This window comes from Nelumbo lutea, chromosome 3 (genome assembly GCF_056320005.1).
Source record: "Nelumbo lutea isolate HS-2025 chromosome 3, American lotus-T2T, whole genome shotgun sequence".
NCBI lineage: Eukaryota > Viridiplantae > Streptophyta > Magnoliopsida > Proteales > Nelumbonaceae > Nelumbo > Nelumbo lutea.
In genome coordinates, this window is record NC_142686.1 from 1,677,283 (window position 1) to 1,749,136 (window position 71,854).

At 39.6% G+C, this 71,854-nt stretch overlaps 3 protein-coding genes and 3 long non-coding RNA genes across 6 annotated transcripts; 4 read left to right on the top strand and 2 right to left on the bottom strand.

The window, feature by feature from the left end:
* Positions 1–5,853: 5,853 nt before the first annotated feature.
* On the top strand, positions 5,854–8,262 carry LOC148862325 (uncharacterized). The gene is made up of 10 exons (XR_016109261.1): positions 5,854–5,972; positions 6,068–6,139; positions 6,251–6,322; positions 6,443–6,514; positions 6,611–6,646; positions 6,734–6,802; positions 6,891–6,962; positions 7,054–7,125; positions 7,219–7,290; positions 7,377–8,262. It is a non-coding gene; the product is annotated as an uncharacterized LOC148862325 (long non-coding RNA).
* Positions 8,263–12,771: 4,509 nt separating this feature from the next.
* LOC148862326 (Histone superfamily protein) lies at positions 12,772–24,957 on the bottom strand. Its single transcript, XM_088975342.1, has 4 exons — positions 24,610–24,957; positions 24,428–24,499; positions 21,658–21,738; positions 12,772–13,054 (listed from the first exon to the last, which is right to left on the bottom strand). Exons 1-4 carry the CDS (start codon positions 24,713–24,715, stop codon positions 12,915–12,917), a joined length of 399 nt encoding a protein of 132 aa, XP_088831468.1. The 5' UTR covers positions 24,716–24,957; the 3' UTR covers positions 12,772–12,914.
* Positions 24,958–25,127: 170 nt separating this feature from the next.
* Positions 25,128–50,468, top strand: LOC148862327 (uncharacterized). Its single transcript, XR_016109262.1, has 6 exons — positions 25,128–25,372; positions 25,505–25,790; positions 41,102–41,196; positions 48,732–48,834; positions 48,932–49,240; positions 49,322–50,468. It is a non-coding gene; the product is annotated as an uncharacterized LOC148862327 (long non-coding RNA).
* A 2,079-nt stretch (positions 50,469–52,547) lies between these two features.
* Positions 52,548–56,458, top strand: LOC148862328 (trihelix transcription factor ASR3-like). The gene is made up of 3 exons (XM_088974689.1): positions 52,548–53,666; positions 54,474–54,515; positions 55,917–56,458. The coding sequence occupies exons 1-3, from the start codon at positions 52,964–52,966 to the stop codon at positions 56,201–56,203; spliced, it is 1,032 nt and encodes a 343-aa protein (XP_088830815.1). The 5' UTR covers positions 52,548–52,963; the 3' UTR covers positions 56,204–56,458.
* Positions 56,459–62,102: 5,644 nt separating this feature from the next.
* Positions 62,103–65,415, top strand: LOC148862329 (uncharacterized). The gene is made up of 2 exons (XR_016110196.1): positions 62,103–62,682; positions 65,111–65,415. It is a non-coding gene; the product is annotated as an uncharacterized LOC148862329 (long non-coding RNA).
* Positions 65,416–67,766: 2,351 nt separating this feature from the next.
* Positions 67,767–69,799, bottom strand: CHLM (magnesium-protoporphyrin IX methyltransferase). Its single transcript, XM_088979267.1, has 2 exons — positions 68,811–69,799; positions 67,767–68,361 (listed from the first exon to the last, which is right to left on the bottom strand). The coding sequence occupies exons 1-2, from the start codon at positions 69,384–69,386 to the stop codon at positions 67,954–67,956; spliced, it is 984 nt and encodes a 327-aa protein (XP_088835393.1). The 5' UTR covers positions 69,387–69,799; the 3' UTR covers positions 67,767–67,953.
* Positions 69,800–71,854: the final 2,055 nt, after the last annotated feature.

Sequence of the window (71,854 nt, forward strand, 5' to 3'; positions counted from 1 at the left end):
AATAAAAATGCAGTAAACTTAATTCAACTCAATTAACTACTCAAGCTACTCACTTACACCTCTATTAATGTAGATCACAATATAGAATTATACTTAAACATGGAATCTCAAATAACCACTCAAAGAAAGAGAAAAATGAAGAAAGAGAGGGGAAGGAAATTACTAATACTTGGGTTGTATTAAGTCTACAAAGCCAATTTTGCTTTCACACGTTTACACCATTTTCCTTTTTTTATTGATACACATTTTTTTGGGAAAGTTTCACTTAAAGTACCCTAAACTTTGGGGTAGTGTTAAGATAGTACCCCAATTTTCAAACGTGTCACTATAGTACCTAAACTTTCAAAAAGTGTCAAGTTGGTCATTGTCGTTAATCGATGGTTAGTTATCTATTGAAAATGTCAAAACTACCCTTCAAAAGAAGACATTGTTCATTGTCTTCTCCCTTGAGACTGAACCAGTTATCTTCAAAGAAAAAGAGAGAAAAAAACATGAAATATGATAGAGTGGAAAAATAACTAAAAGAAAAGAAATAACTAGACAAGAATGTTGTTCAGACCAGCTACAACATAAATGGATTAGTTTCAAAGATTACCTAAAACTGGTTTAGCAGAAGCTTCACAATTGGATCTAAACCTTTGACCATTGCCTAGTTGACGATTATCCTAGGTTGAAATTTAACTTGGGTTTGAAACAATGCAATAAGGGATTCCCTTATCTTAGACAATACTTTGAACCTTTCAAAGAGTGTTGTCGGCAACTAACAAAGGAGATTCTAAGACCAAGACCGTCGGTGGAGAAATGTAAAACAAAGAGTACCATTTCTGATTTCTGAAGTCTACTCGAGGCAAGTCTTCATGGGGTGAAGAAAACCCAATTGGACAATCAAGTTTAGGGAGGATGATCAGTTGGGATAATGTGCAATTAGGGGTGGAAATTTTTAATCCAACCTGCTGAACCCACCCACCCAACCTGCCCATTTACTTGGTGGGTTGTGTGATCAATCCATCACCCAACCCACCCATTGGGTTGTGGATAACCATTGGGTTAACCATTATAGACACAAGTATTAATTCCTTAGCCTTTTTTTTTTAATTTTCTTCATTTGAGTTAAATAATTTATAATTAATGCATTAATTTTTTATTAATAATTGACTAAATTTAGTTTTGTCTTGAATCAATACACTTCACTCAACATAAATCCAAATCAATTTGACCCAAGTTTGGACTAGTTCAACGCAGTTTGACCCGATCCAACATATACTGATATGGGTCGACCCGAATTCGAAATAGACCCCAGGCGGGATGATTCAGTGCCGCTTGTTCTATCCGATCCAACCAATATTCACACACTCCGGACCGACCCGGTACAAGTCGACCCGAATCCGAAATGTTTTGGGCGGGATGATTCAACCTCTGCGTGCTTTGCCCGATCTGGGCCATCCATTCGACCAATATCCACATGGACCGACCTAAATTTGGACTGACCCAATTTAGCTACATTGACCGGTTCGGGTCAACCGTCTAGTCTCGAACGCATGCACAAACCTGATATGGTCCAATCCAAGTCAATCCACCATTGACTGAACCTGTTTTGTCCGACCGGATTGATCCTGATCTAAACAATTCAACCACCCTTGAACCTAAGTGGTTTAAGTTGGTCTGACTGGTTTGAACCTAAGTGGTTTGGTCAAACTCGGAATCCGAACATAGTCAAATGGTTCCACCACTTGTGTAAAAATAAGATGCATGTAATGTGATTTGAACCTTCACTACTTATGTAAGTAATAACTACAATGACCACCAAGCTACAACCAACTTATTTGTTAAGAGAGAGAGAGTTTGTTTTTTAAGTCCATAAGTATAAGATTAATGGGTTTGGGCGGGTTTAATTGGGCTAAAGCGGGTTTGGGTTGAACCCAACCCATTTAATTTTATATAACTGGGTCATTAATGGGTTGGCGGGTTAAATGGGTTGGGTTGAAACTCAACCCAAACAAACCAACCCAACCCGCCCAATTGCCACCCCTATGTGCAACTGTGGAGATGAAAGTTGTTGCTATTGTGAAAAGATGGAGTTTGACTACTGACAAGCATCGTAGGGATCGAGAGTGATGAGAATGAGCAAAACCTTAGGTGTGAATCACATCCATTCAAGGAACTTATACTGCCACTGCTATCTCCCACTTAGTTCTGTTGTATACGAGCGTGGAAACAAGGGATCAGTGATGTATTGGAGGAGCCGCAATATTGAAATCGCCCGATATGGGTGATGAATAACAAAGGAACAATGAAAAATGGAGGGGGTTGATGAAGTAGAATGGCTGGGAGAAAGTAGATCGTTGCTGTTGTGAGTTGCAGTGGCGATTTGGAAGAAACAGAGAGGGTGAATTGATTGGTAAGAAGAAGGGTGAAACAATTGAAAGTGAGAGAGGTGGGAAATGAAGGGGGTAGTTGCTGCCTTTGTTCGTTTCCAACAAATGAGGAAGGTGAATGGTGCCAAATAGTGGATTTTGGTCCTCGTTTGAATGAGAAAGTTTGGTGTTTATTTATGGGAAAATTCTTCCCGTTTTGGTTAGAGGTGGGCCTACCATCTAAAGGTAGTAGACAGTGACTTCATTAGTCTAGAATCTTAAACACCTCAAGTGGTTCAGTTTCAAGGTAGAAGACAGTGAATAATGTTTTCTTTTGAAGGGTAGTTTTGATATTTTCAATAGATAACTGATGGTCGGTTAATAGCAAGGACCAACTTGGCACTTTTTGAAAGTTTAGGTACTATAGTGATACGTTTGAAAGTTCAGGTACTAACTTGACACTACCCCCAAAGTTCAGGGTACTAAACATGGTTTAAAGTATCAATATGATATGCCTTGTATCGAGCGTATCATATTGTATCTTTTGAAAAGGATACAATCTGAAACGCCTCTTTCCAGGCAGTTTGGACCCCCAACTTTTTTAATAATAAAAAACACATTTTAAGCTTCCCAAAAAAACAAACTTTGAAAAAAAAACTTAAAAAAAAGTTGTTTCGACCATTTCTAAGTACCGATACGATACAACCAAAATGTGTATCATATCGATACTTTGAACCTTGGTACTAAAGTGGAATTTTCCCTTTTCTTTTTTTATCGTTGACCTCTTGACAAGGAGCAAGGGGATAACAATTGGTGTTGCAATTTGCAACAAAGATGGAGGGGTAATGCTATTTTTTAAATGCACATGTACCATTAGGGTTTGTGAGAAAGGTAACCATCATCTTCACTATTATATTTCCGTTCACTGAAGTTTTGGCACAAGGCAAGTCATAAAGTTTAATTTAACCACCAACTTGTAGGGGTTCCACTATTACAGTACGGATCTCTTGCCTACAAGAACTCTACCCACGCCTACCCACAACACACTACCCCTGTGCATTAAGAACATCTCTTCGTGCATAATACTATGTAGGTGGATGAGATGTTCTCCATGTGTGGCTGCAATGTTATGTGGGTAACGTGGGTAGAGTTCTTGTGGGCAGGAGATTCAGACTCCCACTATTATTAAGAGTGCTCATGAAAACCTAAAAGGTTTGGTTCAGTTTCAATTAACCAGTTGATTTGGTTCAATTTCAGCTCACAAGTATTAAAAAACTAAAGGGTTTGGTTCAATCTCCAAAACATGCTCAGGGTTGTAAGCATTCCTAAGTATGATACCAAAAATACATGAAATGGGAAAAATTTACAACCAATCAATTACTATCATAAAAAGTGATAAGTAATGGGATTTGTCAAAATTCAAATGTGATTGATTTGATAATGCAGTATTATGCAAGGTTTTAAAAGGCTAAAGGCGGAGGCGAGGTGGTTGGGTCTCATAAGGGTGAGGCATATGCCTTAAGGCATTTTGAGGCATAAGCCTCGAGCAAAAGAAAAATGATATTCATAAAAAATAAATACATGAAAAACATAAAATTAAGATCTTATATGGCTTGTTCGATATATTAGACACAAAATTAGTATCAATACACCTCAATGCGTCGAAAAGGGTGTATCGAATATCGAAACTTTGAAATTTGAACCATGTGCATCTTTTTTTATTTCTTTTTTCTCAAAATTTTGCATTATAATCATGATTATTTTGATGTTATTTAATTATTAAAAAAAGTTTTATAAATACCTTAAAAATAGGTATCAATACCCTAAGATACAATGGCATATTGTATCAATACTTTGAACTTGCATGGTTAGAATCTTAACATAGTAATTTTTTCCCTAAAATCTAAATGCTAGAACAAAACAATACAGTCAAATCTTTAAGCTTAGAGATATGAACCAATATTGTTTTATGAATAAAGCATTCCCATTTCATTTCTTGCACTTGTATGCATTAGTGAAGAATGACCACCTATGTGATGTAAAATAGATCATCAAATATGGGGTAAGTGGGCAAGTGGGTAAGAATAAAGCATGAACAATACGGAATATGAACTAAAGCAAGCTATTTTTTATACACTTATTAATTATTTGTATGCTTATGTTTTTTTTTTTTCAAAACACCAATCTATACAAAACAAAGCATTTGTCTTAAATTTCTATTTTACCTCTATTTAAACTTCCATATTTAACATTAGCATGCCAAAACAGTTGATGCCTAAGCCTTGAACATTTTGAGGCCAAAGGCCCAAAGGCCTAAGCCTTGAGGCCAGGCCTAGGCCTTTTTTCTTAGCATTGCCTCAAGGCTTAGGCCTTTGGCCTCGCCTTAATAGCATTTTAAAATAATGGTATTATGCCATTCCAGTGGCAAATTTGAATTTGATCCTGACAAAATTTATTGTTATACCATCTTCACAACATTTGCAGCCTATATTGAGAACATGGCTTCATAAATGAAAAAATATAAATAGGAATATGTTCTAAATACGATCCCTCGGATTCGGGTAGCATAGATTTTTGGGGTAATAGCATATACGGGCAACTTTTGGACAAGAGTCACGAGACGTTAAAAAATTGTGGGGCTCTGTCTATTACGTATTTAAGGGCTACGATAGGAAGGCTCATGAGCTTACCATCTTTCTTCATTTCCATTTGACTCACTCTGCCTCCTCCTGCTCGTCGTTATAATACTCCATCCAGTAAAGAGAGAGTAAGAGAGGAGGAATTTAATTTCACGAGAGTCGGTTGGCCGTTTTGGCTGGCAGTGAGTGGATATTGAATTCTCCTCTTGCTTCAAGATGATGAATTCTTTTATCATTGACTACCTTTTTTTTTTTTTTCCATACCAGTCGAGTAGATCACAAAATCCGATTAAATAAATTCCCGCGCAAGAAAGCTGGGAAAAATCTAGGGTTTCTAGTATAAGGGCAATTTTTTGAGTTTAATATCAATAAAAGTAATATATTAAAAAAATTAAAAAATATGTTAACTTTTCAAAATAATATTAATAAAGGGCAAAAATATTGTTCATCTTCTTCTTGCCATCAGAGTCACTGTCTACTGTTGCCCGCCATTGTCGTCCACCGCCGCCTCCACTTCTGCCTTCGACAACGTTACCAAAGGTGGCCGGAGGCAGAGGTGTCGACGGCGACGCTGGTGGTCATTCCTCTACCTGTCGTCGACGCTACCTCTGTCTCCACCCATCTCCGGCAACGTTGCTGAAGACGGAGGTGGCGGTGTTGGACAGAGAAACTACCGGCGCCACCTCTGCCTTCGGTTACCTCTGGTAACATTGTTGGAGGTGAGTGGTGGCGGATAATGGTGACGACGGAAGGCATCTCTAGTGAACAAATGGCAAGAAGAAGAAGATAAATAGTGTTTTTGCCCTTTATTGATATTATTTTTAAAAAGTGAATATATTTTTAATTTTTTTTAAATATATTAATTTTATTGGATTGACGACCATGTGCGCTCTTCTCTTGTGATCAGGGACTTGTCCGGTAATTCTCTTTACGGTGATATACCCTTCTCAATCTCCAAACTCAAACAGCTTGAAGATTTGTAAGTTATACTGCTTGCTCCCGAGGATATGCAGTTCTAAATGAAATAGAGTCCTTTTGGGGAGAATATGCATCATCATGAATCTTTCAATGCAGGATTTTGAAGAATAATCAGTTGATGGGCCCAATACCTTCAACTTTGTCTTAAATTCCAAATCTCAAAACTCTGTGAGTTAACCTTATCTTCAGTGTATTGTGTCTATTTCTAAGTTGGCTCCCTCTTCAGGTCCGATGACCTAACACGCTATTATCTTATAAACTTGTAACCTGTTTTCTCAGGGATTTTGCCCAAAACCAGCTTACAGGTGAAATACCTAGGTTAATCTATTGGAACGAAGTTCTGCAATATCTGTGAGCATTTGTTTCCTCTAAAAATCCAACCCATATTTCTTTTTTGTGATTTGATGACGTTTTATCTTTCACTTTTTCCTTGGTCAATTGATTCTCCAACGTCATAATTCTTTTTTGCAGGGGGTTGCGACGCAACTCATTGACTGGAACACTGTACCCTGATATATGCCAATTGACTGGCCTTTGGTATTTGTGAGTATGCTCTGTAGTCTGTACCACCAAACAATGTTCTAATTATCCATTATAGTTCTAAATGTTTAATCTTAAATATCTATTTTCTCGTTACAGTGATGTGAGGGGGAATAACCTTACGGGAACAATCCTGTATGTTTCTTAAAGCATGTCCATCTTGTACCTTGTTGCCTTTACATGTCGCATTGCACTCAATTCTGTATGTTCCTTAAATTTCAGGGATATATCGTACAACCAGATTACTGGGGAAATTCCTTATAATATTGGTTTCTTGCAAGTGGCCACCTTGTATGCCTTACTCCAATTCTTCTTGGTGTTAATACTTGTGTTTGTGGTCCTGCCATCAGTGTTTTAAAGCTGGTCTTTCCCATGTTAGGTCACTTCAAGGTAACGGGCTTACAGGGAAGATTCCTGAAGTTATTGGTCTAATGCAGGCTCTTGCAGTTCTGTAAGTGGCATGCTCTTTTGATGATTTGTTTGTCAGAAAGTTCTGATAGTGAAGGTGTTTCTATCTTTCTCTTTTTCATTTTGTTCTTCAGGGATTTAAGTGAGAATGAACTGTTTGGTCCAATTCCACCAATACTTAGCAATCTGTCTTACACAGGGAAATTGTGAGCTCAATGACCTTAGTAGCATGCATGTAAATCTCCTTGGTTTTCATTGTTATATACCATAAATACATCATGGTGGGTGGTGTCGTACAGGTATTTGCATGAAAACAAGCTTACTGGAAAAATTCCCCCAGAACTGGGGAGTATGTCAAAAGTTAGCTATTTGTAAGTGTGCATTCCATTATATAATTTTTCTGCATGTGGATAAAGTATACTCTTGTTTAGGGGCTGATAATCCACATTATGCGCAGGCAGCTGAATGATAATGAGCTGGTTGGTGGAATTCCTGCAGAACTTGGAAGAACTGTTTGAATTTCCCAAGGCATCGAAACAAGATGCCTTGGAAATTCACTGGAGAACTGTTCTCCAGTGGAGTTCTGTCTCCCTCCACTCAAACTCTCATCTCTTTCCTTCTTCGATACTCTTTATGCCTCGCTTTCTCTCCCTCTTTGTTCTTTTTGTTTTCCTTGTTCTGGTGAGAGAACTCCACTGGAGAACCTGATTTCACCGGGAAGCCTTTTGCCAGCCCTTCCAAGGAGTTGCTCTACTTCTTCTGTTGGAAAAACCAGTCTCGCATCGAGCTTGCCATCCCTCCAACTTCTTTGTCCTCCGATGCACAGGATGCGGCTCCGGAGCTCGTGGATCCGCTGAAATGGCACGGATTATAAGGACCATCAAGCGTTTTGTTTACGATGAAGGAAGAAAGAGAAGATGCGGAGTCTCAGAAATCATCTGCGGAGAGGAAGCCGAATAAGAGGCAGTCTTTGGGAGACTGGACACTCTGCTCGGAAGAACCTTCAAGACTTACAAATTCAAAGCACTTGTGAACCTCGCCATCTCCCGCCTTGCCATCCTCAAGAACCAGCGTGGATTTCCTTTGTTGCGTTTGTTTGAATACAGGGACACCATTGTACTGTTGCCCTCTGTTTTTTGTTTTGATCAACCTTTTTATTTGTTTGAATATAGAGAGGCACTAGCCGTTTTTTATCACCCCTTTGGACGTGCATTATGATCCACTTACCTTTGTATCAGAGGCCACCCTAGATAGTCTAATTTTCAGGATTTTTGTGAATCATTCATGATGTAACCGTTTTTGGCCACGTACCAATGTTTTTGTGATGTAAAATTTTTGGCCAAGTATCTCGTCATTTGACCCGGTGGTGGCGTGCTTTAGTGATGAGCTACTTGGTGGTGAACTATCTACTAGCAAATTGCTTGGTGGAGAACTGCCTGGGGGTGAATTGTCTGATGGCGAACTGTCTGGTGGCAAACTGCTTGGTGGCGAATTGCCTGGTGGCGAACTGCTTGGTGGCGAATTGCCTGGTGGCGAACTGCTTGGCGGAGAGCTACCTGGTGGCGAACTCTCTACCAGGCGGCCGGTGACTTAGAGAATGGTGGAGCTCTCTGGTGCGGCGTAATCCGACTGTTATCAGCATGAGGTGGTCTTCTTTCCTTTGTAGGCAGTGGGAGCTAAGGGACCTGCGAGAACTCCATCTTTTCCTCCTCTTTGTAAGTGGCGAGAGCTGAGGGACCTGCGAGAATTGAATCAGAGGTCCCAGGGGTATTTTCCCGGCGGGGGCTCTCCGACACTTAAGTTAGCACTCTTATTGTAGAGAGTTTTGAAGATAATATGAGAGAGCTAGAGAGCAGGGGTTACTTCCATTTTTTCCTCATCCTCCCCTTTGGGGGGTGAGGTCTTTATATACCGGAGTCATCGCGGGTTAGGTGGGTGAAAAGCCTCCAAATGGTAAGACTCGTCACATTCTGTCAGAACCGGGGTATGGTGGTGAACTCCTCGAGGTCGTTAGGTTGGCGCTTGTGTCAGACGGTCAGGTCGGCGCCTGAGCCGGGTTGTCAGGGGGGCGCCTGCGCTGCGTCGGCGGGTCGGTGTCTGGGCCAGGTCGTCAGGGTGGTGCCTGTGTCAGTCGGCGGGTCAGTGTCTAGGCTAGGTCGTCAGGTTGGCGCCTGTGTTAGTCGGCGGGTCAGTGTCTAGGCCAGGTCATCAGGTTGGCGCCTGTGTCAGTCGGCGGGTCAGTGTCTAGGCCAGGTTTGTCGATGGGTGTCTTATGGGCGGCTTGGCCGGATCATGTGCTAGGCTGGTCTAGGTCGGCCAAGTCGCGCAGGCCGTGTGCCAGGCCGCGCGCAGCTCGCGCAGTTCACGCAGGACGCGTGCTAGGCCGCGTGTAGTTCTCGCGGGCTGCGCCAGGTCACGTGCAATTCGTGCAGGTCGCACAGGCGCGCGTCAAGTCGCACGCAGGTCGCGCCAGGCCGGCCAGACTGATGCTCGGGTGGGTCACCAACTTCGTAAATTTGTTGGTTGGGTGTTTACCTATTTGTCATGAGATATCACGTGTTACAATTTCATTGGAGGGCCAAATCTATCCTATCAATTCATATTCTTTGAATTGAAATTTATTGTTCTATACTTCCGACTACTGGGTTGTTCGAGAACGGATATGTTTCTCATACCAATAATAAACAATTCAACCACCAATACAGTCTTAGAGTGGAATCCACCACCGTCTTTGATGTAGATGGGTCTTGTGCATGTAGACGTAAGAGGAATTGATTTGTTAAAGTTGAAGGGGGTAGAAAGATATGGAAATTAAATGCCATATCAGCATAGCATAATTTTTAGTTTGGGGACTGATATCATTCCAAGGGATCTCCCAAGATATAATCCAATTTTTTGCACCGACTGACGAGTTCTTAAATGAGCGAAATTCTGTTACTTTGTAAAAAGCGTAATCCTATTTGTTTTTAAACTATGCTTGTCTTTTCTTAATTTTTTACAATTGGAGCAATTCGATATTCAAGCACCGGCGCCCCTCGCTAGTATGCTATTACCCCAACCAGTATTTTATCCATACGGCGTTTGGTGTAGGCCTCACAAAAAAGATTTTGCCATCTACAATCATACGCCTTTCAAACTATTAATTATTGTTTTATTGTTATTTTGCTTGGCGAGGCAGAGGCAGGCTAGGCTCAGCCCATTCGCCTCTCCCGGCTAGCTGAAGGCTGAAGCCCTTCCTTCTCGGCTCTCCCTCTCCGCTAATTAGCTAATATAATAATACTCTATGAAATCAAATCCCTTTGCTCCCCGTAATCACCTGCCAACCATATCCTCCACCAATAATCAAAATAATGGCCAGTGGCCTAGTGCTTTACTGCTTTGTCTAGATTCCAACTTTTATATTATATAATATAAAAAAGCATTGATGATCATGTGATAACGATGATTAGAGAGGCATCTAATTAATGTTGCGCCGTAGCGTTATAAGTCCTTCTATTTTTCTTGGAAATGGGGTACAGGTACAGGATCCGCTGGCCGCAGCACTCCATCCCATCTCATTTCTTTCCTTCTTTATGTTTATGATGCTATTTACATGACCCCACCAACCGGTCCATCCCAATGCCCCTAGACCGTATTCGAAACATTATCATCATTTTTTATATTATTATCAGGAGATATTTCCAATACACGGCGAGAGATGCACTGTGAAACGTTGTTGGGGTAGTCTTGTGGGGGATGATTTGAATTCCTTTTTATACATGGGTCGTAGCGGGAATGGTAATGGACCTGTTCATCTCGCGCTCAATTAATTGAGTTCGAGGCTTGTTTTGTAGTGATGATATTATTGGATCCCCTCCGAGGCTCCCATGTGGCTGATTTGCTGTCTAAAAGGCTAATAACAATATAACATATTACCTTTAACAGAAAACCAATGTTTTAAAAATCAACCGAGGTCAAACCGTTTTTGTCCTCATATCACGGGTCAGACGGTGCCACATCAGTAATATATATATATATATATATATATATATATATATATATATATATATATATATATATATATATATATATATATATATATATATATAATCTTTATATTTAATTTATGTTTTTTAATTTAGTTTTAAATTTTTTATTTGTAAAAAATATGAAATTTATAATTTGAGGGCTAAAAAAGGGTTTTTTGAAAAAAAAAATAACGGGACAAGGCACCTATTTGGGGCACATAGATCTCAAAAAATTATCCAAAAAGAAAAATCACCTCAATTGGACAGTAGAATGCAAAGCTATGGCCTCCTGAATTTTGCATACATAGTTAGTATGTGACCTATGACCCAATCACCGAGTTGAATGGGTCAACGGTCCAACCATCTAGGTAAGACGGTTTTTGACCAAATCAACATTTTCTTTTACATTTTCCAAGTTTTACTCAAGCCAGACCCAAAATCTTGACTGGGTAATAATTCAAGTGGTTCAACCGACCGGGTCAACGGCAAATTGAAAACACTGCTGAAAAGTACATTATATTTGTAAACTGATAATTCCTAATAATTATCCCCTCCAAGAGACTTCCCATAGTCTGTTTAATTCAGACAAAAATCAGAGTGAGAATTAGAATCAAATAGAATGGAAATTCATTCTCAAGGGAGGGGGAGAGAATTGCCATTCCCTCAAATGGGAAAATACCATTTCACCAAAAATAGTAATGGAGTTCCAATTCCACCTAACCAAACAGTTTAAACTGGAATGACCCATTCTGATTCCAATTCCAGACACCTATTCCCACCAACTAAATTCTAATTCCAGACCCCTATTCCTGCAAACCAAACCGTGTACTGCATCTGAATCGAAGATGTGTTGTTGTGAGCCAAGGGAGGCAGCCCATCTCCATTACCCCAACCCTGGAGGCCACGGAAATTAAAACAAGTGAACAAAGAAAATACAGAATAAAAACAAGTCTAAGTAAACAATGAAAAATGGATCGATGGATCGAAGAGTAGACTCGACGTGTGGCAAAATTTCGACCACCCACTGGAAAAAGAGGAATTAAAAAGCCAATCAAGGCCATTCTTTGGCTATACTACCACACTTTGTAAAATACACTACAGCCCAAACCATTGATGTCCACATTGATAGTGACACGTTATTTAATACCCTCTATTTGGTTTTTCATTCATTCAATCAACGATACCTGATTATAAATATGGAAGGTGGTTTTTTTATTCGCAGGAATAGAGGCCCGAAATCGGAATGAGAATAGGTTATTCTGATTCTAACTGTTTGGTTGGATGAAATCAGAATTCCATTTCCATTTCTGCTGAAATGACATTCCCCCATTTGAAAGAATGACCAATCCCTGCCCCTCGGAAATGAAATATCATTCCTGCTGATTTCAATTCTCATTCACATTCCTGCCTGAAGCAAATAGACTATGGGACATTCCAATTCCAATTCCGACTGTAAACCAAACGGACCCTTATTAGTTACTACTGATAAAAAATAAGGAGATCCAGCGACTATGAATAATTCCTAGCAACAAAATGTGCCCGTGATGCCACGTCTGTTACTAGAGCTCAAAAAGGAATCAAATAGTTGCCCAAAGAGCTCCAGATTCATCTTGATTGACACTCGTGTGTTAATGAAGCAACAAGCATGTTGCCAATTTGTGAAAAGGGAAGACAATCTGCTACCTATGCTTTACCTCTTAAGGACTGGTTTAATCGCCTCCAGACTAGTTTTCTGTTTATCTTAAAGATTGTGCCGAGTTTCAATTCCCAATTTCTTTGTTGCCTCTTTTACTGTTTTCTGTTTTTCTGTCATCTCTCTTTTTTGTTTGATCTACGTATGTGCTGTTTTCTTGTTGATTAATGAATATTTTTATATCTGCATTTATGTTCAACAATTAGATCAATTCAATCATTTCCGAATACAATTCAAAACAAACAACCAAAGAATTATGTAACCCAGCAAGCAAAAGAACCAAATGCATCAATAATCAAGAAATGTGAAAAGCGCTGGGTGTAGTCTTTTCTTTTTTTAGAGCTTTCTTCCGCTTCCTCTCACTTTGGGGTTCTTTGCTCTTCAGGTCATTGCAAAAGGATCTCAATGAGGTAGCCAGGTTCTCATTCCTATGTGCTGAAACCAAACTGAAGCAAGGTTATGCTCTCACAAAGTTCATAATGTATGTAGTGGTTAGCATGTAAGGATGAAAACCATCTTGTTCCTTTTAAGCCAACTCTTGAATCAACAAGAGAAATTGAGAAAATTTCAATAGCTCAAAATTAATTAGATACTAAAAACTTTTTACAATGCTTGTATGATAACTTTTTATAAGAAATAAAACCCTAACTTGAGACAAAAGTGAGGTTCTACATAAAATAGAAGTCCAAAATCCACATCACAAACTGATACCTTGTCAGTAAAAGGGAATTGCCCCAGATTCACAAGATCTCAGTGGTCTCGTTGAATGGCTAACTGAAAAAAACCTAGCCCATGACACCTAAAGTCATGTAAAATGGATGAATTTTACACCTAACTCAGAACACAAAAAGTAACCAAACTGAAACACACAGAACTACTAGAAGGAATAATAATTCCCAGTACAAATGAAAAGACTTTCTACTCTACTTCTTCTACATCAATCTGTATAAGCACACGGTCAAGGAACAAAAATGCATCTTGTGAAGAATAAAAAATAATACGATAAAGTGGGGGAATTCATCCAACCCAACAAACAATGGAGTATGAGAAAAATGCAGAGCTAAACCACATAAGATGGGATCCAAACCATCTTGGCTATTTCAATACCTCCTTTACCAGGATAAATGGTAGGGCCCTGGAGTCGATGAAAAGCCCTTGAATTAGTCTTCAAGGTAAAATGTTATCATAAAATCAAGATTTTCCTCAGTTTAATGAGAAACAACTTGCCTATCAAGCAACTTCTTGTAGAGAGATGGATTGATAATGTTGTGAAATTAATGAAGAAATTGCACATATTCAAAGAATGCTTATTTGTAACACAAATATGGAATTTACTGGAATATCAAGATATTAATCCAAAGACTTATAAAAAAAAAAGATATTAATCCAAAGAATGAGGATAGGATTTTGGAAAACTAATCATGATTATGAGGGGATGGGAAAAGTTCATATGAAGTGCATGGAACAAGAGAAATAAATACCTATTCAATGGACATTGGTGGTAGCATCTAGGAAAGAAATGGCACTAGACAAATATAATCAAGTCAACAAAATCTGCCTATAGAAGGGACTCCAAGCTTATAATTGAATGCCTGCAAGGGAAGGCGAGTATTCCACTGGCACATCAAAGGATATCTGGAGTATATGGAGCATAGAAAGAGAAAGCAACATCAAGCAGTGGATTTTCTATCCAACAGGGCATCGACATAATGCAGCCAGTCAGGACCTTGAAACTCTTTTTTTGAGAGAAAGGTAACTGAAGGGTACACAAGAAGGTGTACACATATAACGAAAATAAAAACAAAAACAGGGATCAGATCTTTAGGAATTATACAGGAGGAAACTTATCAGAGTACAAATATTCTAACAGAGCACCTAATTTTGCTAGTCCATCTGCAAGAGCATTAAATTCCCTTGGAATCCAAATCAGGTTTGCATTAGAAGCAGTCAGTAAATCCCTTGCCTCCGTCAGAAAGTGACTAAGTCTCCACAGCCTGGGGAGATGGTAGCTTCTCCTTCAGGGTGGGGTTTCCAAACACGGGAGTCTAGGGAGTATGGGGAAATGTAGACTTCTCTGAGAGAGTGGAGAAGTTCAGTTAAATCACAGATCTCCGAATCCCTTAAGGGCCTTCTAAGATTCAAGTTTATGTTGCTCTTAGAGGGGGAAGAGGGGAGGCACTGGGAGATGGTAGCTTCTTTGTTTAGAGTGAGATTAAAAAGTCTAGGGTAAGAATCTGCTAAAGTGGCATTTCCCCACCACAGGTCAGTCCAGAATTTTATTCTAGTACCATTACCCACTTCAAACCTTAAAAAAGGACCAAAAAATTTGTAGCTAGAGATGATGCCTTTCCAAGGGCTTGAGGGAGCTACTCGGTTTGAATGAATGTTGCAGTCCCAACCGTTTGTGTTCAACCCATACTTGCTGGTGGTAACAGCTGCCCAAAGAGAATTTGTTTCTGTAGGGAATCTCCACAGCCACTTTCCAAGAAGAGCAGTGTTCTTCTCCTTCAAGTGTCCAATCTCCAACCCTCCAGCCTCTTTAGACTTACAGACCTGAGCCCAATTCACAGGATGACTACTTAGACTCTTTTTCTCTCCTCCACCTTTCAAAAGGAAGTCTCTTTGGAGTTTTCCAATCTGTAATCTGATTTTCATAGGAACCTGAAACACTGAGAGAAAGTATATAGGCAGGTTTGCTAGAGCAGCCTTAATGAGGGTAAGTCTCCCCCCTTTAGAGAGAAAGCAACGTTTCCAAGTGGCTAGCTTCTTCTCATATTTTTCAAATACTGGTTCCCAAAAGTTTGGACTTTTTGGGTTCCCTCCCAGAGGCAAACCCAAATAAGTGAGGGGAAGGTTTTCCACTCTGCAGTTCAGTATTGCCTGGAAGCTTTCTAGAAGAGCTCCATTGACTAAGTTTATAGCCACTATACTGCTCTTTGAGTAGTTAACCCTTAGTCCTGTGACTGGTTAGAAACAGTTTAGCACCTTTTTTCACATTTATTATATTCTCCATGTCGGCCTCCAGGAAGAGAATAATGTTGTCTGCAAATTGGAGGTGGGAAACAATTAGGGCATCTCTTCCTACCTCAAAACCTTTAAATAAATTTAGACTTTACAAGATGGCAGAAAACATCCACCACCAAAGTAAAGAGGAAAGGGGAGAGAGGACAACCCTGTCGAAGTCCTCTTGCTTTAAAATAACCTTTGGGCTCTCCATTCAGTAGAATCGAAAACCAGGTTGAACTGATGCAGCCTTTTATCCACTTCACCCAATTAGAATCGAAACCCCTTAGTTTCAGAACTTGGAGAAGGCAGTCCCAATCTACTTTGTCGTAAGCTTTTTCTAGATCAAGTTTCACAAGGATACCCGGCCTACCGCTCTTCCTTCTCTCTCCAACACATTTATTTGCTATTAAAATGCTGTCCACAATTTGTCTACCTTCCACGAATGCAAACTGGTTAGGAGATACTAGATCTCTTAGGTCTTCTCTAAGCCTTTTTGCCAACACCTTAGCCAAGATTTTGTAAACGCTTCCCACTAAACTTATTGGCCTGAAATCTTTCACTTCCAATACACCTCCTTTCTTCGGGATGAGACAAATGAAAGTTGAGTTGTTTCCTTTGTTTATCACAGCCGATGAGTGAAAATCTTTGAAAACCTCCAAGAGGTCATTTTTTACAACATCCCAGTAGATCTGAAAGAAGAGGATGGGAAAACCATCTGGTCCAGGAGCTCTGTCTCCGTCCATGTCATAAACTGCTTCCCTGATTTCTTCTTCCTGAAACTCTCTTTCAAGCCAATTCCTCTTTTCTTCAGATAGAGTTGACCCTTCCCAGCTTCTTAAAGTCAAATTTCTGAAACTTTCCTTAGAATATAGATCTTTGAAATGATTGAGAAAAGCCCCAGTTATCTCATCTGCATCATCCACCTCCCTTTGGTCCACTTTAATTTTTGAAATATGATTTTTCTTTCACCTACCTGAAACGAAGATGTGGAAAAATTGTGTTGTTATCACCTTCCTTTAGTCATCTAATTCTGGACCTTTGCCTCCAAAAAATTTCTTCCCTTCTAACAACCTTTTCCCAAGAAATCCTCAAAACTTCTCTTCTCCTTTTTCCATCTGCATCCAAGGAAGGTACCTAACTGTTCTTTTTGATCTAGGTCTTCCAGCTTCAAAAGTATGGATCTCTTTTCCTCTATAAAGGATTGAAACTCTTCTTTTCCCCATGCCTTCAGATTTGTTTTTACATATTTCAATTTTTGAAGAAACCTGTAACTTGCCCAACCTTCTACTTTGCTTTCCTCCCACCAGGAAGCCACTTTCTTATGGAAGTCCTTGTGCAAGGTCCAAACTTTTTCTAGTCTAAACGGAACTTTTCCTTTCGGAATCTTGTCTGTCCGCAAGACTAGGGGCCAGTGGTCTGTAGTACAGCGAGATCTAATTTCTTCATTGAGATCTGAAAACTGCCCTACCCAGTCTGGAGAAACCAAGAATCTATCAAGTTTGCACCTTATCAAGTTTTCTTGAAGATTTGACCAGGTAATTTGGCCATTTTGGAGGGAGATCAAAAAGATTATGCCTGGAAATAAACTTGAGAAATCCTTCATACTTCTGGTCACTGATCTTCTGTTGGAATTTTTCTGGGAGAATCTTGTGACATTGAAGTCATCCCCTATGACCCAAGGAATATCATCATATTCATGCAGCGAACAGAAATAGTATACACTCCCTCCAAAATCCAATTAAATCCATCGGATTTGTTACTGAAGAGAACAGAAATAGTATATACTCCTTTGTCTATCTCAATACCAGAAACTTCCTCTTCGTTCCAGGCCAAGATGATTCCCCCCAAAGTGCCAACAGCAGGAAGAACAACCCAATTCTTTCCCCGAAGTCCCCAAATTGCTCACAACAACTTTCTATCAACCACTTCTTTCTTAGTTTCTTGTAAGATAACTATATCTGGCCTTTCTCTTCTTAAAGTGTTTTTTTACCAGACTTCTCTTTATCTGACCTCCCAAACCTCTTACGTTCCAACTTAACAGCTTCATTTTGCTCTGGATACTGATTTTCCCTTATCTGACCTAGATCCAGAAATTTTGTTATCAGTTAAACCCCATTGGAGCCTCTTCAATTCTCGTTTTGAACTCCTTTATCCACATTTCCCTGTGGCAGCTTTCCCGTTGCTACAACTTCCAATCTTTTGTCCCTTACTGAGAGAGGTTTCCTTTTCTCCACTTATCCCCAATTTCTTTGCCATGTCTAGGGTACCTTCTTCCGGTTGCTCGCCTCTTGTGTGACTATTTAAGCAAGCAGAACTACTTCCCGACTTTCCTTTATGATTTGGGTTGACACTTGGTTGAGAGAGCACACCATTCAAACCTGAAAAGCCAGAAGAGAAGGCACTATGAGATGACGGATTAGCATACAAAACTGATTGTGGAAAAGGTAACAAAGGAGAAGAGGGGAAGGAAACTCTAGAAGGATCGAGATGTTCAAGAGGAGAGATGGAAGGAGAAGGCGAGTCTCTTCCTTGGTCCTTCTCAAGGTTTGATGGATTGCAGTCCTTCTCGTAATCCGAATTAACTAGGTGCATCTGTTCAAGCAACTCTACACTCCCCCACGCTTGCCATTGAAAAGTTCTTTTGCTCTTGATTCTTGAAAGCGCTGCTTCCCTTGGATCTGATTCAGCCTCTGAGATGTAAGGGTTCATTTCTTCATCAGCTTCTGAGACATAACCCTCAAAAATTGAGGAGAAGCTTGAGCTTTTTGGGGAGGAAGGAGGTCTGTGAATTTCTTTCTGATGTTTTCCAAATCTAGGAGGGGTTTCTGGAATCAGATCTGAAGAGAATGTTGGTGTCTCTGGTGGGATTTTCACGCTACGCTCAATTCTCTGTGGCCGGCACATAGGGATACTTCTGTAAGACTTCGGCCCGGGGAGAGTTGTGGGCTTGGGCCTCCTATCTTTCCAAATTTGAAAGGACTCTCATCAAGAAAGGGGCCCACTTCTAGCAATCTGTTTGAAATTTGAACAGCTTTAGAGCAAGTAGCAGGTCCCACCCTGCTTTTTCGACTCTTCTTTTTTTGAGATCAAGAAAGGGATCTTTTAGTAAGACTTTGGGCCTTTTCGTTTCCTCTTAACTCTTATCTCTTAAGAGGAATCTTCCAACTTTAAGAGAAAATTGGTTGTTCGTTTCCTCTTATCTCTTATCTCTTAAAGTGCAATTATACAACTTTTTGTTTTCTAATGATACCCCCAAAAAGACAAACAAAAACTCTCATATATGGGGTCAAAATTGATATTTGATAGTTTTCAGAATTCAGAACAACATTCTCTGATTCAAAGTTCAAAGGAAAGAAAAGTTCACCAATACCAATATACCTCTTAATGTAATTATTACACTTTCAAATGTCAGACTTCAAAGCAAACGAATAGGCCCTTCCTATCGAGAGGTTACCTTCTGGCCTACGAAAATTTCTTAAAGTGGTTCTTGCAGGTACAGGAAGGTTTGGCCCTTCACCGAGGAGAGAGCGACGAGTTGACTCGGTTGGAAGAGCGGGAGACTCGGTCGTCTTCTCCACTTCTACTGAGTCATAAAACCAGACTTTTCTATCTAGAAGAGGGATCAATCGAGGGATTGAATGAACTCCACAACTCTTCACTTTTATGTGAGCAAAGTTTAGGGCTTGAAGATTTGTCGTTTTGTTGTCGATCTCCACGAGAGCTCCACACAAGTTTCCGATTAGGGTAAACACTTCTTTGGTCCAAAGATGAAAGGGCAAGCCATGTATTTTTACCCATCCAAGGAAGTTTAGTCGGTCTAGAACAATGTTTGCCATCGGAACCCAACGATCTAGACGAACTGGTTTTCCGAACAAAAGGATTTTTTCTAACTTGACCCACCTTAGGACTAGCTCCTTAGAAGGGGCGAAACCCACCGCTTTGTTGGCATTGAATGGAAAGAGACTCAAGATCTCTTTAGGGCTAACTCGACTTCTCTCCACGACAGGGAGTCTGCTTTAGAGTAGACAAATGCCTGCTTCCAGTTTCCGAATGGTTTATCTTGGTGTACCACTAAGCCGAAGGCAAAACCTCTAGCTTTTATGATTTTGCTTTTTTTTCTCGAGTTGGGGGAAAATGTTCATGGTGGGGTTGAGTGGGTTAGAAATCTCTTTTGAGGGGATGTAAGCGTTTAACAAATTGGCAAAGTTTTCCCAGCCTTCGTTAGAAGGTTCTTCCGGAATACAAATGTTTCTCAATTTTAGAGAATTTTCCCAGCAGCTCAGCCGAATAAACCTATCCATTTGTTCTCTTTTTGCTGAAGGATTAGAACTCTTCCCTTTTCATTTTGTTTTTTGTCTAGGAGTGGTCGTCTCTGATTTTTGACAACCTTTAGAATGAAATTTCTCCACCACCTTACTTCTTCCAAGGAAAGAACTAGCTTTGTCCAAGAACCTCTGCATCTTTCTATCACCTCGAGCAGTTCCTCTTCGTCACCTAAGAGTAGTTCCAAGTCGAAGGTCTTTTGGCCGATTGAAGCTACTCTTTTTCTGTTCCTCATCTTCATCCTCTATAGCTCTAGAGCCTGAGATTTGTCGTCGGTCGCCGATGTAGCTCTTGATTAAATCCACGTTCTCATGCTTGCGTCCATAATATCCAACTGAATGCAAAGAGAAGAGAATGGGAATGCAGAATGATTCCACAACTTCTGCTCAATGTGTGTGTAAACGTTCTTATAATAAGCTCAACCTCTTCTCTCCAACTGGTGGGCTTGCTTTGTCTCCGCTTGTTCCTCAATTGTCTCCTCTCTCTTGCCGTCAACTGTCCACCTTTACCGAACTCAGGACCTTCTAACTCTTGATCAAATAGTGCTGCTTTAAGATCTTTAGAGGCAGGCTACCCCTTCTTTGGTATCGCTTCTGAAATGGAAAGAAGCCCAACCCCTCTACCAAACAAAAAAAGCAATAAGCATGGTGCAAATAAAAGAGGTTGAGCTGAAGACCACCATTCATCATATCCAATTCAGTTCTTACCCCAATTCTAACGTAGTCGAATGATCCTAACGTTCAGTTCATGTCATTCTGTTCAACATTATAGGGGGATCAATTATGGATATTCTAGAAAGGAAAAAGGCAATGTTTTAAAAAGTAGAGGCATGACACAAGGCATTCTACCACTAGGAGCTGTGATACATAGTTCAGGACGCAAGAGGCATAAACCTCCTGAGCACAAGGAGGCATAAGTATTGTGTATATTTTGCTGTTATGGTTTTATGTGGCTGGGTTCATATAGAGTGTTCTATGATTAGTTTTTTGGGGTCTAGGGGGCATGTGCCCCCAGTGGAGCAGTGAGGCAGAAACCTTGCAAACCAACAAATCTGTACAATGGCATTTTGATAATATTGCAATAAACAACTTTAGAGGATTTTCATCCTCTGCATTATGTCAATATATAGTGGAGAACATGATAAAATGGTTCCGTCACTTTTATCTATAACACTTTGATTATAAAAATTGACTTACATAAAAAAGCATATAAGGCGTAAACCTCTTGTATAAAGCACAATAGAGGCGTACAACTCTAGGCTGTGCCTCCGGGCTTTTCCTTAACACACCACCTAGATGCATGTCTCCAGGAGTTCACCACCAGTGCTTTTTAAAACACTCGGGAAAGGTCTACAGGTCATATTTGAAGATAAAGAATTATCCAATCAGGACAGATTAGCAATAAAAAGGTCAACCCCGGGAAATTATGCATGCCACGAGTCTATAAGAGAAAAAGGACAATGTACTGCAACCATCCCCCTGACTTTAAGTTTTCTTCTTGGGTGAAAGTAAATTACAGACAACTCCTTCCACAAAAGATGAACATGTCTATCAAGTTAAAGAAATATACCACAGTTAAATTTAATAGAACTAGACTAGGTTAATAGTTGGTACTACCTGCTTTTTGTACAGCCAAGAGTAGATTTCTGAACATTGATGGATTCTTGTCACCAATAACTATCAAAAACCCAAATTACATCATAAACTTACCAGAAAGTATGACATCTTCCATGTTTGCAGACTTGCGGCCCGCATGATGTGCAAATAGTTCCAAGTCTTTTGCCAACTGCTCTGCTTTTTCAGATGGTAAACCATTCATTAATTCAGACTGGCTTTGCCAAATAAATATCAGAGACTATGAAACACAAGAAAACTGCAGCACAAACTCTGTTAAGTGATGATCTATAAATGTAGCATTATTAATTTGTGATGTCAGATCACTGCCTCGGGGCACTGTTTATGGAGGATTTTTGTGGTGGCTCCACTCCTTTTAGATTAAAAAATGTGCATCTCACCTACCCATCCTTCAGACCGAACAACAAGCAAAGGAATGAGTCCAACCTTCGTTTTTCTTGTCACAAAGTTCTCATGTGCCTCATTGTTTTTAGAATTTAGACCAACCAGTCACGTCTCAAGTTTATACAAAATTTTATCCAAGGCCTTAGCAAATAGACTTAAGGATATAATGAATAGTGTTACCTCACCCCAACAAGGGGCCTTTGTGACAAACTGACAGATTTTAGATTGAAAATTGAAAATTGATTGCAAATGAAGTTTTCAAGGAAATGCAATCAATGAGAAGACAAGGATGTGTGACCTAGAGAAGGAATTTGACACATAGATTGGGGCTATTTAAGATGGCTCTTGGGAAAAATGGGCTTTGGAAGGTTTTGGATAAATGGATGACAAGCTGCATTACAATTCACTCCAGAATCTTCTGTGAAAAAAAAGTTTGAGGTCTAAATGCTTGTCCTTAGAAGCTGGATGCAGTGTGGCAAGTTGTGTGCCTAGCAGAAATACATCAGTACCAACTTGGGAGAGGCCAGCTACAGTTAAACTAAAAATAAACTTTGATAGAGCAATAGAAATCATGAAGGAGAGCCCGTACTAAGTTATTGTGGCCCAACAGGGGCAGGAACTCTTTGAGAGTTAAAACCTTAGCACTGCTCCAAATGCTGAAGCTGTGCACTATTCATGGATGGTTTAATCTCATCATTAAAGGCAAGTACAAGATTATGATCGATGGGCTCACATCAAGAGAAAAGGGCCCTTGGATTCTCAAATATCCTTTGAGAGAAATCAAATTACTTGTGTCCAGCATGACATTCAAATGGATACTCCAGGCTGCAAACAACCTAGCAGACAATGTTAACTAGGTAAGACATGAAAAAAAATGTTTTGTACTGTGGACTACCTGTTCCAAGGAAGGATTTGTACCAAATTTAAGCTTGTTCCTACGTTTTCAAGGACAGCCTTGGAGCTGATTATATCCTTTTGCCCTATAATTCTTCCTGGATTGTATGGCTCTCATTTGAAATGAATGCATTGCACATTACTGACAAAAAAAATCTATAAATGCAGCATATACTGCATCTAAACAAGTTTTCAATAGCAAGGTTGTATTTTAGTTTGTAATTGAGTCATGATTTAGAAATGATAATGATGTATATGATGCATAAACACATATAGCTTATGACTCTAAGTGCTAGAATAGGATCCTTAACTGATGGATAAAGAATTTTATGCCCAGTTACAAACTTCATTGTTTTTCTCTAGTTCATATCTGAGGCTCGACCTAACATTAAGCTAATGGAAAAGAAAGATCATCAACAGTTGATCTATCTGATTTAAAAAATTATTGGAGGTAGCAATATTATGATATAAGTATATAACTAGAATAACATACAAAAAGAATAAAGAATGAAATAAGGTGGAAACAAAGATGATAGTGAAACTTTAGAAGAGAATAATGATAATAGCATATATGGGCAAAATTCTCAGGAAGAAAACCCATTGAACAATGATGGTGCTTGAACTATTTGATGGAACGGAATGATGTTATACCATCATTCAAAAATATTATGTATAAGAATAGTATCACTGAAACACAACTTAACTCAACAAAGCATCATCCCAATTAATACATATAGTATTATGATCAAAGATTATAGAAGCGATACCAAATGAAATGTATAATCTTGCAATTAATTGGTTGGTAGATGCAAGCAATTAACAAACTCTGCCTACGTGAGTTTATCTTACACTGCTGGTCTCAAGCCTGGATAAAGGAAGGTTGCATTAGGTTGTCAGCCAGCATGTAAAACTTTTGCCAAGCTCTTCTCAATATAGTTGGGATAAGGTTTGGATGGAAAACAAACTAGATTGTTGATTCAAATTAGTGCTGAGAATGTCCAATAACAAGTATCAGATCAAACAAAACAAACTCTAGTTTCTGCTTTCTGCCAGCCTAAGTGGCATGAAGGCTTTTGACTGAGACTTTGCTATCTATAACACTTAACAAAAAAAAAAAAAAAGAAAAGAAAAAAAAAAACTAAGGGGTATAGAGGTCTTTCTCCCAAATAAATGGCATAAGAAGATGCCATTTACCAGGAAAATAAAGGCCTCAGTGATCTAAATTTCCTGAAGTAGGAGGAATTTTACCTGAAATCTTGAAGGATACAATATTTACCCAAAGACTTAAATGGTACAGAGACGGATGTTTACCGGAAAGTTTTAAAGAACTACACTAACATAGTAATACAATTGACATCAAGAAAGGTTTGTCGCCTAAAAATCGAAAGACTATAACACTGACCCGGAAATCTAAATGTAAAATGAGAGGGATTTTTACCTGAAACTTAGAAGAAACGGACTAACCCAATAATTAAAATGGCATAAAAAGGGGATTCTGTTGCCTGGAGCTTTCCAGGCTACAGTACTGACCCAATAATCTTAATGGCATAAAATAACAAGGTTTTACCTGAAAATTTAAAGGCGAGGTCGGCTATGCACTCCATGACTGGCTGGGATATCTCCATTTCATTTCTTTTGGCTGCTCGATAACCAACTCAAATGGAGATACTGTATTAAAACAACTGATGAATCACAGCAACACCACCAAAAAGAAGTTATAGATTAAAAACCTCGTAAAAGAATCCTAACCTTCAGCCTCCGCTATTGAAACAGCGAAGAGTCGGAACCGATCCCTCAAGAACTCTGTCTCTGCTTCGTCTTCTTCTCTCCCGAAATTGCTTTCCCCTTCTTCCATTAGATAGGGTTTTCCCTTATTTCTTCTGTCTTGATTCGTTCAGAGACAAATGGCGAGAAATATAGGCGATATGCATATGCCCAAGCCTGGCGCTGTCCGGCGACACACCTGGCATACGGATGTTTCATGTAAGCCCGCTCCCGGCCTGACTGACACAACGGGTCCAAGCTTGGGCCCATTCGCCGATGACCCAGTAGTTCGGATGGTAACTTGCGTCGAAGTCACATCTGTCTCTTCAGAATGCGCCCCAAAAAGCCCGACAGCACATTTCAACCGTAACAAGTACGGAAGATATTCTCAACGCACGCTGAGATGTGTGTGGGGCGTTTTTGAGGCGCGTTTTGTAGTGAGGGGGGCAGATGTGAAACTTGCGTCCGTCTAAAAGAGGAGGCCCGGGTACGGGCTCGGGCTCAAGCCCGCGTAAGGCGTAACGGCAGTGGGCAGGCTTTCCGTGATAAGTCGGTGGATCTCACGTCCACACTCAACGTTGCTGCTCTTGTCTCGATGACCCCATTCCATTCCATGAATCCCTCTCGTGTATAACAAACTATTAACCAATTACCCAATTTTGCATGTATTATGCTTGGACATGGTTCAGTCATGTTCATTTGATCTCGCCTTCTAAAATGTTCACTTGATCTCCCACAAGTCATCTTGGTAGGTTCTTGTTTTCTTTTTAATACGAGAAAATGAAGGATAGTTGATAAGTTCTGTCAACTAATGATTGTAATAGATTGAGCTGCGCAATTCATTGACTGGGTTTTTAAATCATGGATGTGCCTCCGCCAGATTCTCTCCACGATCATAAAGGCTGTATAGATTGCTTGGTGTCTGAAGTTCCTCCGAACGGTAAGGATATGGAAGACAGAGGTGCAGAGAAGAAAAGACCGGTAGAGAGGAGAGTCAGTGCGAAGCTTCAGAACCGGCCGAAGAATAAAAGGCCTTATTAGGGCAGTAACCTGGAGGAGGAATCAGATTCAGCCATGGAAGGTAGAATTGGCAAGAACAAAATTAAAGTGTACAGGAGGAGAACAACGGCTTTTGCAAATTTGGGTGGAATAACAGCAATAGAAGGGTAAGTTTCTGTTAAAAATAAACTCCGGATGTACAATTACTACTGTAACTTCTAGATGAACTCTGTAGCATTAGCACTTCTATATCTGTAAAATGTGACCTTTTAATAACTAATACTACAAAAATCTGCACATGTTGGAAATTTAATTAAATTTGGACATGTTGGAAATGACATTGAATTTCAAAAGCTAAATATAAATGCATGACATAAGCATATATTATTGGATACCCATATTCTATCTGTATACAGGATTTTAGGAATGGAGAGTTGTATCCCTGTTTCCCATATCTATATCTGGGCATCATACATCATCCTTCCTAAATAATTAGGTTTTGGAGGATTCTAAGGGTGTAGTAGGGAAAAATTTGTTTTAAGTTGGTTCTTTATGGCTGTAGGTGTTGAATAGCAAAAAATTTTGTTAAAGGAGTTTTCTTCCAATGAGCTTTCTTAACTGATTATGAAAAAAATAGAAAGAAAAAAGATGGAAAAACATATGGTGCTTTTTTTATTGATAACTGATGAAAGAAGATTTGTCCCGACCTCACAGTTACGCAACACGTGGCAAAAGCAACAGTTCGGCACAAAAGCATGCCTAAGGCGCGAGCACCAAAGGGAGAAACCAGTGGACCGAGCTCCCCTACTAGCGGTCTGAACTCCCTACTAGGAGCCCGAACTCTCCCTTCGGCCCCAAACCAGACAGTAACCCGAACTGGCCTGCATGAAGTAGTTCGGGACACACCTCGCCGAACTGGCCTGCCTTATAGCAGTCCAGGACACACCTCGTCGAACTGGCCTGCCCTATAGCAATACAGGACATACCTCCGAACTGAAGACTTCGCCTTGCTCACCACTCCACCACATCGCCCTCAGGATGCCAAAACCAAACAAACCGTACCATGCCTGACACCGAGGAAGTCCGTACCCAAGGGCGGTGCACCTAACTGACTTGGGATCTGACGCTTGACGGCCGCACTCCAAACGACCACCTGCCACCGCCTCCTGACACTGCCATCTCTAGTTATAGAGACGGCTTCGACAAAGAACAGTGGCGGTTCTGTCACAGCAGAAAGGACGACACCCGAACTGACAGAAGCAAGGGTAATCATACCCGACCTGACAGGGGCTTCGGAGTGAGTGCGCGAAGTGATTATAAAAGGCCCCCTACCCCCAACAACAAGGTATGTGAACTTTGCGACATCTAGTCTTTATTTTGCCTTTGAGAGAATACTAACTTGAGCTTCGGAGTTATCTCACTGGGTTCCCCCCCGGAGTTCCCTCATCTTCTCCGTTTCAGGCCCCCCGTCGCTCCAGTCAGAGGCGAAATCGTTGATAGCTAAGACCGGCCGGATTGTGCTCCATCAATTGGCGCCGTCTGTGGGAAACACTTCTAAAAGCCTCCCTCTAAATCTCTTACCTACCCTTCTTTCAAAAACTCCAACACCCATGGCCTCCTCCAACATTGTCAGACGTGGAACAGAAACGACCACCACTGGAGAGCAACTCCATGTTCCCGCGGTGTGCATTGGGCAGTTCACCATCCCTCTTTCAATGGATAGGATCCCCAGTTTGAATGTGCCACAAACAGTGGCGCCTCTGAACCCTCCTTCGTTGAACATCCCTCTTCCACTCCCTATTGAAACGAACTTCGCTGAACCAACTGCTGTCCCACTGGCAACCCGCCAGAACCAGCTGGACGATCTAATGCAATGCATGCAGGCAATGCAAGCCCAAATGCAACAATTCCAGCAGCACCAACTTCAGCAACATCAGGTACTGCACCACCTCTCCCAACACCATTACCAGCAGCAGTTCCCTTAGCTACACCTAAACCAGTCACTGCTCCCCCCCGGCACCCTGTTTCGAAGCTGGTCAAGGCCTCCCCTCAAGGTGGATGACCTCACCGAGGAGAAGCTTCTCAACCCTAGAACCCCCCTAATAGTCAGGCCTCATCCCCAGGCCGAAAGCAAAGAAAAATCACCCCCGCCTGGTAGCTCGCAGGTGGGTCTGGAACCTCGCCTACAAAGTCACCTTGGGAAGTGGCGCATGTGCGTCGACTACACCGACCTGAACCGAGTTTGCCCAAAAGACTGCTTCCCCCTGCCCCGAATTGACCGCCTAGTGGACGCGACCTCGGGACATTAGCTGCTAAGCTTCCTGGACGCATACTCAGGCTACAACCAAATCAAGATGGACCAGTCCGACAAAGAAAAAACCAGCTTCATAACCGAGTTCGGCCTGTACTGTTACAAGGTCATGCCCTTCGGACTAAAGAATGCTGGGGCGACTTTCCAAAGACTTGTAAATAAGCTTTTTCGACCCTTAATCGGCACAAAAATAGAATGTTATGTAGACGACATGGTCGTCAAAACACAGTTCTCGCAGGAGTTAACAAAAGACTTGGATTCTGTCTTCCAAATTCTGCGTTAATATAGAATGAGACTAAACCCAAACAAGTGTGTCTTTGGTGTCACCTCGGGTAAGTTTCTGGGGTACATTGTCAACCGGCACGGTATTGAGGCCAACCCGAACAAAATAAAGGCCATCCTTGATATGAGACCACATCGGAAAGTAAAAGAGGTTCAGAGGCTAAACGGCCGCATAGCCGCTCTGAGCCGCTTCATATCCAAATCGGCAGACCGCTGCCTGCCTTTCTTTAAGGCAATCAAAGTCAAAGGGTTCGAATGGACCCGAGATTGCCAGCTCGCGTTCGACGAGTTAAAAACCTACCTCGCCACTGTGCCAACCTTAGCCAGACTCGAGGAGGGCGAAGTCTTAGAACTGTACCTCTCGGCGAGCGACGAGGTGGTCAGTTCGGTACTAATAAAGAAAGTATATCGGGTCCAACGACCCGTCTATTACGTTAGTAAAATTCTGCAGGGAGTAGAGACGAGATACCCGCAGATAGAAAAAATAGCGTACGCACTGGTGATTTCAGCTCGAAAACTCCGCCCGTATTTCCAAGCTCACACTATCGTCGTCTTAACTGACAAACCCCTGAGACAAGTCCTGCTCAAGCCCGAGGTCTCCGGTCGGCTGACGAAGTGGGCCATCGATCTCAGCGAGTACGATCTCCAGTATAAACCACGGACCACAATTAAGGCTTAAGCCTTAGCAGATTTTATCGTCGAGTGCACTTTTAGCCTCAAAGTCCCTCAACAGGTTGAGCCCGAGGTCCCCAGTTCAGGCGAACCCGGAGCTCCCAAGCCAATAGAGTCTGAACCCCGTGAAGTAGCAGCTAGTGTGGCCTCTCTCCTGGTCAGGCCAAGCGCGAACCGGGATGAGGAGCCCTGGATCCTTCACGAAGATGGTTCCTCGAACCAGCAAGGCAGCGGGGCTGGGATAGTCTTATGCGGCCCGGGTGGCACAAATTGGAATACGCATTATGCTTTGAGTTCACGACATCTAACAACGAGGCAGAATACGAAGCACTGATAGTCGGGCTGAACCTAGCGCAAAAGGTAAGAGCAAAGCACATAGTCATCTGCAGTGATTCCCGGCTCATGGTCAACCAGGTTACGGGCGAGTACGAAGCACGCGAACTCTCCATGATCGCATACTTGGCGAAAGTAAAAGAGGCCCTGCTCAACTTCCAGTCACACTTCATCAGGCAAATCCCGATGTCAGAGAACACTGAGGCCGACGCTCTGTCCCGGTTAGCCAGCACAAGTCACAACAACATGAGAACCATGTATATAGAGGACTTACCTCGGCCTAGTATTCTCGGTGGGGCAGAGGAGGTCGCTCCCGTCCTCAAAGCAGAGTCGAGCTAGATCGACCCACTCGCGAGCTTCTTGCTAGATGGAACCCTCCCTGCAGACCGCAATGCGGCCAAGATGGTGCAGTGCCAGGCAGCCAAATACGTCATAATTGACGAACGATTGTACCGACAGTCCTACACGCTCCCCTACTTGCGTTGCCTGCGACCTACTGAAGCCGAGCTCGTATTCCATGACACTCATGAAGGTCTGTGCGGCAGACACCTGGGGGGCAGAGCACTCGCCCAAAAAGCACTTCGACAAGGATACTACTGGCCAACGATGAAGGCAGAAGCCGTCGAGATCGTCAGAAAATGCGACAAGTGTCTGAAGCACGCCAATATCCACCATCAGCCTGCTTCCGACCTCAAATACCTCGCCAGCCCATGGCCCTTCGCACAATGGGGCATCGACCTCCTGGGGCCATTTCCGCCAACAACAGGTGGGAGAAAGTTCCTAGTGGTGGCAGTAGATTACTTCACAAAGTGGATAGAAGCCGAAACTCTAACAACAGTTATAGCCCGAAATATACAGAACTTCTTTTGGAAGAACATAGTATGTCGCTTCGGGTTACCTCGAGTACTAATCTCCAACAATGGCAAGCAGTTCGAGGATATCAAGTTCCAAGAATGGTGCTAGAGTATGGGAATTCGGCAGAAGTTCACATCGGTCGCGCACCCGCAGGCAAACGGTCAGACAGAAGTAATGAACAGAGCCATATTGCGCGGACTAAAAGCACATCTAGACCGAGCTAAAGGGTTGTGGGCGGAAGAGCTGCCAAGTGTTTTATGGGCTCACCGAACTACAGAAAAAACCGCAACAGGAGAGGCCCCCTTCAACCTCACCTACGGCATTGAAGCGGTAATCCCAGTGGAAATCGAAGTACCTACACTACAACTGGAAACATATGACGATCAAACGAACGGAGATGAGTTACGTACCAACTTTGACCTACTGGACGAGGTAAGAGACCTCGCGCACATCTGGACAGCGGCCTATCAGCAGCAGGTAGTTCGGTACTACAACGCCAAAGTAAAGAAGCGAAGCTTCCAAATCGGCGACCTGGTTCTCCGTAAGATTATGGTGTCCGAACCCGACGTGTGCAAACTTTGACCAAATTGGGAAGGACCCTATAGAGTAAAGAGAGCGATCGGGGGGCATACGAGCTCGAAACCTTAGAAGGCAAATAAGTACCCCGAGCGTGGAATATCGTTAACTTAAGGCGATACTACCTATAGACCGCCAGGAGAAGGAGAAGTGGACGAAATCTCTACAAAAGCCCAAGGGCCAGGATGCCGAGCTAACAAGAGGAACCTTGGCATAGGCAAGCAAAGAAGAGTCGGGCATATTAGCAGTTCGGCAAAATATCAGTCAAAAAACTAATGCGAAGCAGAGACTAAGTATTAAAACACCGAAACAGGTCGCACGAGTGCAATAACCCGGGCAAGAAACAGATCGGGCATATTATCAGTTCGGCAAGTTATCAGTTCGGAAAAAAGAACACTTAACCAAAAAGATTGTCTATTTCATTGCAAGAAAAGGAAGAGTACAAAAAAAAATTATAAGCCCGGAGCTAATTCTTCCCCATCAGAAGGCACTTCAACGACACCCGAAGGCCCTGCCTTGCCCTCAGAATCCGGCTCGCCATCGACAGCATTGGCCATCTCCTGAGTTATACGCGAAGTGGATATGGCACTAACGTTGAGGTCGGGATACGTGTTCCGGATCAGCCACCGGCTCAGTTTGAATCCCCTTCTGTAAGAATCCACCATCAGGTCGTCAAAATGCGGTGAGGCAATGTAGTCTTCAACGGCCTTCTTCTTGGCAGGGAAAAGATCTGCGTTTTCTCTCTGATGTCCTCCTAAAGATATTCGACCTGATGCTGCAGGTCCAACCTCAAGTCCGCCATGTGCTTCACGACTACCCCCATGGCCTCGGCATCCCGCTGAGACATCGCCTGCCTGGCCATAGCAACGCAAGCAGCCTCTTCGGTAGCATAAGCGGCCGCCTCAGTAGCTCGGGTATTCGCCTCGGCGGCACGGAAAGCCTCTTCGGCAGCATGAGCAGCCGCCTCAGCAGCTCGCACTTGTCACGAGCTCCTCTCCACCTGAGCCGCTAAGGCGTGAATAGAATAGTTCACCTACCAAAAGAAACAAGTGAGCGACAACAACAAGAAAGATAGAAAACGAAGGCAAACAAAATCTGACTTACCACCATAACATGAGTTACGGCACGGCAGGCGACCTGATTCAAGGGAAGATCGGTCCACGTCGCGATATCCTCGGGGAAAGTAGCCTCCCTACTCTTCCGAAGAGCATAGTTTGGTGACAACACGCTCCTGAACTCCCCTTTGAGCTCCCGAACCCGAGGGCCCAGCCCGCGAATGAGCGGACCCAGAGTAAGCAGGAGCACTAGAGTAGGCGGGAGCACCCATGTGAGTGGTCTCAGCGTAAGGCGCCCTGGCCACTTCATGCATCGGAGGAGCCACCTCGGGCTCCCTGGGCAGATCCTCCGACGTGTGGCCTGGAACTTGAGGCTCCTCATCATGGGGCAGCTCGGCACGAGTTCGCTTGGCGACCTGCTTCCTCCTCTTCATGCCTTGGAACAGGCGCCCCCCACGAGTCCTCTCTGCATCCATCACACCTGCAGAAAAAACGAAGGAACAAAGCAAACAATAAACCTGAGCTAAGAAACCTACCCGAACTCAGGCCGGCCGCAATAAGCTTGGCCTCCGTTAAGTACTAATGGCACTTTAAACCTTGTCGTGCCCATTGTCGGAGGCCCTTCACCGTCTCTTTATCGAGAGTGACACCAGAATCAGGAGCCGCCTCCCCCCACCCGGTCTGAAAAGGCCACCCTTGTGCACTTCGCACCCCGAAGTAATCCCACTTCCATGCCGGGACCTTGTTAGGAAGTTCGTGCAGAAGCTTGAAACCCAGGCTAGGAGACAGGTAATATGCCCGTCTTCCCCCGGAAAGAGAACCCGCTTGTTTCTTGAGCATTAAAATGAAGGAGAATATCTCCAAGTCTAAAGGGAAGTTCTGTTCGCAAAAAATGGAGACTGTCCCCACCAGGTTCTGAATAGAGTTCGGATGGAGCTGGCCAATGATAACGCCGAAGTGGTTTATGACCTCGACGAGAAGGGGGTGGAAAGGCAGTCGCAGCCCCGCAGCGAGCTGCTCTCGAAAAATCACGATCTCATCAGGATCGTGTTCCCAAGGAAAGCTACCCGAAGGAATGAAATAGGTGTACCCTCCAGGCAGATTGTAAGAGATAAGTAGAGATTGGAGCCCCTCGGGCGTCATGGTCGAAAGACCAAACCTGTCTTGCATCCGACCTCGACAAGAGGTAGACGCCAAACTGGCCGAAGCAGCTCGGCCTACGAGTTCGAGGTCATCCTCAAGTTCCTCCTCAGGATCACTAAGGCAATCGGGGTATACAACTCGGTTCGTAGAACCTACATCAATCCTACATGAAGAATCGTCTGAGCTATCAAAGCTAGACATCGAGGAAAAAAGGTGAATTCAGGAAGGTACTCACCGGAAGAAAGTTTTGAAGGCTCCGGAAATTGGAACAAGCCAAAAACCTTGAAGGCAAAGCCTAGACGCGAACTGAAAGGCCTGGACGCGACAAATCGACTGGGGTCCCCTACTATTTATAGCTACAGTAACCAAGAACCAACAATGCAGATCAAAGCCAATCCAACAGCCCGCATTCGCGCTGACCGCACGTCCCTTGAGATCGAGACGTGATTGGATCACGTCTTTCCGAAATGAACGAAACGTCAGCGCACGTCTTTTTCAAACCGACAATGCGCCAGCGCACGACTTCCTGAAACTGACAACGCGCCACACACGTCTCTCTGCAACTGACAACTGCCAGCGCACGTCTCCTCAAAACGGCAGTGGCACGCTCTTTTCAAAATTAAAAGACCCGCTGTCACGTCCCAGCGACGCGATTTTTTTTAAAATTTAAAATAAACGCGCGCTGCCACGTTCGTCAACATTTATAAGCAGTAGGCACGTCTCCCACCTTTTCGGAGGCTCCAGAAAACCGAAGAACCCTGGCAAAGCACCTTGCGCTGTCAAGATTCGAAGAACGGGACAAATCTACCTACCACCTCGCAAACTCCCCACGCCAGGGCAAGACTTTTGGCGCAAGGAGTGGGGGGCAATTGATGAAGGAAGATTTGGCCCGACCTCACAATTACGCAACACGTGGCAAAGGCAACAGCTCGGCACAAAAGCACGCCTAAGGCGCGAGCACCAAAGGGAGAAACCAGCGGACCGAGCTCCCCTACTAGTGGTCCGAACTCCCTACTAGGAGACCAAACTCTCCCTTCGGCCCCAAGCCAGGTAGTAACCCGAACTGGCCTGCATGAAGCAGTTTGGGACACACCTCGCCGAACTGGCCTGCCTTATAGCAGTCCGGGACACACCTCGCCGAACCGGCCTGCCCTATAGCAATACAGGACATACCTCCGAATTCAAGACTTCGCCTCGCTCACCACTCCACCACATCGCCCTCAGGATGCCAAAACCAAACAAACCGTACCATGCCTGACACCGAGGAAGTCCGTACCCAAGGGCGGCGCACCTGACTGACTTGGGATTTGACGCTTGATGGCCGCGCTCTAAACGGCCACCTGCCACCGCCATCTCCAGTTACAGAGACAGCTCCGACAAAGAGCAGTGGCGGTTCTGTCCCAGCAGAAAGGACGGCACCCGAACTGACAGAAGCAAGGGTAATCATACCCGACCTGATAGGGGCTTCGGAGTGAGTGCGCGAAGTGGTTATAAAAGGCCCCCTACCCCCAACAACAAGGTATGTGAACTTTGCGCCATCTGGTCTTTACTTTGCCTTTGAGAGAATACTAACTTGAGCTTCAGAGTTATCTCACCGGGCTCCCCCCGGAGTTCCCTCATCTTCTCCGTTTCAAGCCCCCCGTTGCTCCAGTCAGAGGCGAAATCGTTGACAGCTAAGACTGGCCGGATTGCGCTCCATCAATAACCAAGAACTTTATTAATAGCATTAGCTTGTTGAAATAATAAAGTGCATGTACATGTTCCAAGCACCCCTTTTATATATTGTTGGGATAGCCCTATGCCATGACCCGATTTTAGGCATCTTGTCTTAGGTCTGATACCCTTGTTATAACCTTGACTATGCCCTTGTTCCATAGGTAGAGTCAGACACACCCCCTTGTGCACTCCTTAGTACAGCTGTGTGCTCAAGACCCTCACCCTAACACACACAATAAATTGCACACGCGTTGGCTTGGGTAATTAACAATATTTTCATTACACCATACAACAATACATATGATGCTACAATTGTGGATGAACTATGGAATGCTTGAGGATGTCCCAAATGAGAGAGGTCTTTTCCTATTTATAGGCTTTTTTGTTGCCAAGGTAGCCTAACGCAAAGTGGATAGGGGGTGTGAATTGGGTTCTTCTACTTTCCTCCCCCAACTAAGGCCTTCTAAAACTTGAGTGCTATGCAAGAATATTAGAGAGCAATAATATGAAGTAATCAACAAGAAATGGAAAGAAGAATGAGAAGAGTAGTTAAACAGAACACCCAAGATCTATAGAGGTTTGGCCAAACTAGGCCTACGTCCTCTCCCCAGGCACACCATCTAAGAATTTCCACTAAACCAGCTAGACTTCCTGAGTACCAGCAAAATCTTTACACCACTTGGACTTTATAGATGCCAACAAGACCTTTACAACAATTGGGCTTCCTAGGTGCCAACAAGACCTTCAAACAAAGACTTATGGGTGCTACCCAACCTTTATAGTGTTCAATCCTTGAACAGTCACCAGCTATCAGCTAGAAACCACTAGCTAATCAAGTACAACAAGTATAATGATAAGATAAACAAATAATGCACAAGATAATGCCTTTACTAGGCATATATGCAAATGCAAGAATGAGCACAAACAAATATGGGCTATGCACTTGAAGAGACTAAAGATTCTTGGAGAAAATCAGTGAAGCACAAATAGTGTTTTCAAGTTTTTCTCCTAGGATAAAACTTTCTCAGCTCAAAATTTCTTTACTTTAAGTTGCTCTCTTTCTATTGCTCTTTTTTTTTTTCTTTTGGCACTTTAGCTCATTGCACTTCCTTGAGTTTTTCAGCTCAAACATGCATATATAGCCTGAATAAAGCTTAGAGAGCTTGTAACCGTTATAAAGCTATTGGGAAGAGATTAAACCACTGTATAAATGTTTAGAGATTGTTCCCAAACTTATTGAAGGCTTACTGAAAGAGGAAAGAGCCATTGAGCCTTCAAATGGTAAAAAATCTCCATTTTTTTCGTGAAGTAGTCGACTGCTTCAATCATGTTAGAAGTAGGTAGTCGACTACCAAGTTCAAGTAGGCAACTACTACTCATAGGAGAGAATCTTTTCTTTATTGTAGTCAACTACTACCTCTTGGTAGTCAACTACTAGATGCACCTTGTTCTCAGCTATTAGAGTTAGTCAAATACTACATTTTCATTAGTTGACTACAGGCCAGAGCTAGTGTGACACCAAGCTTGGTTGTCACAGGGTAGTCGACTACTACCTGTAGTTGGCTACTTAGTGACAGAGTCTTGGCTATCACAGGTAGTCGATTACTGCCTTATGGGCAGTTGACTATTGACTATATTCAACCTTAGAACATTTAGGTGGACAACTCCAAGGGTCTAGGAGTTGACTTCTTAGGCCTTTATACTTAGAATTTTCACAATTAATCTAGGTTTAAAATCTGGGGAAAGCCTAGCCACTCTTTTTAACTTAGCCGTCGGTATCTAAGGTTTTGGTAATATTGAGGTAGGTCTTAGTTAGGCCCATTGTAGTGCATATTGCAAATGATTACATTGTCCTAAAAGAAATAAACAAGTTTGAAATTCTGGAGCTTGATGTCTTCTTTTTCTTCTTGTTCGTGGTACATAACTTCTTGCTTGGAGAGAGTTTAATTCATCATCTGATATAGCTGCTCCTCTATTCCTTGGATCATCATTGATCTCAAGGAGTGTGTCATCAAGTCTTTTCAGTTCATCTAAGGAATCTTCTAATACAACTGCACACTTGTCTTTCCACAATATTAGAGAATAAACCTCTAGCCAAAGGCTTGTTTCCATATATGTTCAATGAGTGCATTAGAGAATAAAAACCTATTCAGGGACCTCACCTAACAGCTTAAGCTTTTAGGTTGAATGACTCCTTGATATAGTATCAGAGAGACCTGTTTGACCAAGTAGTCTAGTATTCGATCCTCGCCACCTCCATTATAGTTAATTAAATTTCAGCACAAGGTATGGTTGGGCTTGTGCTTGTCCACACTTCAAACCTGATGGGCTTTCACATGAGGGGGGGTGTTAGAGAATAAAAACATATTCAGGGACCTCACCTAACAGCTTAAGCTTTTAGGTTGAACAGTTCCTTGGTAACATTTAATACCTAGGGGATGATAACAATACAGGCTCTGCCCATGTGGAATCTCCATGATCAATGTTTCCAGAAAAAAAACAACCATAATATTTCTGTGGCTATTCCTGAGAACACCACCAATACCTCAATGGCTAGGGACTGGGGGTTACCCAGGCTACACCTTTCAAAATTTAACTTGGTATGATTATCCAATGGAAGGGACTGAAGAGAGGAGCTTAAGGTCTTAGCTGAAGATGAAGCAGCCTGCCTGCCACCACTTGCCATTTCCTAATCATGTGATTATGCCATCAAAGGATAAAGGGGGCAAAGATCTTCAAGTCTTAACCCAATGCACCACCTTAATTGAGATATTCTCCATCACTATATTGCAGAGTCCACTATATTTCAGTCCTTGTGAATCTCCAAAAAAATTATATCATAGAAAATATTTCTGTTAAATTGGCATATTAAGTAAAGTTATTGGATGTCTTTTCCCTTTTTGAATACTCAAGACATCATTCGGAATTGGCGAACTGTGTCTTGTTCATCAACACCAAGGAGAATAGCAAAAGGGTTATGGACTCCATGTTGTTGTAGTTCTCAAAACTTTAATGCTTTCAGGTGTTTCCAATCCTCAAAAATTTTGCTAGCAATATTGTCATATGTTCTTTTTCATATGTACCATAATCCTAGTTTGCTTAATTTTTTGACTTGGTTTTATTGTCTGGAAGTTTTATGGATGGTATATTACATGCATACAGACAGGCATACTAGAAACCCTCTAGGTTCATGTTTCCTTCCTTTTACGTTATCATTGTTGGATTTCCTTCTACCATGTTACCAAAGTTGTCCTCCTGTGATCAATTCCTCTTCCCCTAGTAGACTCAGACTTACCCTATCCTTACACTCTTTTTTTTTCTCTGAATGTAGCGTCTACCATGTACTCCCTCAGCACCGCTTCATAGTTGTCAAGGCGACGCCTAAGCGACAAGGCGCCCTTGGATGCTCACCTCGCCTAATTGCCAAGCAGTTTTCTATAGCATGTTATAAAAAACTTTTATATTCTCAATTTTTTGAGGTTATAATTATAAAATAGACATTTTTAAACTAAAATATTCATTTTGTGTGTTTATACACTAATTTCTTTTTATTATTTTCTTATTTGTTAGGTTTTAATCAACACAAACATTGCTAAATGCTGTATTGAACCTCAAAGACTTCAAAACCTGAACCAATAAGTAAAGAAGAACATAAAATGTTGTCCAATCAACGCATTTTCTTCTTTTTCTTTACTAATTTTGTGTGTTTATATTACTAATTTCTTCTTCTTCTTCCACCTTTTCTTTTCTTCTTTTCCTATAACAGAAATAGGGGGTCAGCCCCTATATTTTTTAATTCTATTTTCTTTCTTCTTTTTCTTCTCATGAATTTGTTGAAATATGTTGATTTTCTATACTTTAACATGAAATGGATACTTTTCTTATGAAAATTATGGATATTTATTAAGGAAATATGATTATGGAACCTAGGAAACTACCCTAGGATACATGTTTTTACTTAAAAAAATCCATTGCCTAGGCAATTAGGCGACAAGGCTCCCCCCTGTCGCCTAGCCTCACCTTAGCGCCTTGAAAACTATGCACTGCTGTCATGGCAACTTTGCCAAAACCCAAGTTGATATCTTATGCTGCTTTTCACCCCCCCTGGATTTTTTCAGATAGTCATTCTAGGTTTCTTTTCCAAGTTAAAGTTAAGAACAGTCCAGACTCCATGGAGAACTTCATAACAAAGTGTAGATGTTGCCACCTCTTGGTCTGCTTGCACCAGTCTCCTAATGCTAATTTTGACAGATAAATAATGATGTTAAGAAGATTGGATATACTTAGAGCTACATGGTTTATACCCTGTCTGTTACTCATGATATGGAGTTCAGTGTTTACTACAACTTTCGCACTACATGTCGATTATGGTCTCTTTTAGAACTTCATAACAAAGGTATGTTCATTTTACAAAAAAAGCTTGTGTTCTGGACCTGGTGATTTAAAAGCAAGAAATGCGACTAAAGTGCACAAGTTTGCTATTTGCAGGGGGGCACAAGGTGTAAGGTGAAGCAAACACATAAACTAAGTGAGGTGCCACTTTTGAAAATAAAAAATAAAATTTTGAAAATTTTGAAAATATGCCAATTTTAATACTGAAAGAAATAAAATACTCCGAAAATCATATTAGCCTTTTTTTTTTTTTTGAAAATTGTGTTAAGGAGTAAACTTCAAGCTATGTCAGCTAAATTGTTTAAACATTAAGCATCGTAGCAAATGTATTCAACTTTCAACATCAATCATCAAGTTAAGGACTAATTCATCAAAAATAGCAGCAAGCTAGGTTTGAGGTGCACCTAGGTTCAGACAAGACATCATCATCATCTAAGCCTTGTCCCAACTATATGGGGTTGGCTACATGAATCCAGTTTCACCATTCCATTCTGTTCAGTTCCATATCAATTGTTAAATAATAGGCACTTAAATCATTTCTTACTCTACCCAAGTCCTTTTCGGTCTGCCCCTATCTCTTCTAGCCCCTTCAACTTGTAACAGACAACCCTGTGAGCTTGGTCTGTGAGCCTAAGCATCCTTGAGTCATGCCTTTTTTACTGTTTAGACTTGTTGAAAGATACATGAAAACCATGACCTATGATTGTTGATGTGTATAAAACCCCATCATGAACAAAGCAAGTGTCAAAGTCTTGTAGGTGGTCTTCTCCATAGAGATAGATCTGATCTTGTCTCTCAAATCTTGACAAAAGTAGATAAGACCAAGGCATGTCTTTCCTCCACTTACTATATTTGGTAATGATTTGAGTCACTATCCATCATTACCCTGGTTAAGCACAGGTCTTGAACCGTTTGGGCGGTATCAAGACAAGCTCTATTACCCATTGCTTTCCTGTAGCATTCATTGGAAATAGCCTCTCTATGTGTATTTTCAGGAGTAAGGCTGCACGCATCTGTCCCTTCCCAGGCCCCACATTGGCAGGAACCTCATGCTTTGGGTTGCCTCTTCCTGTAGCATTCGCATTTTACTTGACTTGAGGTGACCATGGATATTATGAAATTTTATTCCAATTATTCAGTGAAAGCAATACATGGCAAATATTATTAAGTTTTTCGAGCACTACAGTTACTGATGTAATTGAACCAAACAGTTTCATTCCATTTGTTGTTGACTGCTGGGATACCTGAAGAAAGAAACTACAGAATATTCGATGGTAGAAGAGATCTCTTAGGTATCTATATATGGTTAATTATTCTTTTGCCCTTTGTTTAGGTCTAAGTGTTTTGCTTTATTTATTTATGTATTTATTATTTGGTGGGGTGTGAATAGACATTTTGGGTAGTGTTCTTAGGATAATGCTGGTAATATATTAACATATTATATAGGGATGTTTTGTATAAAGGGTCTAATCCCAATAGCTTGGTACCATGACCAAAATAAAATGCTTTCATCATACCTTCCAAATTGATATTCCAATATCTGTTTGCCATTTCTCCCCATAACCTGTTTTCCTTTCTCTCTTTTTCCTTAAATAGATGCCTGATAGAGGTGACCAGGAGATATTTCTATGTTCACAACAAATAATCTGGACATAACTGATGACAATAAGTCAGAAGTGTGCCCAAATACTGAATTATATAGATGCAGCTTCTGTTGGGAATATCAATAGATTCATTAATCACAGTTATGAGCCTAATCTGTTTGTCAAGTGCGTTTTGAGTTCCCACCATGATATCAAACTTGTTGGGATAATGTTATTTGTTGCTGGTAACATACCCCCCTTGTAGGTAAAGAACTCCTTCAGTGATTCTTAATCTTTTGTTCATAATTCTGTGGTAGTTGTGGTAAATAGTTTCCAGATGGAGTTTATTGAAATTCAAATGCTTAATCGGCATCCTGCATTAAGCAATTATTACTACATTTGACTATATTACAAAAAAATAGAACATGGTACGCAAATAATGGCCATTGTACCTTTTTTATTGATTAATTGTTTTTGTGCTATTAATAAATAGCTTCTATATTTTCATTTTGTGTGAAGATATGGTAAAAGAAGTGCTAATTCTTTTGCTGATGTTTTAGCAATACAAGGGGTGGGAAGAGATCTGCTTTTCTGGGCTTTGTTGTAATCAGTGTACATTCTGACTTCTGATGGCAGAGCTAAGAACTCAAATCAAGTAAGCCTTTCTATAATGTTTGGATCAGCTACATTAATTTTGCTCTTCCATTCTACTTTATCTATGTTTAGTCCTTTGTTGGCTCCAGTATTATTTCTACTAAGCATGCAAAATTATGAGGCAAGTATTAACTTGGTAAATGAAAATTAGTTATTAAAACTTTTACGGTCAAGGATATAACTGCCTTTTGGGGTTCGTGTGTATGTCATGTTCTCTAATTTGCCAAATTTTTGAAGTTTTGTAGAATTTTAATTTTGGCAGGAAAGCAGGCCCTTTCAAAAGGTGGACGCCTGACATGGCTTATGCCTCAGCTCAAGTGTGCTCCTTTTTTAAATATGCCTTTTTTCTTTTCTTTTCCTTTTTTTTTTTGTAGAATCTTATGTGTTTTACACTTTGGTAATGGTTTAGCAATTTCTAAGTTGCCTTTTTTCTTTTTTTGAGAAAAAGGCAAAGTATACTTGTATTACCAACGAAAATGGGAGGAACTCCCAATACAGTGAGTGTACAATGTGTGGGAAATTCACAAACCATCAAAAAGTATGTTAGATGCAAAAGGGAATCTGTAGATAGATTGGAAGCTTTATCCCACAGAAAGATCTTTGCAATCATATTTTGTATGAAGATTTCATGAATTTGAGATGATTTGATTTCAAATACTCAGCCGTTCCTCTCTCTCCTTCCAAATGTAGAGGAACAACATACTTTTTGACACTTAGTACTGCTGTATTAACTTTTAAAATAAACAAAAAAAACGACCTTTTGAATAGCTAAGTCCTTAGTTCTTGCAAATAAGATTTCAAATAGCAAATTTTCCACCAAAGAAGCAACAACAATATAACAAATATCCAACCCTAATCCCAACATTGAATGAGCTGCCACTAAAATTACGAAGCCAACCCTTTTATACATATGTTTGGGCTTTGCCTTAAGGGGCATTTATGGAGGTGGCAAACTAATCTCCTAGGACTAAGAGTGCAAGATGTTTAATATCACACTAGCTACTTGAAGTGATGCAATGAGACAAATAAACACGTTGAAAGTTTCATATACTTGAATTGTTGAGTACTTGAAGCACTTTGGTACAATCACATGTGTGTTTTCAATTTTATATTTCCACTTTAAATCATTTATTTTCTTTTAAAGTCAGGTTTTCAATTTTTATATATTACTATTATTTTTATATTTTTAACTTATTTTCATAAATTTTCACTTGCTTCGAATGCATGCCTCTCTTTGTGCCTTGAACTTTGGGTGTTGGAAGACCTTTGTACTTTTCTTGCACTGGCTCCAGTAGGTGATCTAACAAAGGAATGTATGGCCTGGTCACATGCAAATAAGACTATCTACAACAATGAGAAGAAGTAATCTGTTGCAAGTTAAAGGATCTAGAAGGGCTAGGAGCAGACTAAAAAAGACATGGATCAAAATAATAAGAAATGATTTGAGGGCTCATAATTTAACAATTGATATGTCACTAAACAGAGTGGAATGGTGGAACAGGATACATGTAGCCAACCAAAGTGGTTAGAACAAGGCTTAGTTGAGTTAACTTGACTTGAGTTGAGAAGAGTTCTCAAGGAAGACAATTGATTAGTATATAAGTAGGAAGTGCTAGGAGGAGGAATGACTAACAATTTTCTTTAAAATGGGAGACCTTTGATTGTCATGATGCAGGAAAATAAAATTTGGGAAATGGATGCTCAATGAATTATACGTATTTGGTTACTGCAGCATGACTAGCAATGTAGTTGAGATGATCACCCTTAATACAGATGAGACAAGGAAAATTTTACAAGATTAGTAATGTTGCTTGAAGCATTGTGTTGAGCAATCAAGAAACATCTCCAAAAAATGAGTGTAGTTGAGAGGAGGATGCTGAGGTGGTCAGTGACAGGACTAGAAAGCAATTACAAAAGAGCACATTTGAGATGGATTAGCTGTGTGCTTAGATGACCAATTACTGCACTAATTAGAAGGAATGACTTGATCTAAGTAGAACCCTCTGAAAAAGCATAGGGAAGATCAAGTGGTAAGAAATGATCCAAGGACTTGCAATTTCACAAAAACATAGCTCTTGATATAGCAATTGATAAAAAAGACTTGTAAGAAAATTGATAAAAAAGGCTCTTAATAGAGCAAAATATGGCAGGACATGCCAGTAGACTGCTGACCCCAAATAGTTGAATTAAAGTTGAGCTCAGATTTTTTTTTTTTTTTTTTAATAGGTAGCTATTGCTGAAATGCCAAAGGTCATGGAAAGCTCTTCTAAGTTTGGGAAAATCTCTAAGTTATATCAGTTGTGTTACTTTTTGGCTTCTTTTACTTTAGTTTCATAGATTTTAGTATCATCATCTCATTTAAAGTAACTATTTCCTTCTGTCATACTCCACTCAACAAGGTCATATCTTAACTATATAGGATAGGTATATTTCAATCCGTAATATTGAGCTTTGAACCCAAATAGCATATCAGCTTCCAAGAAACATTTTCTATCATTTGGACTATTATGAATAAAATTCTGAAAATGATAGAAATATCCTTAATAATTTTAAGTGGCTAGATTTGTGCACTTCTAACAGCACTGAAAAAAAAGGAATGACATTACAGGACTCTACAAGGCTTAGATGATGATGATAAAGATGATGACTACACTTCTAACACCATTTTGAAGACTGAAATGTGGGTATTTTGAAAGTAGTTTGTAAATATTTGCTTCTAGATAATGAGTTGATTTTCCGTGTGGGCTAAATATCATATAAAACATGCATGTAAGCATGAAGTTAATATCATTTGAAGTTTGTTGTATTGTCGGCCAAAAAACAAAAAGTTTGTTGTATTGTCTGTAGCATTAGCATGTAAATGGCAGAAAACATGAGAAATACTTACCGGATTATGTTCAATTATGATGCTATAAATTCATTTATGTTCCTCCAAATCATCCACTGCACTGTCTAGATTGACAGAATTTTGGAGTAATGCTGTTTGTTTTACATACAGGAGCTTACATATGATTATGGCTATGCTCTTGTTAGTGTAATGGGTCCACATGACAGGATAAAAAAGATGCCATGTTATTGAGGTGCAGCGGGCTGTTGGAAGTGTTTGTGCATTGTGCTATATAGGTCTGAATATATGTGTTTGGAGTATATGTATATATATTGACGATCCACATCACCTTGCTTCTCCTTGCTCCATTACCCCAACCTTACATTTTCCTTGACTCTCTCTCCTCTCCTTTTCACCACTCCCAATGTGTCATCTTAGCACCCTTTCTCTTCATTCCTCTCTCTTCCCATAGGGTTCTCTCCCCCCCCCCCCAATTCACGTCTCTCACTTTCTATAACAACCTAACTTCTCCCCTTAATTAGCTCAATATATGTTTTATCCTCTCCTTCACTTCTATCTCTAATTCCCCTCTATTCTCTCCACTTTCCCATAAAAATAGGGCCAGAGTTTATTAAGATTTAGTTTTCCAAATCAAACAATATTTATATCTAGAGATGTGATTTCAATCAAAGAGAGGGGAATAAGGGGAATTCAATGTTTCATATATATTCATGGTATCTTCCATTATTGTTAAATAGTATACTCTTAAATAATAATCTATTGTTAAATAATCATTTAATTTTAAAAACTATTAAAAATTTATGGAAAATATTCTAGCAAAAAATGTGAAATAATTTTTTCAGAAATAATCCATTATTTAACAAGTATTAAATAATTTAATAATCTACCAAAAATTAATAAACAATCCATTATTTAATAAATTTTGATTATTAATAAATGTTCAAAATTTCAACTTTTTTTGCGTAATTTACATTAATCATTGTAATTTAATAAATTTTCATTAAATTTTTACAATAATAATTTATTGACAAAAGATATTACTAATTAGTGTAATTTACTAATTTCTATAAAATCAATAATTATAGTTAACAATTATCAAATAATTTAGGGAAACTCTTTATCTAATAATCCATAATTATTTTTTTAAATAAGTAATTAAAAATTTAAGAAATTAATCTATGAAAAAATATTCTCCAAAACTATTTAATAAATAATCCATTATTATTATTCAACTAAATAATTATTAAAAATGGGAAATTAATCTATCATAAATTGTTTCATAATTATTTAAATATCAATCCATTATTATTAAATAACTTAAGAAAATTATTAAGTCTATCCACACCGATCTAGACCACTTGGTTGACTTTGACCATACCTATTTTTACATTAATTAACAACGAATGGTTTATTTTTAATTAAAAATAATGTAACATCCCATAATTACATTTACTTTGATTAATAGTAAATAATTTACATTAATACATTGTTGTTGTAAATAAGTAATTTATTATGTATTACTAGTTTACTACTAATCAATAGTAATTTCAATATTTTTTTTGGAAATTATTATAAAATATTGTAAGTTATTATTGTTTAGTTTTCTATTAGTTAATTAGTTATAGAAAATTATTAGAATTGTAGGGATGGTTTATTTTTAATTAAAAATAATGTAATTTACCATAATTACATTAATTTACTATAATTACATTTACTTTGATTAATAGTAACTAATTTAGGCTTAAAAAGTAACTAATTACATTAATATATTGTTATTGTAAATAATTAATTTACTATATATTACTACTAACCAATGCAATTTCAATAATGTTTTTGAAATTATCATAAAATATTGTAAGTTATTGTTGTTTAATTTGCTGTTAATTAATTAGTTATAGAAAATTATTAGAATTGTAGCGAATGGCAAATTTTCCTATAAAACTAGGGCCTTACCCCGCCTTGCCTCGAACGAGGCAAGTTTTCTTAAATCTTAAACAGGGACGGGGTAGAGATGGGGTGGGGACAGGAAAAATATTGTTGCTCCAAATTAGGGATGGGGTTTGCATATAATTCTCCAAACCTGGTGGTAAATTAGCAAAATATCTTTAGATTTAATATTGATTTTTAAAATATCCCTAAGTTTTCCTCATTCTTATAATCCTAGGATCCCATAATTTCATTTATAAAATACTCCTCATGATCAAATTCCTAAAATACCCCCAAATTTCCATAATCCTATTTAATATTCATGAATTAGATATTTTTAGGTGGTTTTCTCAAGGTGGGGAAAATTTGGGGATTCCCCGACGGGGAATGGGTGCCTCACCCTAAACCTGCCCCACCATTTGGGTCAGGGCGAGGATAGAGTAGAATGTCTTGCCTTATGAGGGCGAGAAACAAGGAAGGGTGCCACATCCTGTGCATTGCATGAGTCCCTGCTAGTATATATATAGCAATTAGGTCCCACATCAACACCCCTCTCCCATTCCCCCTTCTCTCTCTCCCTCTCCTCCCTTTCCTCAACCCAAACCTCCTATTGAGCCACATGGCAAGGCTATATGCCTATATCTACCGCTAACCCAAATTATATTAAAGTGGAAAACTTCCTTCTTAATCTCTCTCTCTCTCTCTCTCTCTCTCTCTCTCTCTCTCTCTCTCTCTCATTTATCTTCCCAACTACCTCCTTAATCCACTTCATTACCCTCTCGTTACTCCTTGCAAAAATCAATATTCAAAGTAGTCTTCTTATGATAATAATTCCTTTTTTCTAAGAACGAAGGCATCGGGGAATTTAGTTATCTTCATTAATAGGCATGCTGAATCTAGAATATTTGGTTTTCAATACATGGATGGGTGTTCCATCAATAACTCAATTAATTATATTATAATTTTAATTGAACATAATACAATTTAATTAAATTATAAAATCAATTTATTTAATTAAAATTTTCACTACGAAACTAATATTAAAAGTTAATTTGCCTCTTGATAAAATTAATAAAAAGGACAAATAATACAAGTTAGTAATCTTTTTAGTTTTAATGTTTATTTTCAATAAATTGTAACCATAGAATAATTAAAAATGGAAAAATAATAAAAATTAAAAATTACAATTAAGTACACAAATGCTAATTATATAAACAAAAATGAATAATTATAATAAAGTAATAAAATTTGTTTCTCTTAACAAACATAAAGGCTAATAATTTTAAATTAAGTAGAACTTCAAAATATAATTAATAAAATGTAAAAAATTAAATTAATGGAATAACCTTGAGAATCAATATAATTAAATTAAATTAATTAACCAATGTTAATTAATTAGCTATTAGTTTCTTAATTACAATAATTAACTTAACATATTTAGTTCACTTTGAAAATGATTATATAATTAAAAAGATTAACTAAATAATAAGATAATTATATAATTAGTTAACTAATTATAACTTAATTACTAAAGTTTATTTAATTAGTTAACCAATTAATTAATAACATAATAAATTAGTTAGCTAATTAAGTTAATAATGTAATAAAAATATAGATAAGAATAATTTAAATTAGTAAAAATAAAGTTAATACAAATTAATACATGCTTATTAATAAAACAACAAAAAAGTAAGAAAATTTTAGTTTCAAGATTAAATTTTATATTTCAATATCTATTTAGATTTCATTTAAAAAATAAAATGACCTTGGAAATTTGTTAATAGAATTAAAAAATTAACAAAATATTAGTCTTAAACTGAGCTATTAATTTAAAAATCGCCTAATCCACTAGATAAAAATTTAGTAAAAGTCAAAACAATTTAATAAAAATTTAAAACTAATACAATTAGGAAAGTCACAATGCTACTTCTTGGGATGCAATTGGGTCAATTGGGTTGGGTTGACCCAACCCTAAGTCTCAAACCTAGAGCTTAGGCTTGGCCCAAACTCAAGGTTAAGCTTGAGAGTACCAACCCATGCCTAACTTGAGATTAACCCAAATCTTGGGCATGCGTAGCCCAGTTTTTAGGTAGAATAAATTGATGACAGGCAAATATGTATATGATAAAATGTTGGGTGAGTTCAAATTGGGTTGGGTCGAGTCAAGTGGCCTAAGGCCTCAATTCAATCCCAACCATGGTTTTCAAAATTGGATCGGACCAAAAAAACCGAGAACCGGTCAGAGTTCCATTTTTCTTCAAAACCGTTGATTTTGGTCAACAAACCGTTGAATCGACTATTTAATCGTTGGAATGGTTCGAATGGTTTTGACCATTTTTAAATTTTTTTCTTTTTTTTGTCAGAATGGGCTAACCATTCAGGTCGAACGGTCAGACCGTTCAAACCAATAACAGGACCCCTAACCAGTTTGGTTTTAAAAACTATGATCCCAACCTAAGTTTAGGTGAGGCTTAAAGTTTTTTGGGCAAATTTTTTAAACCACCTCTACTTTTTAGCTAATTGATCTTGCACCACCCTACCATTTCTCATCGCAATTAAACTTTAACAGAAAAGATGAAAAATCAATTTTGCCCTTCCATTAAATCCCTTCGAGATGCCACCGTTTTTACTCTTCCACACCGTCAATTCTTGAGTACAAAAATTTGTATGGACCTTGGCTCACAGCTTTGTGCAAAGTACCCATCCTCTCCCACCGCCACCAGCTTTGATTGAGAATTTGATGTTCAAACTTCGGCTCTCAGGCACACTACCAGAACCAGACTACCACCAGCAGTGCTCCGGCGTCGGTGCTGAGGCCGAAGACATTAAGGGGTTCCTGTTGTTCAATCATTATTTTGGTCACAAGTAAGAGGTTTCTTTACTTTTTCAACGCCCTTAGACACCCTTCGCATTTGCCGGAAAATAAAGTAATCCTTTATCCCCAAATCTTATCTCCTTGCAGGTTTTTTTGTTTCCCGCACTAGTAGCTTTAGTGGGCATAAATTGGACACATCTTTCTCCCAATCCTAAACAGAATCAGTTCAAAATGGTGTCCTCTAAAATCAATATCAGAGTTCAAGAATCTCTCTGGAATGAAAGAATCAGGGTTCACCCAAAAGCTACGATCCCGGCCAATAGTGCACACATTCACCAGCACTTGGGCGTTCTTAGGCACCATATAGCCACAGATTTCTACGTTGGATTCAGTTCGGTGGATCAAAAATGCAACTGGCAGATGCAATGTTTATGTTTCCTTCACAATTGCTTGTAGGTAGGGGAGCTGATCGATATCTGATTCTTCAACCAGATTTTTGTCCCCAATCTTTTGTTTCAGCTCTAATTGTGCTTTCAGCTCTAATCATGAACGGAGCAACTCTGCCATAACCCACTCTATTATGCTCGAGGTGGTGTCTGTCCTTGCAAAAAATATTTCCGAGTGCAAAACCATCATGAGGGTTCATTGTCCTGATAACTTATGAAGAAAATTATGGCCAGATCGCGAACAATCTTCCGTCTTCGGAAAATGTTTTTCCGCTGCTCTAATCGATCGGCGTCAATAAAGTGAAGCTTTACGATGCAGATGAGAGATTCGAAGTTGAATTCGTCGTCGGACGGAGTTGAATTCGTCGTCGGACTCGGAAATGAATACTAGGCAAAGATGAGAGATTCGAAGAAAGCCAAAGCGTGGGTGAAGACCAACGTTCAGCCCTTCCTGCCTGCCACGAAAATCACCTGGATCACCGTCGGTAACGAGGTTTTGACGTTTAACGATACATCCCTGACGGAGTACCTCCTCCCCGTAATGCAGAGCATTCATACAGCCCTGGTGAACCTAGGTTTGGACAAGAACGTTTGCGTCACTACTGCCCACTCGTTGGCTGTGCTCGAGACCTCATATCCCCCTTCGGCCAGAGCTTTCCGCCGAGATCTAACGAAGTTCATCATCCCGATCTTAAGCTTCCATGCGAAAACCAGCTCATCTTTCCTCATCAATGTCGGTGCAGATATCTGAGACACGTTGGCCGTCGAAGGGGACGAAGATGAGGCCAAAGACGGGCAGTGGAACGGTTGCACCACCGACGGCCGTTGGGGAATGGTTGCTGTAGCTGCCGCTGGGAAAGGGATGGTGAACGAGGAAGAGGGACGAAGGGAAAAATTGAATTTAGAAAAAAAATTATATAATTTATAGGAAGATTAAGGATACTAACAGCAGTGGTAGAGTTAATCAATTGTTATAAACAGTAGGGTGGTGTAAGACAAGAATTATATAATAAAAATATAATTAATCAATTAACTAAACAATAAAAATAGTTTAAAAAATTTGTCCTAAATTTTTTAACAAGACCAAAAAGTTGGAGTTGGGTAGGGCTCAGGTTGGACACTCAAGCTGCACCCTTATCTTTAATTTTTTTTAACGCATCACATGGGTTTCCGCTATATATGTATGTATTTTTTTTTTTTTTTGCATTTCTTAAGGAATTTATTTTTTCTGGGCAGAATTTCTCTGTTTCTTTCTTATTTTCTATCAAACCAAAAACACACACCTCTACCCTTCACATTGGCGCGCGCTCTCTCTCTCTCTACACTCCAGATTCCACCCGCTTCGAACCCTCAAACTCAATCTATTGTGATTATCGAAAAACACCCCATATCGTTTTGTTTTCAAAAAAGAAAAAGAAAATGAAATGATGACAAGGTTCAGACGCAAGGGAAACCTCTGTCAAGGGTCCATTCCAACGACAATTGGGTATCGCCATGTCTCTCAAGTACGAAAGATCTGGGTTATAGTCAAAATAACATACGATGGCTGGTTAGAGCAAGATGATTGATTGGTCCAACAGCAACTAAAACAGCTATCGAATTCAACTAATACTTTCTCTCCCAATTCCCGCTGGACCGCTGGTCATTAAGGATGGACCTACAAATCACCCAGATTGTTTAAGGTGGGTGAACGTTGTACAGGCTACATTTGTGAGTGAAGGTTGCGTCTTTGCGTGCGTGTGATCTGATTCCTTTGACTTTTCTTTTTCAGATAATGACCGAAAGAGGAAGAGAAGGAGAAAACTCATCTCAATCAATTCTGGTTGACACGTGTCCCTTCTCTGTTTTCCCTTACCACCTAAACCCCAAATTTTATATGGAGATGAGAGCCCAAATATAAAATTTATAAAGATGTTGCATTAAAATTTTAAATAATGATTTGAAGACCTAAGCTAAAAAGTTTAAGTCCAAAACAACCATCTTTTATTCTTCGATTATGATTACAAGCTCCCAATTAGATTAAAATAATAATACCTAATTACCTGTTCTTCATCGTTTATCCTTGTTTAGATGGGACGGCTAACCCTACACTCCACATATACGCTGAATAAAAATTGAATCTTAACTTCAAGTTCATTATGATGATGATATTGCGTGGGTACCGGGGAGCTGGCCTTATACGGTCCAGGCCCATTAATCAGCTACCATTTTTCCATAATAATAATGACAATAATTTGAGGTGTATCTGAGGTATTTATAGGGAGAAGAAAACCATTCGAGTTCTACTTGAACGAATTGTAATTGCTTGCTCAAATATATCTCAAAAACCTGAGAGATCAATCTTCCACCAAATTAGGAAATTTCTAACCACAGAGAGAGAGACCTATATCTATCAGTCCAAACAAACCTTCATCCACGATTCCACAGTCACACCAAGCATATTGACATTACAATGAAAATTTGAACTTAGGAGGCTTCGACCTTTCATTGTAATTAAGCACACTTGATTGGTGGGTAGTGGAGGACATCCTTCACCATTACTTCCCCAACATAATAAGGGACCCTTGTTTTCACATGCAAAGACCAAATAAAGGCTACCATAGAAGGTGTAGCCCAAGCTGGGTTTAGGGTATGTAGCCACTTGACCAGAATCCCAATTTAAAAACTTGCCAGGCCACAAAAGCTAAATGAAAATGTATATTTATATTTCATATAAAAAATGTATACCCATCATCCATTATTCCATTCATAGACAGTAGAGGGTTGAAATTTTCTATGGACCTAATCTTGCATCCTATACGCCAAGAACATATCCAACAAACAATCAAATGGACAAGTGTTGAGTAAAGAGGGTATAGTCTCATGGTGTGAATGACATGATTCGACTGTTGGCATATAGAAATCTCTATGCATCTCTCAACTGGCCATGACCTTGTTTTCTAGGCTCCGAAAGGGCAAAGGCGTTTGGAAGAGGAAAACAAAAGACAATGGGACCCTGAGCAAATGGTGTCACGCCATTAGGAATAGACAACCACCTAAAAATAAAAGAGAAGAAAATAAGATAGAAAGAACCTTCATTAGTGGACACGTGTCAATACCATATGCCCCTTGGATAGGTATACCCATGGCATCCCTCTGGATCTGGGCCCCCCACCCAGTCACAAGGAGACTGACCCTTCCTTGACCCAACGACGCTCTCATCACCCCTTCCCCCCCCCCCCCCAATTGGTTATTTTCGGTGACAAAATAACATGGAAAACTTGTGTTCATTGCCTTCCGAAAAGAAAATAGGTTCATTGATTGTGAGATTTGAGGCAAATTATCCAATAAGAGAGAGAGAAGAATTGAGGAGGGTGGGCTGTCTATGAAATACATATATAGCTCTAGGGGAGGGTGGTGGTGCCTTATCAATCCAAACCAAGATAGTGATGTCCTCTTAACTTTTTATAATGAGAACTCAGTACAAAGAATACAAGACCAAATTATTTCATTAATAAAAAAAGGAAACAAAACAAACATTAGAGAGATTAGGAATAGGATCTCCATATAACTTGCAAAACCCGCCCAAAACTACAATCCCACAACAAAGCCTCTCTCTCTCTCTCTCATGGGGCAAGAAGCCCAAACCCCTGAGAGCTGGTTCCTCTCCTCTGGCATATAAACGGACCTCAAGGTAGACGCCGTTACTTTCACCAACCCGTTAAGTCACGTGCCTCAAACCGATTCCTCGTGCATGGCTCATGAGCAGTTAAGTCCGCCGCCGCCGCCCGTTGACGGAGACCCAAATGCCGTCCCCGTCTCTAACGGCGTTGATGCAGCCGACGATGGCAACAGACCACCCAGGCTTCCTCGGTGGACTCGACAAGAGATACTCATCCTCATCCAGGGCAAGAAGGTTGCAGAGAACCGGGTTCGAAGGGGTCGAGCCTCCGGTTCGGATTTCGGGTCGTCCAGCCTTGAACCCAAGTGGGTCTCTGTTTCGTCTTACTGCAAACGGCACGGCGTGAACCGAGAGCCCGTTCAATGCCGGAAACGGTGGAGCAACCTCGCCGGAGACTTCAAGAAGATCAAAGAGTGGGAGTCGCAGATAAAGGAAGAGGCCGAGTCTTTCTGGGCCATGAGAAACGATTTGAGAAGAGAGAGGAAGTTGCCAGGGTTCTTTGATAGAGAGGTATATGATATCTTGACCGGAGGGACGGGACCGATCACGGAGCTGGCGGTGACGACGGATGGGAAGAGCATAGAAAGGGCGCCGACGGTGGTGAAGGAAGAGGAGGAGGAGGCAGTTTTTGATAGTGGTCGAGGTGCAGCAGTAGATGGTGGATTATTTTCTGATTTTAAGCCACCGGGGCAGGAAGAGGTCGGTGGTGAGTCGGAGAAGGAGACGGCGATGGGGAGCCCCGCAAGGACAATCCCGGCTCCAGTGCCTATTTCGGGTAATTTTTCTTTAAATGGTTTCTCGACTTACTGTTTTTGTTCGTTTCTTTCCTTTCCAGGCGGATGTCGTTGGATTGAACTGAATTCATATCTGGGTTTGGTACCGTAGGAATATTATTGAATTTTATTTGTGTCTGTAAATAATACTTTTTTCTATAGAATTCAGAGTTTTTTTTCCTTTTTTGGATTTAATTGTACTTTATTTGTACTGTAGAGAAGGTATTTTTGAACTGAATTTCATTTGGTCTTGCAAGAAAGGTGATTTTGTGTAGTTCTTTTTTGTTTTTGGATTAAATTGAATTCTTATTTGGGTTTGTAGAGAGATATTATTGGATGGGTAGCATTTCAGTTGGCTTTTTTTGGTTGGGTTGGATTTTGTTTTGTTTTCTTTTTTATTTTTAGAGAAGATATTTTTGGATGATTGAATTTATTTTAGGGTTGTATCTTGTATGGAACCTATTATCGAATTGAAGTGTTATTTCATTTGGCTTTATAGAAATATTATCCTTTTTTCTCTATGTTGGGTGTCTGTTTTCTTTCTGAGGTTTTGTACTTTGTTGAGAGAGAGGGAGTGAGAGAGAGTGAGTGAGAGGCTTAGTGTTTTGCACTTTGTTAACAGAAGTTCGCATAAATGTGATATGGCCTTGATTGATGCTTCATTGCTGAGGGTTTTCATCTTCCTTAATGGTTAATAGAGTTGGATCTTCTCCTTGTTGCTAAAGTGTCTTCACTCTCGTGAACCTCTTTTGTTCTTGTTCTTGCTTTTTTTTTACTGACTTGAGTCCTGAATTTGTACTTGGATGCAGAGAAGCAGTACCAACCTTTTTCTGAAGGATATCTACATCAAGGTACCAACTACTGCATTTGTGACTGGAAAGAGATCGGTTTGCTGTTGTAGAGTTTCTGTTTGTTTCAAGAAATTAATATCCCAAATAAGACGAAGTTGCTTTATACCCCTCTAAATAATAGGTGCCTTTGGTTAAGCATTATCTAAACCACAGTTTGTGTTGGAAAAGTAAGCTAAAATCCAATTGCTCTATCAATTCACAATGACTTTCCGACGTTTCCGTAATGCAGATTTCATGTTACTTTTGATATTATTGCTTGAATGCTGTGTTTGTTTTTGTTTTTTCTGATATTATGCAGCTTAACATCTACTGGATCCTGATATAGACAAATCATAATAATTGCCCAATTCAAGTATTTGGTCACATATCACCATTATAGGATCATAGCAAGGTTGATGTTTCAACTACGGGATCAAATACCAGTTATAAGATTCTACTGTGGATCAAAGTACCGAGAAAGAATTCTTGAAAACATCAGTATTTATATAGACTATTAAAGGCCTGAGACTCGTGCAAATTTGTAACTACAACTATTGAATTTGAACTATTGATATAGCCTTTTCACTTGTTTTCCAAGTTCCAACAGTCTGGATGTATAAGCCATGAACTCAATTGAGTCTTTGTCACAACAAATCAACAAAAGAATATGAAGACACAAAGAATATGTGCACATTAAAAACTAAACAATAATATACAAATGTTTAGGAAACATTTGTGCAACAAGGATAGGGGTGAAGAACCACCATCATCCCCTACTCTTAACTGTTTGCAAGCATACAAGGGGTAATGGATTCATGATTAAATGGATCCTCACAAGAGTATCGGTAGAACAAGAATTGTCCAATCAGATTATCCTAACCATTCAATTTCTTTTGTAAGATATTAAAAGAACACACAAATCAACTCTGGATAAATGACTGCAATATGCAATTGACATGGTAAAACGTGGTCAGTTTGGGTCTTGAAGATCACAACATACGGCCTTCATGTGTACCATGTGTATGGAACAAGTACAATGAAGGCTCTAGTCCTAGTCCTAAATCCCTGTTGTGGCAGACTGCAGTACTTGCACAACCTTCAAACACCCAACCAATGTGAATATGTAGTATAAAAATTGGAGCTCTTAGACTTTTTTCCCCTAGACATTTTTCTATTTTCTCTTCTTCATTAGCCTTTTCAGAGAGGTTTCTGAATAAGCAGACTTATTTTCCCCTTTAGAAAGAGTCTTGGTTGCTTGCATCTTGGAACCTATCATCACTGAATCTGTTATTTAATATTCCCTTGAATATTGGCATAAGGACTGGCTCCAAACGTTTGATGAAACTCTATGCTTGTTTTCTATCAAGTGCATACAACACTTCCAGGGACTTTATTTTGTGCTGAATGGTTTTAGTTCCTCAGGTACAACAAGTGAAAAGCAGCCTTCAACAAATCCTGAGAAAGGGTCCACATCTGAGAAGGTTAAGAAGCGGAGGAGGTTGTCAGCAGATGGGAATGGTAATACCAGTGTACAGGATCAATTAATTGAAGTCCTGGAGAGGAATGGTAGAATTCTCAGTGCACAACTTGAAGCTCAGAACCTCAACTGCCAATTGGACAGAGACCAGCGGAAGGACCACGCTAACAACCTAGTTGCTGTTCTTGGCAAGCTTGCAGATGCTCTAGGAAGAATAGCCGATAAGTTATAGCCAAAGGTCATGCATCAATGTAAAGTTCCTTAATCTCCTGTTTTCCGCCTTCTCCATTGCTCTTATTCATCTTTCTTGGCTAACTGCCATTATTGGATCCATACAACGATTAAAAATCATAGGAAATTGAAAAGGGTTAACATTTAACAGTTATAATTTTTTTAGTTCTATTTAGAGATTATGACATCTTGTATTGGTTTAACGATCTCAAATTGCTTTATTGATTCTAATAAGTGATCAAGATTTTAATGTGAATTTTTCATTGATGTGGTGGATTTGTTGTTTATGCATAACACATTAAAAATATTACCATGAAGATGAGATATCAAAGTAACTAATCATGACAACGCTGGGGCCATTTGAAGAACCTTGCTTAAGCTGATAAGTTATATGAGATTGAATTATACATTCACTTGTGTTTAGGCATAAGATTCACAGCAAGAGGAAATTGTGAGGCTAAATGTGGTTCACCATTATATTTCGGTCTGATAATAATAGAAACAATCGAAATTAAACCACTTAAAATCTTCAACTGCTACGTGTTTCAGAAAAGTGACAAATGATGAAAAAGTAAAACTAATAAGGTTATTATTAGGATTTAAAAGTTTGATCATGGACAAGGGGGAGTACTGGATATTAAAGGTTAGATGATTAGTATTGAAGTTATTTGGGTAACTGGTTAGTATTTAAATTTGTGGCGCTGAGGCGAGTGAAACAATGTTTTAAAAACAAACCTATCTATATTTCTATCTATATATTTATATGAAAATGTTAAATATTAGGATTTGAGACCAAAAAAAGGGATTGTGGCAAAAATCGTGGAGCAAGGCTTGTGATAAATAGATCACAAAACGTTACCTGAAATTGATATATGAATCCCAAAAAGTTTGCATATACATTTAATGTGCAAGCAATGATCCATTCAAATAGGTCAATGGTTCAACTATCCAAGTTAGATAGATTTTTACCAAAACTCAAATTTTAGGAAAACCGAACCCAAAATCATGGTTGGGTGATGATTTGGATGATTCGGCTGTCCAGATCAACAACATATTGAAAACACTATAATGAAATATGAGAACCAATTTGTCAACCATTCGCTGCTACTAGACATTCCAATGGATTAGATTTTTTTAGAATGGTGATGATAAATAAGTTAGAAAGGTGTTTGAGGGACGGGTTACCAATGCTGTACCCCACTATTACTATGTAGTCTATACTTTGTAAAGCAAAAGCAAAGTAAATAAGGGTAAAATACTTAAAATTACCCCGAAGTTTTAGAAAATAGACTTGTGCTATCCCTACTATTTGCACAATTTCTTAATGTACCCCTAAGGCTTAGTTTGGAAAAAGTACAAATACAAACAAATCTGTACAGTGCAAATAATACAAAATATAAGTTTTTTACACACTGCAAATATGTATTTATTCTCCTTAATGCTCAGTTTGGAAGGAGTACAAATACAAATATATAGAGAGTGCAAAACCTTGTATTTTGTATCATTTTATATCTATTTACATTGTATATATTTGCATTTGTATCTTTCCAAACTGAGTCTAAACAATTGATATCACTATTAAACATTGACATAAATATTGAAATTTTTATTTTACCCTTCATTATTTTTCAAATTTTCAAATATACACCACGCCCTTTCGTAACAATGCGGCTTCTCTTCAAACATTTTTCACATTAAATTAAAAGTGTCGTGCAATTAACGAAAATGCAAGATCTGTCAATAAGAATTTTTGTTTTGTTTGTTTCGGCTTCCCCCCCCCCCTCCAAAAAAAAAAAAAAAAAAATTTATGTAAACAATCCCAAACTCCATAAATAGCGAAATCTCAATCCAAACAAAGATCTTGATATATAAGCAGGGACAACCCGAAAACTTTTACAAAACCAAAGATTTTTTATTTTTTTTATTTTTTTATATCATAGCTCAGCAAAACCATAAGCAACAATTTCTGAGGCATTGGTTCAAGTGACTGAGAACATTTACCAACCGAGTCCATCCTTTTCGAGCAACCCATCTGAGTTTGGCCAAGTTTGTCGATAAAACTTTTCAAAAGATTTGAAGGATACCGGAATGGAGAATGTGTTTGTAGGCATAATATATTTTGTGAATTCGTTAATTGTAGGTTATGGATTCCTTTGCCCAATTCACGGTTGCCTGTAATGTAGTGGTGTCAAGCTGGAGAGGGTGGGAAGCCAGACTATTACTGCTGGAAACGAACAAGGTTACCCATTCCATAAGCCAATGAATAACCGTTGAGGATAACAGGGTAGATTGAAGACATGAACCTGGAGAGGAAAGAAAGAAAAGCCAAGGTAAATAGGTTGCAAACAGCAGGGGTGGATTTCGTTATTTATGGGTTTTATGCTTTGTTGAAATTGCAAACAGTAGGGATATGTTACAAATGGATGTTGGTCAGGTAGTGCTTGTTTCAAAGTCCTGGTGGTTAAGTTCATACCATTCAATAGAGGTGTAAATTGGATCGTGCCACCCGCAGCCCAGCATAGTTCAGCATGAACTTGGACAGGCCCTGCATGACAATCCGTGGGCCGTGCTAGGCCCGACACGATCATGCAGGCCGTTCTAGGCTTGGGGTTTTAGGTCCACGGGCCGGTATGGCACGGCACGACCGAGCAAGCCATGCCGCCCACGGCCCGTGGGCTGGCATGGCCCATATATATTATTTATATATTTTTTATATAATATTATATAAACTATAATTATATAATAATATATTGTATATAATATATTAATAAAATAAATAATTTTTTTAATTGTATTATACTAACTTATTTAATTATTGTATATATAAGCAATTGTATACACAAAATTCATATAAAATTAAAATTTTAAATTTTTTGTCATTTTTTTAAATAAATAGCTTTGGCCCGATGCACGGCATGGACCTGAACCGTGGGTTGTGCCGGGCCGAACCCCAAAATTTTCACCGAGGAAGGCGGCACAGCCCATGTGCCAGCACAACACGACCCACACTTTGCACAAGCCGCCCACAAGCCATGTCGTGCCGACCTGGCACGACCCACTTTACACCTCTACCATTTAGGGATGCCGGTGATAGCAAAGATGGGTTTCGCTGGTTAGAGATGTTGAAGAAGAAAAGGCAAAATTAGGTTTTTAAAATATCATAATAATCATCATATGCCACGTCAATGGAGTGTGACATAAAACTAACGTAGGAAAGATATTTCAGAGAAGTACAGACAAGTCCAATGCAGATTTCTGATTTCCACTGCATAAAACATTCAGAATGTTAAAAACCCCACTCTACACACTAATGCCTGCTCGTGAATTAGCATCAATTCCAAGCTGTCACCCACCCTAACTGTACTTTGGGCCTAAAAATTCTAACCCTGGACTAAACCATCATTCTCCCAAGATATTTGTCCTATTGTCGAAAAATCTATGCATGCTTTCAACGGTTCAAGGGACTCTACCTAATAAATAAATCTTTCATAATACAACATTCATCGAACGAGCAGGGTTTAGCCGAACGTTGCGCTATGGAACCAATGACAAGGTTCCACGCCAGTGAATTTATTACAAATTAGGATTAACTGAATGCTTTAGTTGTTCAGCGGGCTGTGGAATCAATGATGAGATTTTATGTCAATAATAAATTCATGGACCCCACTGTAAAGATAGGTCCCCATAAATACTGGTGTGGAACCTTATCATTGGTTTCACAACCATTGAACATCTAAACATTCAACTAAACCTTGCTCATTTATTACTGACATAGAATCTCATCATGGTTTTACAACCCACTGAATGGCCGTTCAGCTAATCGGATTTCTCATTAAACACCCCCATCTGCCGTCTAGCCCGAGGCAGCCCTAGTTTAGAAGGATGTATCTTATTGTTCTGGACTTCTAGGAGGAAGTATATTCATTTTTCTTCTCAGAGCAGTGAAAAGGTTTCACTGTGACTGAAACCATTTAACAGATGCCACCTTGGTTGCCGATCACCGATGATCCCCCATACATTGACTGGAAATTTTCAAAAGGGCAAGCCATGAAAATTTTCACATGTTTGTTTCAGGGAAATACATAATGCTGCGTTTGAAATAAATGCAGATGACATTTTACACTGAACCAGAAAGTGATCGTTGCTTTTTTGAAAATAGTAATGGGTGGAAGAGTGTAAAGTTTTACATTGATAAAATCGATGTAAAACTACACTCCATCCCAAGGTTCAAAGTATCGACACGTATCAGCCGGTATTGGCCAATACGTATCGTTTTGGGATCCCTCCAATACACCCCTACAGTGGGTGTATCGGGGGTCTGACCAGTTCAAGGTGTGGAGGAGGCCTAAACTAGCTCCCCTGAACCAGTTGTGAAAAAATAATTAAAAAAAATGTCAAAAGCTGTATCGATTTACACGCAAAACTGAACCAGAGTATAGTTTTACATTAATAATAATTACACCATATTTCTAAATGCAAACAAAACTAAAGCGATGTAATTTTACATTGGTTCTTGATTTACATGACATACAAATGCAGCCTATGAGTCAGACTCAAATTTCATATGTATGGTATGAATGCCATGTCATCCCCACCCCACCCCCACAAGTCATCATGTTTTCATGTAGACGGGTGCGATGCAAGGATCCATAACCCTGAATATCATCGATGGTAGGACACAATTTTTGGCATGTCGCAGGTCGCATGCATGCCAGGACTGGTGTATTCTATTACAATTACATTTAGATGTATAAGGTAAAAATACAAGACTACCGAAAGGGTCAAATAACAATAACAGTCGATTCATTTTATCTACAGCCATGAAAAATCAGGCAAAAGTTTGAAGAAAGTCTACTAGTTAGATCTTAGGCCATGGGCAGAATGAGAAAATGTTGCTGCCTTTTCTTCTTTTTATTTTTCGAGAAAGCAAGTTCTTTTTTTTTTTTTTTTTTGTGGCAAGAATGACAATGAATCTAGACCCGTTTGGTTATAATTTTCATCCTTCCTTTAACAACCAATTGTGTAGACCCATAACAATAACATAAAAATGGTAAAATTAAAAATAAAATGAATAACTCAATAACATGAAGTACAAAATTCCTAATAGTTTCATCAAATTAATAATATATTCAACCACCTGTTATTCACTACTGCATCTGTTAAATTTTCATTTTAAAAGCCAATAGGCATCATCAAAATAGAGACAAGACAATACAAATAACTCAAAAGCTGACGGACACCATCAGTTTTCTGGTATAAACGAATTTAGATGTACATCAATACCCAGATTTGGTCTCTCCCCATAAAAGCTTGCTTATTCCATTTCTTGCAAGGGCATCTTCTATTGTAGTAACTATTCAGGGTTTATATCTGAACTAGTAGTTCAAAGGAGCCGTCTTTCTTTTTTTGTCAATCTAAGGACAACTCTGCAGTCTCCTTTAACAATCAGATTTGACCATCCCAATTGGTCAAAGGAGTTCCAGTTTAAACAGCTTAACTTATCCTTTAAGAATTTAAGATAACGTCACTGCACTGGCTCTATATGTTCTCTTTTTTACTAAAACCCAACAACAACTATGAACTGATTAAACCCATGAAAAAAAATAGAGGATTAAAATTCATGTCAAGATAAATGTAAAATTTTGATGAATGGTTAACTAGTTGGGTAATTGATGAAAAAATAATGATGGAATAGCAGAAAGAATGAAGAAAAAACAAGGAAATAGAATAAACCCTGCTTATACCTCTTAGGGCGCGATCGTTTTTTTGTGAAGTGAAGTTTGGTCATTGTTCGGATTTCAAGAATAAGTGAGACCCACGGTAAATTTTATTTCTCGGGGTATTACTTACCCGGGTAAATGATACCCTTCTCATACTCGGGTATGTTTGGTTTCCCGAATGGAGAGTAAGATGAAAATATCAAAGTTGCCCTTAAAAGGTTCGCCGTTCGAGAGCTTCTCCCCTTCTACTGCTCCTTCTCCAAAACTCACCATTACTGCTGAAGAGTTCATCATCTTCATGACGAGAATAGAAGAGTTGCAGCAGCAGTGACCTCCCCAAACTCTTTCTCTTTCTCTCATTCTCTTCCCTCTCTCACTTCTCTTCTCTCCCTCTATCTCTCTCTACATCATCCTCAACATCTACCGCTGTCAATCTAGATCCAGCAGGCACTACTATTTTCATAGCCACACCTGTTTCATCTAGTACTCTCGCCTGAAATCAACTATCCGATGGTTTTCTTTTCATCTTCACGATAGTGACCCACTTCACGTAGCACTATACATCGATTTCAGAGCTGTCCCCTGTTTCAAGATTCCCAATCATCGATTTCAGTTTCAGAGCTACTCTTTTCGTTGCTGGTAGCACTATACATCAAAGAGTTTAAGAAATAGTAAGAAAAGGAGAATTCGATTGCTACTTGTAATCCCATTGCTACAGATCTGGGCATCCCATTGTGAAGTGATTCTCCACAACAAACAGGTGTCGTTCTTTCTTCTGACTTTAATTGGAGATGCCAGGATCCTCATATATGCCCTTGAATGGTTGATTTGAACCTATTGAAACCTCCTATATCTATTAATCCATACCAACAATATTGTTCTTGCTTTGCTTCAATTCCTTATGATATTCCTTGGCTACATATGACCTTCACTATATGATTTAGATCGTTGACAGTAGAATTATGCAATTTGTTTTTCTATATTTTACTTGTCTTGATGTTTGTTTTGCTGTTAAAACTATTGATGATGCATGGACCATAGGGGGAATATGGACTTACTGTTAAGGGTTGGGATTGTTGAACAGCCAAACTTCTTTCAATATTAATTGAATTCTCTAAACATAAGTTGAGGAAAAATTTATGGAGATGTGGTGATTAGTTTCCTAAATTGAGTAAAATAACCCAATAATCCAAAAATAAGAAAAATAATGATAAAAGTAAAATAATAAATAGGTAGAAAATAAAAATGGGAAATATGAATAGAATAAAATAATAAAATTAATTTAAATGGTTAGTTAAATAACAAAAGTAATAAACTAATGTAAAATTGGGATGGACAACATGAAACATGAAATTTCATATAGTTCCCCCAAGAAGAGAAAAATTATGCACACATCCCACTAAAAGAACGTTGTATTCTTACAGTAATTGTTTAAGAAGAATGGCTTATTCATTTTGCAGAAATTGTTTAAAAAGAACTTTTCTTGAACACCGAAAACAACTCTAATTGCTCCTTGTTTAAGAAATGATCTTGAGGTAACATTTCTGTTTGGTTGTACAAAAACAATTTTCATGTTTGATTACATAAAGAAAATTAAAACGAAATTGATCTATTTGGTAAATAGAACATGAAACCATTGCCTTTTTTTCATTAAGAGATGCTCACAGCATATTGACCTAAAAGCATGTATGAAGCTTGGGTATTCAATTTGAACCCAACTAAGCCTAGCCTGAGCTTTTGCACAGGTTGGACTGGGATTTGGTCATGTCCTTCCTAATAGCCAAAGCAGATTCATCCCTATCATGATAGAACAAGTTACTAGGAGTATGGGAGGGGAGAGGAATAACTGGAAATCCCATTTTTTTCAATCCATTTTACTGCTAAAATCCATTAAAATAGAGTGTATATACCAGGAAGCAAAATGACAAGGAGAACATCAAAGAAAACACAAAACCATTTCACTGTGATATGGTGCAATTCACAATTGCCATTCTGTTATGTGTGTGTGTGTAATGAGATGGATAAGGGCCAATGTAGATATTTGAATAAAACAAGAAAATTATTGAACAAGTGCAAACCTGTTATTGTCAACAGCAAGGTTGAAAAGTGCCATAACTCCAAATTCCACAGCTTTCTCGTTAAGATCATGAACAACCAACCCCAAAAACCGCACAAGGGCCTCAACAAACCCATTGGTTCCCATAAAAATTCCGGCCTCTTCATCATCCTTCGTCAAGTGTCGTATATGTTCCACTAGTTTGAATTACATCCTTAGGTCATTTCCTTTATACAAGACAGGTAGGAATTCTCATACATCTGAAACAGGTCTAGTTCAGTGTTTTCTTTTGGGTCAGTCATATTTTCAATCTCATTTCTTTAAATCTTCTCAGCAATCCTATTCTCCTCAACAGGCACTACCTTGATTCTCTTCAACTTATAGGAGTCAACACTCTCTATGGATCTAGAATTAGTTGATTCGCACTCAGATAATGCAAGCCTCCAGTAGTTTAAATCAAGACTTGTGAATTTTCTTGTTCCAGGTATCACTAAAATGTGGCAGCTGCAAGGCTTGCACATCACATTGAGAAAGGAAATGAAAATGGGCTATTTATCAGCATTGTGGCATCATGTTCAAATCTATGGGTCCTTATTCTGGATGCAAGCATTGGTTTGACTACTCAATTTTATGAGCTTTCGCCTTATTTTCTTCATAAAGCAAGTAACTACTTGCACCTTATTTTATGAGCTTCCACTGTTTCATGTTCATGTTTGGGAATGCTTAGGCATGGACAAGTGGGTTGGTGTGTGAGGGGCAAGGAGTGTGCCTGTGGCTTGACTCAATTAGTTTCTTGAACTTGTGTCAATATCATGGAATGCCATCAAGAAACTATTAAATTGACATAGCTTATATTCCCATTGACATATTATCAGAAGAATTTCAAAGAAATCTCTACTTCCAACTTTACCTTCTCTAGATATGGTTATTATGTTTCTCACTAGTATTAAAAAAATCACATTCCTTGAGTAAAGCACAAAGGTAGAGTTGATTCAGTTCCTAATTTTCAAGCCTTGTCTTCTGTTAAGTTGATTTGTTTCATATGGATGGAATTTGTTAAGCTTGTTAAGTGAAAATTCTGCAACTGGGAAAACCAATATAGTTATTTATGTTTTTTTCCCTTTTCTTACAGGTTTGTAGCCGATGCCTATATAGGGAAGTGTGACAGGGTTTGGCCTACTGACCATATGCTGATCAAATATTGGGATTTTCTCTGGTTATTAAGAAAATACCACGATTGAGACTTAGTGAATGGAAAATGATTTGGCTGTTTACATGGTACATAAATTTAAGAATGTCAGCTTTTTGTGTTGTTTGAAAAATGTGAGAGCTAGATCTATATGATGTTCTGGTTCCTTGATCGCTGAACCTTGAACCACAGAATACAAGATCCATGTTTATATTCAGAGAACACAAAATGTGAGAGATGGTTGTTTACATGGTTCCTGGGTTGGCTTCTATCCAATCACCCCCAATCTTATGACAATCCATCTACAACTACAGGGGAAAAGGAGAAAAGGGGGAAACTGTAGAAATAAGGGACACAATGTGTATGATTTGTATCACATGGACTTAAGCTTAAAGGATAAAATTGGCAAGAGGTGAAAAAGATAACAAACTTACCCAGGAAAGTAGGTATTGCAAAAGAAAATGGGAAAGTAAGGAAACTCACTTACCTGGATAAATTAAACAAAAAAAGAACATAGGTAAGTGCACTTACCCAGGTAAATGTATTTCCGAAAAAAGAACAGGGCCTTAAGACTTCCAACAGCAAGAACACCTTGCATGCAGATCATGTCTAGACATAACTAGAAACGAAACAGGAACTAAGTTCTTGAACCTTTATTTATTTACCAAAAGAAGATTTAGGCTTACTCGAGTCATCAAATTGATAACTACAATTTCCAATAGGTTTGAAAACTTCTACAACAGCTGTAATGGGTTACTGGTTTTTGTAATCTGCATCCATAAAAATTTGGATGGAACAGGTATTCTAGGAAAAAACTTTAGATTTTCCTTTTAGCCCCATCGATTCCATGAGATATATATTTATTTATTGTTGAGATCCATTATAACCGCCATGGTTTATTTAAGCATGTTACATCTTCTAATAAATTTCTTAATGTAGTGTCTGATTCAGTTATTAGACAAAACAAAAGTCAGTTTTCTTCTCTATATTATCTAGTGACCTACATGGCTGCATTTATATAAACACCTCATCCCTTTGTCTTCTTAAGAGAGGCAAAAGATGTGGTTGATGAACAGGAAAAAATCAAGGGTTGGGTATCTGAATTCAAAAGACAGATGCAGACAGAGGATGACAAGTCATATAATTTGGACTGCCACTAGTTCTCCCCTCTTTTATCTTTGTTGACAGATTGGTTGTACATAACATGGCAATCTGTTGCCAGAAAATAAAAATAAAACAACCAATCTATAACCCATTTTATAAACAACTCATTGTGGAGTATCTTAATCTATAACCCATTTTATATAGAAGAACTAAAACATTAAAAAGGAAGTTTTAATTATGTTCAACCAACCACACTAGCCACCTAGGCAACGATAGCTTACTAATCTCTTTTAAGAGAATATATATTCCTCTCATGAATGTAATTTTAAGATTAACAAAGAAGGAAATCGAGGAAAGACTCACATCAAATGAGTCCCAGTTATTTTTTTCTGCTCTTTGGCATTGTTTGCAGGCCATAAGATTTTCTAGATTGATCATCAACAGTAACACAGCTATCTAGCATTTCAAGTTGGGCTATCCAGAAAATTCATTAAGCCATTCAAATCAAAACATTGCATAGCAAACCTAGCTTCTAAGAATCAAAATAAGGTATTGAAAAGAACAATGAGCAATTCAAACCTTAGCTTAGCTAGCATCTCTGAAAAGGAAATGTCAAAGGAGACATGACATTTGTCAATATCTAAGCACAATAGTAATTATAAAAAAAAAAAAATATCTAAGCGCAGTAGTGGTGAATGGATTTCTCTGAATAGAAAGAGATATCTGCAGAAATGGATATATCAATATTTAAACCCAGTAAACCAGAGTGATTCAAGCAATGGTACCATATCTTGTTTCACATGTTTTGGGGGCAGCAATGGTAGTATGGTACTTTATAATTTCTTCAATATTTAAAGTTAAGATTGTTGCCTATAGAGATGCAATGCACTGAGGCCTCACCCAGTTTAGAAACAGACAAGAAGCAATGAAATAAAATAAGAGAAAATCATAGGTTAAGATTGAACCCGGGAATTGAGCAGAGACATGAATAGCATGAACCAAAACACACTAATAGTTTTAAATCGACAAGGAAACACATAAAATGCCATTCAAATCTGCTATAGCTTTGCTCCACCATACCGAACTGTTAGATTTAGGCATGAGTGGAAACAAAGCAAAACAATGAAGCAGGGAAGGCACTTACCTTCTTCAATATCACCTTCAAGTTACAGGTTTGATGCTGTTGTAATGAAACCAAACCAGGTACGACATTTCCAAGCAATTTTGATTAGATGGAGTTGAAAATTTATAGTGAGCATATTGTGTCCAGAAAAGATCCAAGAGAAAGAAGGAAGAGGGAATCAACCACTGGTGGTCCTTGACTGGTTTGGTTGTAGAAAACAGGGGAAAACGAAAGAATAAATAGAAGAAAGAAAGAGACTGCTGTGAATAGCCATAAAGAGAGGGAGAGAGAGTAGAAGGAAGAATGAGAATGGGCAGCCTGGGCCACGATTATCTTTTGGCCTTGAGGTGCAATAAGATGTCCACAGCCAAATTCAAACAGCATAGTTTGGATTGGTAGCTATACAATGAGAAATTCAATAAAGTAATCTTACACCTGTCAAATCTCAAAATATGTATTATACAACGACGAAAGATAAGCTTAAAAGAATTGTGGTAGCTGCTGCTATTTCTACCTGGAGGTTAGAAAACAGGGGAAAACTGAAAGGAACCTCCCTGTCTTAAGCAGGAACTGCCTCAACCAGCCTTGCAAAGTAAAACTGCGTTGTGATGAGACCTCTCTTCCTTATCCGCCACCCCACCTTCTGCAATGCCTTTTCTACATCCGCCTCTGCGTGGAGGTAAGCTCTAGTTGCCTTTGATGGGCCAGGGAAAAGTTCCCCTACCCTCTTCAATAGATCATAATAGAATGTCTTGGGGGCAAAACTCAGTATCAACCTCTTCTCTGCCAGTGATGCCAAGTGTGCTATCATTTCATCTGCCTTGTTCTGTGGATAATGTATCAGCACGTCTAGGCAGACTACCGTATCGTACTTCCCATCTATGCTCTCTAAATCACTCACTTCAAACTTCGGCAAAACCGGCTCAGGCGACCCATCTGTGTAGTCTCTCAAAATTTCTTCTCTTGCCTGCAAACGTTTTATACCTTTGTTCAGCGAAAACGACTCTACCGGCTGACGCCTAGAGTTTTGTAAACAGCATTGCACAACAAAAAACTACTGCAAAGGATTTAAAATCCACGTAATTTGGCGGAACCCGCCCTTTCAAAATTCGTCAGTTTCAGAGTTCTATTCCTCACTATTGCTGGCATCAAAACAGTCATAATTCACCCTGTTGTAAATCCTCATGTTTTCGGATTCCCGATTCCATTCCCCAAAACTAAGTGCAATCTGCTGTGTTTCGGACTTTGGTAGGGTGGTATGGGGTGGGGAGGAGTGGTGGAAATAGAAATTGACCCTCTAAGTACACAAATTCCTATGCTATCTGGGCCTTTGGGGCCAAAATGTTATAAAGCAAAACAGCAATGCGGAAAACAGGGGATCTAAAGAGCCAAAGAGGGCAGTTTTGCCTTATTTACCTGCTTCTCAGCCTCGGCAACCATGGCGGCCGAGATATCACTGGCTGATACAATTGCACCTTCCTTGGCAAGCGGAATCGCGAGGCACCCGGTGCCGCAACCGGCGTCACATACAGTGACACCTTTAAGAGGGCCATCCTCGGTGAGCATCTTCATTACGTTCTCGACGGTCTTGGAGTGCCCGAGTCGAATATCAAGCTGGACCTTGTTCACGTCGTCAGTATATCCGTAAATCTTCTTCCATCTCTGAAACCCAGAGTTATTGAAATACTCCTTGACGACTTCCTTGTCCCCGCCTCCGACCTCCTCGGCCTGGAGCTGGCGCCGCTTCTCGGGGTCGGCTAAGGAAAGCACGGCAGCCAAGGCGGCGATGCCACCACCGCCGACGATGGCGAGGGTAGTGCCGTCAAATGGGGCGCCTACGGAAGTTACGTCAGTGGATAGGAGTGGCGGAAGGGCTGATGCCAGGATTGGGGATTTAAGTCTGGGCTTGGTGAGTTTAGGAGAGTTTGGGAAGAATAGAGGGGAGGGGTTAGGGTTGTTGTGGAAGCAAATGGGAGAATATAGGGCAGCCATCGATGTGGAGAAGGCCGTTGTTTCAGACTTTCAGGCGAGGCGACGAGGAGCCGAGGAGGATGGAAACTGGAAGCTTACTCTTATCTGGTTGATAAATGATAATGTAATCTAGGAACCAGGATAGGGTGGCATCCAATCAGCCACTGCTTTTGAGTCTTGCTTGGCTGTGGGTTCACCTTTTGGTAATTATTGTGGGTCTTACCTCTTACAATCCCTTTTAATTACAAAACCATAGCCTGTAGCCACCAATTTTGGTGGGAGGAAGTCAAAATTGACACTCGTATGCAATATGCGTTTGAACCGAAGGGATTTTCTCTTCGTCTCCGCTAAATCTTTGACACGTCATTCGCTACTCACTTGACCAATACCATCAATCGAGACGGGGACCTGCTCTTCACGAATGGGCGCCTCATGTGTACATCCACCGTGAATTGGGAGCATCTCCCGTGAATAATAATTGATAAATACGTGAGATGTTCCTAATGCATGTTAGTATCTGCGCGTGAGACGCCAGGTCTGAAGAGCAGATCCGGCATCAACCGGCTGAAATTTTAATTTCAGTTACGATTAATAAAATATAAAATCTTTGTAAATAGAATCTAAAGCCCCGTTTGGTTGTGTGAATAGGGGTTTGGAATCGGAATTAGAATGGGTATTCTGATTCTAACTATTTGGTTGGGTGGAATCGAAATCCTATTTCCATTTCTATTGGAATGGTCATTCATTGCCCCTCTTGGGAATGAAATCTCATTCCTGTTGATTTTAATGGCATTCTCCCATTTGAGGGAATGGTCATTTCTTACCCCTCTCTTGGGAATGAAATCTCATTCCTATTGATTTTAATTCCCATTCTCATTCCTATCTAAACCAAATAGACTACGAGAATTGACTATTCTGATTCTAGAGGATTTTGATTCCAACTATGAATCAAACAGACTCTAATAGAGGAAAAAAAAAAACTCCAAAACCCGCAAGATCTCATCTTCAAACCCTTCTCCCCAACCATTAAAGGTGGTGTTAGAACCATGGGCACTTCAGCATTATATGGATTCTTATGCATATAGACTTACAAAAGCAAGCATTGATTTATGTGCACACCTATCGTTTAGAGAATCTTCATTTTAGTGCTTCCCCCAAATGGAGTTTGGCTTCAGTCAAGGCAAAGTCTATTCAAGCAGCCTTTACTACCTTGCATTGAGAATATCTTCATATTATGTGCTTTATTTCACGGGGAGATATTCTCAATGCAAGGTTGGGAAAGGTTGTTATAATGGTGTGGGCACACATGTTTGCCCTAATGGAAGTTGATCTCCCCCAATAGAAAAGCATTTATTCACTGTTTTGTTGATGTGGCGCTTAATATCACTTAAGTATCAATAAATGAATTCATTATTGCTTTTTTCGGTTTTACAAACAAATCAAATGCAAAGATTTAGTGAATAAATGCTCACAATTCCAAACACATACAAAATCTAGAAGACAAACCCTTAGGTTCTTAGCCAAAACGCAACTCAAAGACAAACCCTTCTTCAAATAAAACAAAGTGATTGTGGCATTGGATATGCAAAACTGCAATGAGCATCTTCTTTTTCTTCTTCCATACGAAGTTTCTGCAAGTAAAAGCAATAGTTCCAAAGATATTTTTCCAATAAAAATATATCTACGTAGTCAAAGACAAGTTGGTAAGCTCCCAAGAATTTTTACTTTAAATAAATTCTAGGTTTCAGATTTTAGTATGAAAGTGCTATTAGAATGATTTTGAACACAAATCAGTAGGTTCATTGGCTTGGTCGGTGTTAACAATTTCCCAAACGAGTTACGGTTAGGGTTTGTTTGTATTCTTGATTTGTGACTTGTATTTTGTGGTTTCCAATATTAGAAACGAAATTGGTGGGAGGTTTGTTTCAACTTCACAACAAAATATCTAATCTAGGTGAAAAATATGTTTTTCTTCCATGGACAAAAAATCCTAGACATCGATAGAAGCTCACTCTTTGAACATTATTGTTGTTGTTTGAAACTTCCTATTAACACTATCCCGTTAAAATTCACATTTGCCATTTGATGTAGGTGCATTTGGCTGGCCTGTACAGGGCGGACATGTGTCGAATTGGAGGACGCCAGCCTTAGTGTACCATGGGGACACTTATGGCTCACGCGCAAACCGGAAGGACCCAATCCAAGAGCAATGTGTGCCTCTGGCAGAGGATCTCGCCAGGCCCTCGTATAGCTCGCGTCTGAACCATCCAGGCCCAACTACTCCTAAGCAACTCTAGCTATGAATACGAAGCACCCCCCACAAGGTAAGGGGCTAGACTCTCTGGACTCGATTTGGAGCCTGAGTAATCTCTAAGCGCTACTTCCCTCTAGAGAACTTAAGTGCTATTTAAGTTCTCGTCTGGACCCTTTGGCTCCAAACCTCTGACTCACTTTATGCTCGTACTAACTTGATCATTGGATTCCTCGCC

What these genes read in the sequence shown, in the direction of transcription:
- LOC148862328 (XM_088974689.1), top strand. Translation starts at nt 52,964, where the DNA reads ATGGCTCATGAGCAGTTAAGTCCGCCGCCGCCGCCCGTTGACGGAGAC. An exon ending in GGCTCCAGTGCCTATTTCGG is followed by an intron (nt 53,667 to 54,473) that starts GTAATTTTTCTT and finishes ACTTGGATGCAG; the next exon opens with AGAAGCAGTACCAACCTTTT. An exon ending in TGAAGGATATCTACATCAAG is followed by an intron (nt 54,516 to 55,916) that starts GTACCAACTACT and finishes TTAGTTCCTCAG; the next exon opens with GTACAACAAGTGAAAAGCAG.
- LOC148862326 (XM_088975342.1), bottom strand. Translation starts at nt 24,715, where the DNA reads ATGGAAGAAGGGGAAAGCAATTTCGGGAGAGAAGAAGACGAAGCAGAG. An exon ending in TTCAATAGCGGAGGCTGAAG is followed by an intron (nt 24,500 to 24,609) that starts GTTAGGATTCTT and finishes GTTATCGAGCAG; the next exon opens with CCAAAAGAAATGAAATGGAG. An exon ending in GGAAGATGTCATACTTTCTG is followed by an intron (nt 13,055 to 21,657) that starts GTAAGTTTATGA and finishes GTTTGGTTTCAG; the next exon opens with CACATAGGAATGAGAACCTG.
- CHLM (XM_088979267.1), bottom strand. Translation starts at nt 69,386, where the DNA reads ATGGCTGCCCTATATTCTCCCATTTGCTTCCACAACAACCCTAACCCC. An exon ending in TTGCCGAGGCTGAGAAGCAG is followed by an intron (nt 68,362 to 68,810) that starts GTAAATAAGGCA and finishes AAACGTTTGCAG; the next exon opens with GCAAGAGAAGAAATTTTGAG.